The sequence below is a fragment of the Lactuca serriola genome, chromosome 4 (assembly GCF_051521515.1).
Source record: "Lactuca serriola cultivar US96UC23 chromosome 4, Lser_US96UC23_V15, whole genome shotgun sequence".
NCBI classification, from domain to species: Eukaryota; Viridiplantae; Streptophyta; class Magnoliopsida; order Asterales; family Asteraceae; genus Lactuca; species Lactuca serriola.
The window spans coordinates 138090432-138162520 of record NC_136411.1 but is presented as its reverse complement, the minus strand read 5'-3'; the positions used below and the strand labels follow the sequence as shown (position 1 = coordinate 138162520).

The 72089-nt window shown below is 35.3% G+C and overlaps 3 protein-coding genes, 2 long non-coding RNA genes and 2 other non-coding genes across 9 annotated transcripts; 3 read left to right on the top strand and 4 right to left on the bottom strand.

Annotated features, from left to right (window-relative positions):
• Window positions 1–21095: 21095 nt before the first annotated feature.
• On the top strand, window positions 21096–26197 carry LOC145102626 (CBS domain-containing protein CBSCBSPB1-like). Of its 2 annotated transcripts, none has more exons than XM_079040075.1 (14): window positions 21096–21414; window positions 21506–21673; window positions 21841–22009; window positions 22092–22224; window positions 22303–22473; window positions 22546–22624; window positions 22726–22839; window positions 22929–23101; window positions 23204–23262; window positions 24090–24199; window positions 24310–24446; window positions 24578–24663; window positions 25429–25518; window positions 25777–26197. In XM_079040075.1, exons 2-14 carry the CDS (start codon window positions 21549–21551, stop codon window positions 25978–25980), a joined length of 1650 nt encoding a protein of 549 aa, XP_078896201.1. In that variant the 5' UTR covers window positions 21096–21414; window positions 21506–21548; the 3' UTR covers window positions 25981–26197. The 2 variants fall into 2 exon arrangements, with proteins under 2 accessions (XP_078896201.1, XP_078896199.1); XM_079040073.1 differs by having other exon boundaries at window positions 21098–21414; window positions 21500–21673.
• A 759-nt stretch (window positions 26198–26956) lies between these two features.
• On the top strand, window positions 26957–28359 carry LOC145102625 (uncharacterized). Of its 2 annotated transcripts, XR_013706198.1 has the most exons (3): window positions 26957–27280; window positions 27519–28004; window positions 28107–28359. It is a non-coding gene; the product is annotated as an uncharacterized LOC145102625 (long non-coding RNA). The 2 variants fall into 2 exon arrangements; XR_013706197.1 differs by having other exon boundaries at window positions 27519–28359.
• Window positions 28360–28696: 337 nt separating this feature from the next.
• Window positions 28697–30213, bottom strand: LOC145102624 (uncharacterized). The gene is made up of 2 exons (XR_013706196.1): window positions 29407–30213; window positions 28697–29328 (listed from the first exon to the last, which is right to left on the bottom strand). It is a non-coding gene; the product is annotated as an uncharacterized LOC145102624 (long non-coding RNA).
• A 14942-nt stretch (window positions 30214–45155) lies between these two features.
• On the top strand, window positions 45156–47979 carry NPC6 (non-specific phospholipase C6). Its single transcript, XM_079040071.1, has 3 exons — window positions 45156–46351; window positions 47118–47294; window positions 47392–47979. Exons 1-3 carry the CDS (start codon window positions 45232–45234, stop codon window positions 47691–47693), a joined length of 1599 nt encoding a protein of 532 aa, XP_078896197.1. The 5' UTR covers window positions 45156–45231; the 3' UTR covers window positions 47694–47979.
• LOC145102623 (mediator of RNA polymerase II transcription subunit) lies at window positions 47762–48895 on the bottom strand. The gene is made up of 3 exons (XM_079040072.1): window positions 48375–48895; window positions 48064–48147; window positions 47762–47990 (listed from the first exon to the last, which is right to left on the bottom strand). Exons 1-3 carry the CDS (start codon window positions 48729–48731, stop codon window positions 47892–47894), a joined length of 540 nt encoding a protein of 179 aa, XP_078896198.1. The 5' UTR covers window positions 48732–48895; the 3' UTR covers window positions 47762–47891.
• A 35-nt stretch (window positions 48896–48930) lies between these two features.
• TRNAS-UGA (transfer RNA serine (anticodon UGA)) lies at window positions 48931–49012 on the bottom strand. The gene has a single exon. It is a non-coding gene; the product is annotated as a tRNA-Ser (tRNA).
• Window positions 49013–54222: 5210 nt separating this feature from the next.
• On the bottom strand, window positions 54223–54304 carry TRNAS-CGA (transfer RNA serine (anticodon CGA)). Its single transcript has one exon. It is a non-coding gene; the product is annotated as a tRNA-Ser (tRNA).
• Window positions 54305–72089: the final 17785 nt, after the last annotated feature.

The following is a 72089-nucleotide window of genomic DNA, read 5'->3' as shown; positions in this document are numbered from 1 at the left end:
AATGAGGACGATGATATGAGTGAAATTTCTGTAGAGGATGAAGTTGACTGTTCTGAGTTTGTCAAGAGCGAACCCGAAAACCACAAAAATCTTATTTCAGAAAATTCTGTAGAGTTTGCTCGTCTGTCCCAACAAAAGTCTCCGATCCTTGAAGAAAAGGTTGTCGTATACCAAAAGGTAAGAACGACTCCAAATCAGGTGTATAAGGTCACAGGTGTAACTGAACATCAGACAGCCGAACTCACAGCCATTGTAAATGAAGATAATGCTGATGGGTGTGATGAGTTCTTCTGGTCTGCCCCCATCGACAATGCTGATGAAACCGTTGGTCTGTCAGAACGGACATCCTGGAAAACCAAAGGCAGATATGTGCCAGAGCCTTTGAACAAGCCTGATAACTTCGACGTGCCAAGTACTAGTAGTACAAAAGACGTTCCTGAAGAGAAAGGAGTTCCTGCATAAAAAGTCACTCCTTCAAGCGAAACATCATCAGTTCAGAGTGAACCGGCAGACAAGAAGCAAAAGCAAAAAGCCAACATCCATCGACAACCGAAGCAAGTAAAGAATCAGAAGCAACAAAGGAATCAGAGATACAAGAAAAATCTCTCTGAACGAAAAAAAATTTGGCGATCTCAAAACGCCCATTTCTCTTATCATGACAGAAATTCAAAGTCAGAGAAAAGTACTGTTTTATCGCAAGAAAGTAATAACAACCGAAGGGAGAGGTTCGGTTCTGAGGGTCATAACAACCGAAAGGATACGTTCGGTTCTGAAAATTATGATAACCGAAGGCAAAGGTTCGGTTCAGAAAACACAAGCTACCGAAAGCATAAGTTCGGTTCTGAGAGCAAAAGCAACCAAAGTTCTAGGTTCGGTACTGTTATTGATCAAAAACAAAAGGGTCACTTAGAATCTCAAGTCAAGAAAACATCTCAGTCTAAATTCTCTTGTTCTACTTCTTCTAATTCTTCTAATTCCTCTCAACCACATTCTAAATTCAATTCTGTTCGCACTCAAAAACCTAAATCTTCAACAGATCTGAAAGGAACATCGAAGGTTTCTTCAGTCGAAACAAATCAAAATCATCCCAAAGTCCAAATACCTAAACCAGAATCCAAACCGAAAGCAACAAATCCCAATAAAATTAAGGTTTTCACCATTAAAAAGAAAGATGAAACAACGTTAATAAAAAGAACATATCTTGTTGACATCACTCTTACTATTCCTGTTCCTGTGAAAGGCTCACGTGGACCCAAGAAACTTTGGGTTCCTAAATCTGCTTAATTTTTGCAGGTTATCAGTGACGAGCAGTTTGACGAAGAATGGTATATTGACAGTGGCTGCTCGCGTCACATGACAGGAAGGAAGGAAGAGCTGAGGGAATTTCGGTCTCTTTCAAACGGTGGAAATGTCAAGTTCGGGAACAACTCATTCGGCACAATAAAAGGCTATGGAATGATAACAAAATGGTGATTTTACGATTAGGAAGGTCGCATATGTTGAAGGACTACAACACAACCTCATCAGTGTATCTCAGCTTGTTGGAGGTACCGGTCTCAAGGTCTCAATCGATGATGAGGGTTCGGAAATAATTGAAAAGAAAACGAAAAGAGTAATTCTCAAATCGGAGCGTAAAGGCGAAATGTTTCCCCTAAACCTCAAACCCATCAAAGGGAATCCAGCTATCTGCCTATTATCCAAAGCACAATGTGACGAAAGCTGGCTGTGGCACCGAAGGCTCTCTCATCTCAACTTTAAGGATATCAACAAACTTGTCACTGGAGGTCACATTCGAGGTCTTCTATTGCTCAAATACAATCGAGAACATTTATGTGTTGCATGTGAAATGGGGAAGCAGAGTCATCAAAGTCACCCATCAATTGTAAACACTAAAGTTGTTGAACCGCTAGAGTTAATTCACGTTGATTTGTGTGGTCCATCATCTATCGAAAGCATTGGCGGTAGCAAGTATATTTTTGTCATTGTTAATGACTTTTCGTGTTTTACATGGGTGTTCTTTCTGAAGAACAAATCTGAAGCGACTCTCAAGCTAAAGATGTTTATCAAACAGGTTGAAGTACAGCTGAAGAAAGTCGTTCGCAACATCAGGAGCGACAATGGTCTAGAGTTCAAAAATAAAGAATTCGAAGAATACTTGGCCGAAAAAGGAACCAGTCACAACTTCTCAGCTCCCTACACCCCTCAACAAAACGGGATTGTCGAAAGACGAAACCGATCTTTGTGTGAGGCGGCTCGAACCATGCTAAGTTTTGCTTCTTTACCTTTATATTTTTGGGTTGATGCTATTGTTGTAGCATGTTTTACGCAGAACAGGTCATATCTCAATAAGCGATTCACTCTCACTCCTTATGAGATCATCAACAACAGGAAGCCAAATGTCAAATTTTTCCATGTATTCGGCTCACGATGTTTCATCTTCAATTCTAAAGAACATCGTAACAAGTTCGATGTCAAAGCCGATGAAGGGATATTTCTGGGCTATTCTCTCACTTCTAAAGCCTACAGGGTATTAAACAAGCGCTCGAGGAAAATTGAAGAAACTTATTATGTGACTTTTGATGATAGCTATGTCAAAAAGCTAAAGGCCAACGAAGACACAGTTGGAGAAATCTTTTCTCAAACAGGCCAAGTCACAGCCTCGATCGCAAACCTATTTGAGAAGTTTGTCGAGTTATTCGATAAACCAGAGAGAGCTACTCTATCGGGAGCCGGTGCAGCAGACAATAAAGTAGATCATCTGAAGCAACTCATCGAAGATGCTGCCAAGCAAATGAATGAAGGAGGATCAAGTTCTAACGAACCTCCACAGCACAATGCTTCAGTTGAGGGGGAGGAACCATCTTCGTCATCACAGCCGAGCTCACATGTTGAGGGGGAGAACAGTTCTCAAGCTGCTCCCGAACGCACAGCAGTACCTGAAAATGCTACAACACCCGAAGGTACTACAACACCTGAAAGTGCTACAACACCCGAAGGTGTGTCAACACCTGAAAGCTCGACACCACCCGAAACCCCTGTAGCTCCGGAAACTCAAGACACACCTGAAACCTTATCTGTCGAGGGGGAGAATGCCGATATGCTTTATGACGATGACAGTCAATTTGAACTAGAAGAGATGGTAAACGCTGAATTGGATCCATCTTATGATCCAAATTACCCTTCTCTTGTCAAATGGACCAGAGATCATCCTGTTTCCCAGGTTGTCGGTAATGTCTCTGAAAAGGTCCTGACCCGATCACAACTAAAGGCAAAACAAACTTCCTTATTTTCAAAAGTAGAATTTTGTATGTTTAACTCCTTCGTCTCAAAAGTTGAACCAAAGACAGTTAACAATGCTCTTGATCACTCCGATTGGGTTCAATCTATGCAAGACGAACTGAATGAATTCGAAAGGAATAAAGTTTGGCGCCTCATTCCAACTCCTCAAGATGCCTCAGTTGTTGGTCTCAAATGGGTCTTCAGAAATAAGATGGACAAGGAAGGCAATGTGATACGAAACAAAGCCTGTCTGGTGGTGAAAGGATACTGTCAGGAGGAAGGAATCGACTATGAAGAAACTTTTGCTCCTATAGCTAGGCTGGAATATGTTAGAATATTTCTTGCCTATGCTGCACACAAAAACTTTGAGGTCTACCAAATGGATGTCAAGTGCGCATTTCTAAATGGAGAACTTGAAGAAACGGTGTACGTGGAGCAACCTCCTGGATTCGTCAATGAAAGGTACCCCAATCACTGTTACATTTTGGACAAAGCCGTATATGGACTGAAACAAGCTTCGAGGGCCTGGTATGAAACGCTAACCAAGTTTTTAAAGATGTCCAAATTCAAACAAGGTTCGGTTGACCCAACCTTCTTTCGTAAGAAGGAAGGTAACCACCTTATGATTGTTCAAATTTATGTCGATGATATCATCTTTGGCTCAACGAATCCTAGCTTAACGGCTGAATTCAGAAAGCTGATGGAGACTAAATTTGAAATGAGCTCAATGGGTCCAATTAACTTTTTCCTTGGTTTAAATATTAGATAGGGACCCGAAGGCATCTTTATTAATCAGGAATCTTACACGAAGACTCTCCTTGCAAAATTTGGCATGATGGGAGATTCAAAGGTTAAAGTTCCAATGGCGTTCGGCACCAAGCTCACTCCATCATTGGATAAGCCAGCAGTTGATATTACGCTATATCGCCAGATGATCGGTTCTCTGATGTATCTTACTGCTAGCAGGCCTGATATAATGTTCTCTGTTTGTTACTGTGCTAGATTTCAGGCGAATCCACGTGAACCTCATATGCTTGCAGTGCAGAACATACTCCGTTATCTCAAGCGAACTACCTCTTTAGGCCTATGGTATCCATCCAACTCAGGCTTCTTCGTTCAAGCCTACTCAGATGCAGACCTTGGAGGTTGTGGACTAGACAGGAAAAGCACCACGGGAGGCTGCCAATTCCGTGACGGGAAGTTAGTTAGCTGGCAATCAAAGAAACAGACTTGTGTGTCTTTGTCTACAGCTGAAGCAGAATACATTGCAGCTGCCTCCTGTACTTCTCAAGTGATTTGGATCCAAAGTCAACTCCAGGACTATGGACTCAATATGAAAAAGATCCCACTATATTGTGACTCTGAGAGTGCAATTAGGATCTGTCATAACCCAGTACAACACTCCAAGACTAAGCACATAGCACTGAGGTATCACTTCATTAAGGATCATGTGGAAGATGGGAACGTCGAAATTCATTTTGTTCGAACCACTGATCAACTGGCTGACATCTTCACCAAAGCTCTTCCTGAAGCGTCGTTCAACAAAATTCTACAAGGGCTAGGTATGATGGAATCAGAGTCGGTACCAAACATTACCTCTCAAACTCAAAAGTAAGAAGCGAAATAGACTGAACGTTCGGGTTCGGGTCTTGTACTAATGTACCGAAATGAACCGAACGCTCGGGTTCGGTTGAATAATCTGCTTTTCGCTCATCAATCAAAGGTAGTTTTCTTGGTTGTAGATCTTATGTATAATTGTTCCAAATGCATTTATCTTATTGTCAAAGTTATTCTTTTTTTAAAACCTATTTTCTTTGGCAACCGAAATATACCGAACTTTCGGGTTCGGTTCCAATAATTTTCTCACCCGAAATAGACCGAACGCTCGGGTTCGGTTCCAAAGTTTTTCACAACCGAAATAAACCGAACGCTCGGGTTCGGTTCCAAATTTTTTTTCTCTGTATTTTTTTTCTCTTTTGTCTTATTTTTTATTTCATTTTATTTTTATTATTATCAAAAATTCCAAAAATATTTTTTTTATAAATTCAAAAACTCCAAAAATATTTTGTTCTTTATTTTCTTTTTTGGCTTTAGTTTTTTTTGTGTGTTCGTTTATGGGGAAATTGTTGAATTAGCTAAGTGTCCCTAGAAGCATGCTGCTGTATGTGTCCAAAGCCTCGCCTGATTCTGACTAATAGCCTTAATGACTTGGTATACACAACCTTGTCTTCCCAATTAGGCTATCATATTTATTCTAATCATGAGCTACCTAACTCTCTTCTCACATGAGATAAGAGTTTTCTGTTTGGTCCTATTTTTCACAGCAGAGGTACTTTGATTTCTTACACCATCTATGTTGCATTTCTCCATCACATTCGCTTCACAAACGTAACCCCTGAGACTCTCAGAAATTACCACTGAGGTTTATGGTTACACAATTATTGTGTTCATGATCTTAGTTTCGTGCCACTACAATCTAAGTGAAACCCAAAATTCAATACCCAATACGAATTGATGGTGAACAATTAATTTGCTCTAGTTTTCACTAATGCATTGACGGACGTACCTCCATGAAATCTCAAAATTTTCTATTGTGTGATTCCTATGAAATTGTTAACACCAATAGCATTTCTTCCCTTGGGATCCAGTTTTAAATTTTTGTTGAGATTTTATATACATATTTCCTAGCCAAATTAAATTATCTCCAACCTACTTGTTCAATAGACTACACCGGTCTCACAAGTACTTCGTTCGCTTTCTATCTTATATTAAGATTAGGAAGTTTGAATCGAAGCGAAAGCCACCCTAATAAGCCTAGTTAAAAGAAGCCTTTCAACACTTCTTAATAAGTGTTTGATCGTTATTCAATGGGAAACCACACAAACACTTTAAGGTCTCTCTTGACTTTGAAGGAAGAGATTCGTGCCCGAGATCATTTGTTTCGTGTCTTTATTGACATCACATATTTTCCCAAAAATATTGCTTTATTTCTTTTCTTTTACACCCTAAGCACGAAAATCTTTGATTTTCCTAAATTCAGGTTCTATTAATTACAAGGCATTTTACTTGGATTGGCGGTTGATTAAAGGTTGTGGTTGATTTTAATCCACGTGGGAGCATTTTTCAAAAGATGTCGTTACAATTTAAAGGGATAAGATGATAACATGCTGACTCAGGCGGGAGTCTAATCGATTTGATTTCAAACGACGCTAAAAGGGAAAGCGTGCGAATCGGAACCGTTTCATCTCCAAACGGCGCAAGAGGGGCGCGTGTGAATCTGAACCGTCTCGTCTCCAAACGGCGCCTGATGGGAAGGCGTGTTATTAGGGACCTAACATTCTCTCTCATGCGTGATAATCGGCAACCCCAACTGTCACGCATCAGTCAACTCCAAAAAAAACCTTTGTTTTTCAATAGAAGATTTGGGAAGATCTTTCTCTCTCCTTAAACCACAGTATAAAAAGCAACATCCTCCACCGTTTACCTCTTTACTGCAATTATACTTCTTAGAGCGCAAGAAATCCCTAAACCTTCACTGTTCATCATCTCCTTCACTTTCTTCAAGCAATGGCAGATTCATCTTCCGTTCACGCAACATCCCACATTTTGCCCATTCGCCCACAACAAAGCCTAATCATCGATTTAACCCCTCATGCTTACGACACCTTCATGTTCCCCATCATCGAGTGTCTGAAGTTTTCTCCGATCGCTCCTGCACTTACCAAGGCTGAAACTGTTCCGATGGAGTTCTTGTCACAGATCTTTGCGACCGCTCACTACGACAAGGTCGTTGACAGAATCTTTTTTGATGTCTTTGAGCACAAGGCGTCAATTTCAAAGCAAAGGTTTTGCTCGCTGTTAGGGTTTGAACCTGATTCTTAGAGGGTTAACCCTGAAACGATTCCAATGGGTCACTTGTTCAACATGTTCTATGACATGGGTTACACGGAGGTGCTTACTACGGTGACGAAATTCAAGAAGTCGTGCCTACCTCCACAGTGGAATGGGCTATTCACTGTTTTGTTCAAGGGCTTATCTGAACGAAGCGTCGGGTCTGATGGAGCCAGCCGTTTGTTTCTCTCCATAATGTATGGTATCTACAATGGCATCAACATGGATTATGGGTCTGTTCTATGGCAACAACTCATCCAAAGTCTCTCCTCTACCTCCAGACATTCAGAGATTTCGTATGCTAGGTTCTGGACTCTTATCACAAAATGGGTGATGGACAAGTACCACGTCCCCATTGTCGCTGGTGCTCCAATGTCTTCGATTGGTACCTTCCATACCATGAAGATCATTGTGTCGGACGCTTCAAAGTTTCCATTCAACGGGTCTATTCCGGAAACCATGTATGGGGATGTTCCTGCTGACAGCCGGATTATCCAGACGTACAAAGGGTTCAAGCGTTCTGGTCCGAGGGATCTTACTCCAGAGATGTTGAAGTCAATACATGACGCCGACAAGCCTGCTCCAAGAGGCAAAAAGGCTGATAAGGGGAAATAGGTGGCAAAAGGAGCAAAAGGCCCATCTCCAAAGAAGAGGAAACCCACCAAGCCTGCTCAATCTCCATAGCAGAAGAGAAGAAAAACTTAGCCGAAGCGAAAGCTGATTATCGCTTCCTCCTCAAGCGAGTCTGAGGGTGAGAGTTCAGATTCTGATGACTCTCCACGTGGCAACACTCCACCCAGATCTCCTACCCCAGAAGTTCATGCATCTACTTCTCCAATTTCCTCTCCACCTAAAACCATTCCTATTTCTATTCCCCTCATAACTTCCACTACTTCAATACCACCCACTTCCATCCCAATACCAACACCAATATTCACCGACGCAACCACAACATCCACTGCAGATGTTAGAGCCAACGTATCTGATACGGGGGTTCATACTGATGCACCCGAAACCACTCCAGCACCCGAAACCACAAAAGCACCCGAACCTACACCAACACCCGAAACAACCCAACCCGAACCTACCCATACTACTACACCACCAACTTCACCACCACCACCTTCTCCTGGTCATGCTTCAGAGGGAGAAGAACCATTCCTTGGCGGGGAAGATATGACGTTTGACTCGGTCTACTATAGTACGTTTCAAGTACAGAGTGATGACGATGACGACGCTCCTGTCACAAAAAGACATCTCAAGGAGCTCCATGACAAGATTGACTTGCTCATCGCCTCCTCTTCCACTTCTCAGTCATCCCTTTCTGAAGATGCAGTTCAGAAGATTGTTGACGCCTTCTCTAAAGCTCAGCAAGATTCCATTGCTTCTGCAACCTCCGCCATAGATGCCTCAACAAAAGCCTGTCAGGTTGCGACCGAAAAAGTCGATAAACTATTTTCTGATGCCTCTTCCCTGTTAAAGTCTTTACAGGAGAGTGCAAATGCCGCCAAGACTACGCTGGAACCAATTGTCCACCAGCTGGCAACGTCAGTCTCCACTGAGTTGAAGTCCTTCGCTTCTTTTCGTCAAATGCTTTCAGATGACAACTCAGCCTTTCGCACAAACATTGACGAGCGTCTCTCAAAGCTACAAGAAGATTTGGCTGCCGAGAACTCTCTTATGGATGTTCTTGCCAGGAAGACCACTGCTCTGAAGGTCAAGAGCGTTCAACTCTCCAACTCTCAACAGGAGATTGACTTTCTTCGGTCCGAAAGGGAGGTGATAAAGTCGTGTGTTTCGGATGTCCACTCTGCCATCTCCAACATCCTCGAAGCACATGATCCTATTCTTAACTATACTGTGAGGCGTGACCTTGCAGAGAAGCTCGCTCCCGCCCTTGCCCTGCTCAGCAAACTCGAAGGGCTACTTGATTTCGTGTTCATTCCGAAACAAGGGGGAGAGAAGGAATCAATGTCTCAACCACCTCCTACCTCAAAGGTAACTCACACAACCGAACCTCCTCCAGTAGGCCAAGCCTCCGGTTCTGGTGTGAAAGACAAAGGCAAAAAGATTGCTGAGGAGGATGAAGATGAAGATAAAGAAACAATCGCCGACTTGTTGAAGCGTAAAAGTCGACGCAATGAGGCTGATATCAGTGCTCGTGTGGCAAGAGAGGCTGAAGAAGCCGAACGAAAACAGAAGGAAGCCCACGACCTTCTTGAGAGTAGGAAAACTCTTTTTCCTGTCTGGAATCTCGAGAGGATGATAAAAGAAGCCATTGACACACCGAGTATCTTGTGGCTGGAACCTGTAATCTCTCTTGATTGTTCCAACACTGTCGACTCACAGTTCGACATGCCACTGACCTGAAAGGCGTTCATCTTTCATGCCTTCTCCAACGTTGCAGAGTTCCCTCATCCTCATCCACAGGTTGATCAGGACTTAATCAATTTTTATCTGAAGGCTGCTCAACCTCAGTATCAGACTTGGAGCGCTCAGAAAATTGTCAACGTTCAGGTCTTGAAGCCGTATAGTGAAGGGAACTTCATCAACATTCGGTTCAAGGTACTTCGGGGATCTGCCAAAACCGAACATGCTATTTCCCTTGCAGATCTTCCCAACCCTAATCCCCATGATTGGATTATCTTGCACAACATCCTACTCACCAACGAAGCTGAATACGGTCCGATCATCGACCATTTCAAGAGGATGCTCGTGTGCTACATCATGGAAGTTGCACTGATGGATCAGGAGATTGCAAGCGTATTTAAGAAGAAACCAAAAATATCTCCTGTTGGCTCTGCCATTGATCTCAACCAAATGCAGATGGGTAAAATTGACTCGAGAAGGAATTCGGTCATGTTCACCAGGAACGAAGGACAGAAATGTCTTTTCGCCTTGGCTGACAAACACCTCTACACCACTGCTTGTTTAGAGCACATTTTAGGGATCATCCATAGATGCAAGCAGAACACAGCGGATGATGTCAAGTACTTCGATGACATGATTCAATGGTACATTTGGTTCAGACAGACTATTCTCGCTCTTATCACATGTCTGTTTGATACTGTAAAGAAGGCTCCCGCTGCTGGCCCGAAGAAGAAGTAGTCTCGCTCCAATTTGACGCAAAGGGGGAGATTGTTGGGTCGTGTTTTGTATAATATGTTGCGTCTATCGGGCTCGTTAGCTAGTCCATTTTTGTATCTCCGGTATGGGCCTGTCCATCCGTGAGTTTAGTAGGGTTGAATATAAATATAGGTGCTTGCATGCATCTTAGGTTAACGATAGAATAGAACGATCAGAGCATTATTCAGAAGTTTATTATTATCGTTCTTGTAACCCTAAATCCTCTACAGCGGAAGTTCTTAGTCGAGCTCTGCTGAGGATTGTTTGATCTGATCATTCGACATATTTTGATCCACTCTTGTCTTATTTATTGTTTTGTGTTCATCGCAATACCTGTTACAAAGATCTAATCGATCTTCATGTTTGTTATTATAACTTATCAGTGTTGATATGAAGTCACATTACACTGAGAGATTAAGGAGATATAAATCACTAGTGATAATGAATGTAAGTTCTGTTTATGCTTATGTTTCAGTATTAACGATGACATCCCAAATGTTTTAAAATGAATAAAAATACTTTTCTTCGGAAATACCTTGATAACGTATTTATCATGTTTTATTGGGAACAAATTCCTCAACATTTTTATTAAAATAGGTACTCTGATTTTTATAAAGCATAAACAAAATCGATCTTTTCTAGCCATGAAAATGGGGATGTCACAGTTGGTATTAGAACATTAGTTTAAGCAAACTAGGAATATGGATTTATTTCTAGACTTAAACTTAGAATGCTAAGCAATGATGGTGAGGAGTGTGTCTTAGGTAACACACCTGAATAGACACAAGCACTAGCTTATTTAGGGAAAATGCCTAACATGCTTGTATGTGCTAAATGATTTATGATGCTAGATGTCTGAACGGATCTATGGTTTGTTTCCGACCGGATCTGGAAATTTTATGTGTTCAGATTTCTAAACGTTTAGATACGGTATTAGAACTGGCATGTAACTTTTTGGAGTAATAGGTAGATTTCCACGTCGATCGTAAATAAAATCTTTCCTATCTTAGTTCTCGTCATTACACACCGAACGTCTGAATTGGTGTATAGATCAAAATGGCAAGAACCCGAAGTGGAGTCAGGAACGCAAATGGAAATAGGAATCAACAGCCCCTAGTGATTGAACAAATACCTGTTGTAGTAGAAGCTACACCTAAACCAATCACCATGCCTGGAGTACAAGCCATGATTCGGGCTATGTTAGTTGAACAAAGGGAAGAAACGAGGAGGATGTTTCATGAAAATAGGGACGAACCTACCATGCCCATTGAGCAACCTGAGCTGATTCCCGAGCAATCGGAGGAAGGGAACTATAGTCACCCTGTGAGTCAAGTTGGGACTCAAGAAGAAAGAAGGAATGGCTCGGAGAGGGGAAACAACAAGTATGGAGGAATGCATAAGAACTTCTTGGGTGCCAAGCCACCAAGCCTTTCCGGAAGCCCGGAGCCAGTTGAGATTATGGACTGGATCTCCGAAATGGAGATGGTGTTTGAAAGTTGTGACTGTAGCGACAGACAAAAGACCGTCTTTGCAGTCAGACAACTAAAGACTGGAGTGCTAAGTTGGTGGAAGTTATTGGCAGATACAATGCTACGAGGAGAAGCCATGCGAATGTCTTGGGAAACATACGTGGAGCAGTTGAAAATGCAGTACTGCTCAGAGATAGATCTGATAGACCTAAACAACGAATTTCAGAACCTAAAGAAAGGAAAGATGAGTGTGGATGAGTATGCCACCTCATTCACCGAGAGGATGAAGCTATTCCCCTACTTGGTGCCTACTAAACTCTCCTAGATCGATAGGTTTGCTAATGGACTGCCCACATACTTTGGTCTAACGGTCAAAATGGCAACTACTTTGAAAACAGCCGTTAGAGCAGCTAAGAACGTAGAGACCCAGATAAGAGAAAAGGGTCTGGAAAAAGATAAGGCAGGAGAAAAGAGGAAGTTTGAAGGATCTACAAGGTCCAACAAGGAGAGAAAATTCTCGAAGCTCAAAGAAGGAGAGAAAGGTGATGCGAGATGGTGTGATAAGTGCAAGAAGAAGCATAGTGGGAGATGCAACGAAGAAGTGACTTGTTATAAGTGTGGGAGATATGGTCACTATTCCAAGGACTGTACACATAATGATATGGTATGCTACGGATGTGGAGGCAAGGGGCACATGTCCAGAGACTGCCCGAGGAAAAATAAGGCAGCAAGGCCAGAAACGCCACCAAGGCCAAGGGCATTCCACATGATCCTCGACGAGGCAGAAAATGACGCGAGAAATCGAGGATGAGGAGTTCGTATCCGAAGATCGAGTTATGCAGTAGCCATAGTATCATATGATGTAGCCTACTAGAGGCATAGTTTAGGGTAAACTTGAACACCTATGTAATCATTTCAAGGAATAATATAAAACCTTTGTTTTGTTATCTGATGTGTTAAATTGTTATGTGATCTTCTTGTATCGTGACTTGGAAAATTGCGAGACAATACTTAGGACGAGTATGAGTAGGTGTGAGTGATAGTAGAGGCCTATACTACCGGAAGCACAGGACTCACACTTGGATCAGGGAAAGTCACAAGGTTACCAAGAAGCTAGTAATTGATACCATTTTATTCAAGTATGTCGTTACCATTGTTTCGGTAATGACTAAGAATATTGTTGTTATTCCGACCTTGGTAGTCATACCAAATTGTGCCCGACTACGATGAGTTTGTTACGTGGTTCTGAGAACCAAGTTCGATGTAGCACCTGACTTAAGCCGAAAGAATTAATCAAAGCGATCAGTAGAGGTATCACGACGGTTGCTTATAGCTAGAAATGCTACCTTTTAAGATGAGATTAGAACATGAAGGAAAGTATAGTATGTTCTGGAAGACTCTAAGAGACCTGAGTCTAAGCATTGCAACATACGATGATAGGTCATTAGAATATGACACATCATTCCATTGTAGTAATAAAAGAACTTATCTTATGTTCGAATCCAGTTAGGATCGAGATTGTGACTTGAAAGTCATAATTTGGAGTCTAACGTGAGATAGGGAGCAAGTGCAAGATCGAGCACCACCTACAATCAAGGAGTCCAAGAGTTAGATACTCATTCGAAGAAACGAGGAAGTTACGATTATTAACTAGGATGAAGAGATAACGTATGGAGTCCTTATACTGTCCTGTTTCGTTGATGATTCCGGGACGTAATCATCCTAAGCGGGAGATAATTATAACGCCCGTAGATCCGGCCTAGTCAATTTAGAGATAATAGGGGTCGAAAACGACTTTTCGACAAAATATTATTTAGAATAAATAATCTTAAATAAGTTTTAGAATATGTATCAAGGGTTCCGTACATATAAAGAACGCCGAAATCCGAGTTATAACGAATAAGTTATGGTCCGTCGAAGTTTTACAGCAAAACCGGCACGACACCGAGAGACGTAAATACTGAATTTATGATAGAGGACTTTTTAGCCATAGTGATCTAAACAAAAGCTGTAGTATACATTAAACCGAGAACATACAAAAAAAAGAACGCCCAAATCTGACTTTGTATGAGGAAGTTATGAATTTTCTAAGATTTGGCATAGCAGTGCACGACCCGAAACTTGAATTTTAGTCCGAGCGGTTTTTGGCCTATGCGACCTAAATGAGAGTTGAAGATCTGATTAATATGAACTCAACGATAAAAAGACAGACGAAAACGGAGTTCGTATGTAGAAGTTATGAATTTTACGCGGACATTTAACAATATAATCTCCTCCTAGTGTTAAATTTAATATCAGTCGAGAATTAGCCGAAAGAGTCTAAACGAAAGTTGTAGATCTTGTTTTTACCTACACGTGGAAAAAATGAACGTCGAAAACGGAGGTTGTATGCGAAAGTTACGGGGTTTAGAAGTCGGCAGGGTGCTGTTGCAAAAGGGGTGACATGGCTGAATATGGGCCAAGGCTTTCTCCCCAAGAAAAGCCATAAGGTGATGACACGTGGCACCGACTCGGCGAGTACGTGAACTGACTCGGCGAGTCCATCAGGAATTCAGCCTATAAATAGAGGTGTCGGGTTCCATTCATTCTCACACCTTTCCTCTTCCACTTTCTCTCTCTAACCTCCCTAACCCCCCCCCCTAAAGTCTAGGTAAACCACCTAGCACCCAAAGGAATCCCCGAGACTCCCGAAGCCTCGAGAAAAGAGCTTTTCGGCTCAGAAACGCTGCTCCAGCGACGCCCGGTTTTCGAGAAAACCCGTTGTAAGTGCGCTATGCCTACCCTATCTTTAGTATAACTTATGTTTCAATATAGTAATGCTATTAGGGCTTTATAAGGAGTATTTGGGCTATTATTATGGGTTATATATGTATTTTTTAACACTTATATAATAGTAATAATAGCTAGACTATTAATTAGTCTCGGTGAATATTAGACTAAACCCTAGTGGTAATGATACTAGGTTTTGTCGAAGGATATTGTTTTAAGAGTAACGAAGTGTTGTCCGAGTGCCGAGTCACCACCTTCTCAAGTGAGTGCATAGTTACTTTCATCTTACACATAAATATGAAGTATTTTATATAAATTACGTGTTATGTGTGCATACTATCTGAATACTTGCTGTCTATGCTGGACGAATGATTTTATACATGTTTTAAAATGATTTAAATTGTATATGTATTTTATATCTACAAATATGTTGGGTAAAACATGGGTAGATGAATAATGAGAGATAAAAGATGATGTGAGTAAACATTGGCAGTTATAGACTTAGTGCCTAATAAATAACATCGGCAGCTATGGGTTTAGTGCCTATTGGACAAACACCGGTAGCTATGGACTTAGTGGCTATGGACTTAGTACCTGTTAGGTGATGGTAGCTATGGACTTAGTACCTGGCAGCTATGGACTTAGTGCCTGTTAGGTAAACGTTGGTAGGTATGGACTTAGTACCTACACTCGTAGCTATGTATTTAGTACCTTATGAATGAACTTTAGCAGCTATGGATTTAGTGCATTGGTAGCTACGGAATTAGTGCATGTCTTATAAACCCTAGAAGCAAGGGACTTCGAAATGAACGAATGCAGGATTGATGACTCTTAGGGTAGACCCTTAAGAGTAAGGAAGATAATTGGGATGGGTAATTGGGTTAATTGTTTGATGTTTAAACATAATAATTATATTATTGTGGGTTGAAAACCCTATGTACTCACCAGGTTTCCCAACCTGACCCACTCAGTTTATTTATATCACAAGTGTTGATATGAAGTCACATTACACTGAGAGATTAAGGAGATATAAATCACTAGTGATAATGAATGTAAGCTCTGTTTATGCTTATGTTTCTGTATTGACGATGACATCCCAAATGTTTTAAAATGAATAAAAATACTTTTCTTCGGAAATGCCTTGATAACGTATTTATCATGTTTTACAAGGAACAATTTCCTCAACATTTTTATTAAAAGAGGTACTCTGATTTTTATAAAGCATAAACAAAATCAGTTTTTTCTGGCCATGAAAATGGGGATGACACAAAAGAGTTGAAAAACAAAGGCAAATGTGTTTCTACTTAACCCACTAAAGAAGAAAAGAAAGCAACAATAGAAAAAGAGATGGAGAAGTAAAGGCAAATACAAATCACTCTTTGTCACAACTAGCATTTTAGCTAGGAAAATTCTATTCTCATGTAATCATTCAACTATTGTAAAGCATGTACTCTAAGTTAATATCAATCAATGCCCAAACTCTTCCATAATTGCCACATTTCGGCCCAAGTGTAAAAAAAAGAGAGACAGAAAAGGAAGAGAACCAATGAGTATGAGACACATCACACTTGCATAATGGACTTCCATGCAAAGTAACCATTAAGTAAACTACCAATCTCATACATCTAGGTGAACATCACATCTTCTTTCCCTCTCTCTCTCTCTTTATCTCTCGGCCGAGAGCTAACACACACATACACACACACTCTTTCAAATCCTCTCCAAACACTCTCAAAGATCATCCTCCTTCCTCCAAGAATCTTGAAATTTTTGCTTGTGTTTCAAGGATCTTCATCAAGTATTTTCAATCTTTGGTAAGTGTTATCAAACACAAACATCTCCTTTCATTTTAACATCAATAACTCCTTACATAGGTTTATTCCATGATCACAATCTTAGAAACTTCATAAGCTCGAAAACTACTCCAAGGTGTTGCTAGGACCAAATAATCTCTTCATTTCTTCTTCAAAAACCGAAACATCAAAGCAAAGGTGAGTTCATACCCCCTTTTTTTCAGTTTTCATATGATTTTTGGGGGAGAATACAAGAAAAATGTGTAGATCTATGTGTTTTATGCATGTCTTGTGTGATTTCTTAGTTTATATTGTAAAAATGTGTTAGATCTTAACACATTTCGACATCTTAAGCAACATTGAGTAAAAATCCATGAACTAAGACATCTTATACATCATATTATCAAGTTAAAAGCGGTTATATGTTTAAGATATAAAAATTTAAAGGAAAAATCTTGTTAAGGGTCATAATTGTCAAGAAAACAAAAGATAAGGGCAAAAAGTGACATTTACGGTTTTATAAGGATCAAACAAGTCATACTTATATAAAAGTGAGTTTTCATGATAACCCTACTTTTTAAAGGGCCAAAAGTGTAAATTTTAGCCTATTGGGCTTAATATTTGGGCCTCACAGTTTTGGGGCCAAATTTGCGAAAAATAAGAATTTTGGGGTTAAAAATGCCATTTGATCAAAGTTGAGCCATAAATGTAAATAAACCAAATTTAGGGTTGCAGATAACATTTATTTCTAAATTGGGCCAAAAATGTAACTTTTATAAAAAATGGGCAGAAAGTGTCATTTTTCACAAACAAGGGGCTGAAAATGTAATTTTCTGCAAAACTGGGCCAAAAATGTCAAAATATGAATTTTTGGACTAAATCCGTAAATTTCTAAACATTTGGGACGAAATTACAAATTTTTATAAAATATGGACTAAAGTGTTATCTTTACAAAAATTTGGGCCTTAATTGAAAATTTGAGGCTTGTTGGCCAAGAACGTTGTTTTTACAAAAAGAGGGCTTTTTTTATAATCAATTTGGTAAACCTCGAGCTAAGAACAAACAAGAAAATAATAACGAATGGACGAAATGCATCGATAACAATTTTATTGGGCCTAATATTCATGTTACATGGCCAATGGCCTTAAGGGCCCATTCAAGTGCATATTGAGCCTAATATTTTACATGACATGTTTATTGGGCCTTGCGACCCATTTACATGTTAATTTGGGCCTGGGCTATGGGTCACATGTTTGTTGGGCCTTGGTGGTCCATTTACATGCCTATTGGGCCTAAATTGCCCTCTTACATTTTATTGGACCTTTGTGGTCCATTTACATGCTAATTGGGCTTGGACTGGAAATCACGTGCTTAGTAGGTCATAACTATACCTTTACATAATTATTGAACTTCACATACTTATATACATACCTTTGGATTTGAAAACCTACAACATACACGTAAATATTAAACATGGTGAAAAACATAACAAACATGAAAGGTTGAGAATCTAGTGAGACTTGTCGGTTGGCACATTTGAGTGTACAATCGTAGCCTGTAGTTATAACCAGAGTTTCTTGGAGGGAGAGCGGGAGTTTGTGTATAGATCTATACGGGGTGACCCCCCACGCCTTAGTTGTTCGCTACAACTAGACTAGGCCGGTCTAGGGCGACAAAACCTTGAGCAAATACCAACGTTTGGAAAAATGCCAAGACAAGCAATATAGTCATTATCATGCATGGTTATAACGGCTCATATAGAGATCCCATACCAATTTAACATTTTGGAGATTAATCCTTCGATCGTGTCAATACAAAGCAACTTATTTGATGATACAAGAACCACAACATTATTATAAATCAGAAAATGTCGGATTTTATGGGTAAATACTAATATTCAATTACCACTTACTTACAATACAAAGAAATTTAAATTGCATTCCTATATGTTACTGCTATGAAATTCACACATGTATTTATACTCGATTTTCACATCATTTTCAGACAATTACAGAAAATATCGGATTTTCTGGGTTTACAAAAGATGAAAAGACTTTTATTCAAACATACTTATGAAATCACCAACATTATATATGTTGACCGTTTTCAATATAACTTGTATTCTCAGGTAATCGTTAAGCAAGAAGATTTTCAAGTGTGTATGGATTTATTTTGTGTAACATCACTCATCGTACTATTAATACTTTGGATTTATGTAATCTATAACAATGTACTTGATGTGAGCAATAACAACTGTAATATGTAATGTTTGGTGATGAATGTGTTATGTTTCATGTATATTAACTGTGACGATATTTCAATTGTCAGTCACACGAGCCCTCAGACGTTTCCGCCGTCTGGTTCGGGGGTGTGACATTCTTCGACAAAGGGCCAATGATCCTCCTGGTCTTGATAAGGGTGATCATTCGAAACACTATTGTTATGAATATATTGAAGCTTAGGTCATAACTGGTGAGATGCATGATTTTGAGAAGATTCCCAAGAAGAGCTTTACCATAGAAAATTCAAATTTCAATCAGTTGGATTTTTCCAATAAACAAGATGATGTTTATGGCTGAACAATATCAAATTGTTGCTAATTTTGAAGATAAAGAAGAATGTAAGAGAATGAAGAGTCGTTTCCATGCAGTTTTGGGAAAAAGGGAAGATGAGATCTGGTCACTTGTTAAGGTTGTTCGTGTTCTCAACATATCCAAAGACGTTTTGTTCGAGGGTGTGTTGCAGAATTATCGATTTCATGCAGTCAGAGTTAATAATGTTGCATTCGATTTCTCAGTGGCTGACTTCCCTTTAATGAATGTTCATGATCTGATCTTTGTTGCAAGAATTCTGAAGGGAACATATTTCTCGAAGCTTCAATTAACAATAAAAGAAGATTTTTTGAAGCTTCAATTAGCCTTGGCCATTGGTAAACAAATCACTGTGCCACAATCGATGTTAAAAAGTCAGGCTAGTTTGAAGAGTTATGGAGATGGGGAGATATGCTTGAAGCCTTTGGGAATAATATTCATTGGAAAGAATAAGAAGGGGAAGATTACAAAGTTTTTGTTGTAAGTTTGTGATGTTGAAAGATATACCACACCACATTACACAAACCTTATTGGTCGAATGAATAGTTGTGCAAAGAACAATGAAGGTGACAAAGCTGAAATTCGCAAGGTGATTAACCGGTATACTGAGATTCGAAGAATGATACATCAAGCTTCTTAGATGCTGATGACTTAGATTCGACACTTCTCACAAAGGGGGAGAATGTTGTTATGAGATGTCGAAGGTTGTCTAGGTCATGCGTAGTATCGAATGTTTGTATGTTAAGTTTATTATAAGGTCATTTTTGTATCGAAGCTTTAGAGTTTTAGTCTCTTATATTTTTTGTATGCTTTCTCAATTCCTATAAATATGGGATGAGTACTAGAGTTAGAGAGAACTTTTGCAATCCATCTTGTATTCTCTATGTCTTCTCTGTATTCTTTGAAAGCATAATTGAGCCAACCAGATTATATTTAGATATTGTGTTCTTAATTCTTACATTACTTTGATCTCGTAATTCATACTCGATTAAATTGTAACTACAGTAGTTTAGGCGTGTACCATAACCATAACACTTTTGTGGTTGTTTTCCTCTTGTAAATGTTTATGTAAATAAGATAAATTTCACGAAGCTCATTTACGTTTCAGAATATGGAACCTTCAAACTTGTAAATAATTTGAAAAGCAAATGATATAATTTATATCAAGAGAAACAAAAGAAAATATTTGTATGTCCTACGAAAACCTTATTGAGGTTCGGTTCCTCGGTCAAATTAAAAGGGTAGCTTAAATCGATGGTTCGGTTCCTCGGTTTTTCAAACTCGGTTTCGGGTTTAAACCCAAACCCATTCGTAAGTTTAATATGCGGAGAATTAAGAAGTTTGTGTTGTTTATATAACATATATACATGAGCTATCTTTCATGTTATGCCTGATGTGTGACAATTTTAGAATTATAAAAAACAAGTGAATGAATATATGATAGAAACTGAAAAACAAAATAAAATACACTCATGTCAAGATTGAGATTTGAAATAGGGACATCTAAGTTAAAAGTTGAGTACTTTACCATTTTGATAACTTAGTACTTTTGTTTAATTTTCATATCATAATATAATAGATATAAAATCTATATAATGCTGTATAAAATCATTTTATATAGCTGAGAAATAAAAGAAAAAAAAATGTTAGAAAAAAAAATTCAAATTTGCAACCTTCAAAATAACACACTGTCACCATAACCATCTAGATAAAATACAACTTTTGTTGTTATTTATATTAAGTAGCACAACATATACGAAACTTTTTTAAAAAATTTATACTACTGAAATTTTTTTGAGAGGCGACCAGATCAAATGTAGATCCGATCATGATTGAAAGTGACTCGAGAAGATACTGTTGAACTAGCAAATTTCTCAACAACAATACAACATATTACCGAACTGATTACGAATATAGATCTGACCATGATTGAAGGTGACCCGAGAAGATACTATTTGAACGGGTGACCACATTATCACCAATTCTGTGTGGTCACATTATCAACATTTTACAAGGTACATGCTACCTGATTTCAAATAAAAATCAAATTTTGATGATTAAATATTTTTGGGAAATCCAACTAGAATAATTATGAACATAAGTTACTCTTTGTTAACATTCTCTTTTTTGTAAAAGATAAAACGTTGACATGGCAATTCACCCTGCAATGTAAAACCCCCAAAACATCTTTTGTCTGACTGGTTTTTTGTTCTTTTCTTGATTTTTAGGAGAGGAAAACGCACCAAATACCCCAATTCAGACAATATTCTGCAGTAAAGAATTTGTGGATACCCGATCAAAAGCTCAAAAATCTCTCTTACCTCCAATTCATCCCAATTCCCAATCAAAATATTTTGCAACTAGGGTTCCTCTTCTCGGGCGCGTTTTCCCGGAATCTTTGCTTTGATTGTCGCGGAAAACATCATCGCCCGATTACAAATTCATATCAATAATTGCTTTGCGTCCTCTTCATGTGTGGGCTTCCATAATTTCAGGGTACTTGATTGCTCCAACTTTTTTGGGATTTTACTACTTCAATCTTGTAATTTCACGTTTTGTATCTTTTGATTGATTGACACAGTATCAGGTAGGGCGAAAGAGAGAGGAATTTTGGTCAATAGTTGGTGAAGATGACGACTAGTCAGTCGGGTTCTTCACGGAGAAGTATGGTTTTGACAGCTTCATCTAGGAAGAAAGCTTCTGAAAATGGTGCTAATGATTCCAGCCGAAGATCCATCACTACTCCTCGTCCCATGTACGTTTTCTTCTATCCCTACTCGATTTCAATCATCGAGATTCTCCAATGTTTAATTCACATCTAGATTACACCTCCTATCTACAAGCATCGCAACAAAACCAATAATTTCAACGAGATCGAATCCCCCTTCCACCTTGTTTCATTACGTTGACTATTCTAAACAGGGGGCCAGTCGGAGAACGCACAGTAAAGCGATTGCGTCTCTCAAAAGCCTTAACAGTTCCCGAAACCACAACCATCAATGAAGCCTGCCGCCGGATGGCCGCCCGGAAAGTCGACGCCCTTTTGCTCACAGACTCAAACGCCTTACTTTGTGGCATATTAACCGACAAGGTATCTTTCTCGCTCTAAAAATCTTCATTACTCCCATTAACCATAAACAATCTTCACCAACTAGCTTTTAACCTAATCAAAGGATATTGCAACAAGAGTCGTCGCTCGTGAGCTTGATCTTGAAACCACCCCTGTATCAGCAGTAATGACACGAAACCCAGTTTTTGTAATCTCCGATACTCTCGCTGTTGAAGCCCTACAAAAAATGGTGCAAGGTTTGTCTCAATCAAGAACACGACACTCTCATCTCCATAGTTTCTTTAAAACCTCGGAATTTAAAACTTCTCTTACAGGAAAATTCAGACATTTACCCGTTGTAGAAAATGGAGAAGTTATTGCGATTCTTGACATTGCAAAATGTTTATACGATGCAATTGCACGAATGGAAAGAGCAGCTGAAAAGGGGAAAGCCATTGCAGCTGCTGTTGAAGGCGTTGAAAAGCATTGGGGCACTTCCGTTTCTGGTTCGTTGACTTTTTTTTTCTTCTTCTTCTTCCCTTTTCATCTTTGACTAATTACATTCACTTATTATCTAGGTTCCAATACGTTTATTGAAACACTTAGAGAACGATTATTCAAGCCCACTTTATCCACCTTTATCTCAGATAATTCAAAGTAGGTAATACTACCTTAATACCTTTACTTCAATCATTCATCAACATAAATTTTTTCACAAACTCTTGAATAAATTATAAAATTGTTCATATATATTTCAGGCTTGTGACAGTTTCACCCTCTGATACAGTTCTAATGGCAACTAAAAAGATGTTGGAGTGTCGCATTAGCTCTGCTGTTGTGACAGTTGATAGCAAACCAATTGGGATTTTAACGTTAGTTTTTTGTAATTATTTTATATAATGTGAATGATTTTTTGAGTAGAATAGTAACATTTTGTTTTGTATTTTATTGTATTATATAGATCAAAGGATATATTGATGAGAGTTATAGCATTAGGGCTTCCTCCTGAATCAACAATGGTGGAGAAAGTAATGACTCCAAATCCAGAATGTGCTAATATTGATACACCTATTGTTGATGCCCTTCATATAATGCATCATGGAAAGTTTTTACATCTTCCTGTTGTTGATAGAGGTAAATATTTGGATAATTTTGATTGTTTTGGGACATAAAATGTTGAATTTGTAGGATTTATATATATCTAAATGTGGTTATTTTTTTATTTTTTTGATGTAGAGGGAATTGTTGTTGCTATTATTGATGTACTCCACATTTCTCATGCAGCTGTAGCATCTGTAAGTCTTTTTTTTTTTTTTTTTGATTAATGGAGTAAACAATTAATCTGGACATGTATGTATGACTGTTTTATTTTGACTTAATCAGGAGTTAAGCCAAAAAAAAACTTGCTTAATCTATTAAGACATTGACATTTTACCTGTTTACCCTTCTTATTTCCTCCCAACTTCTTTAAAGTTCTTCCTTCATGTTTTTTTTATGATTGTTTCTATGTAGATATGATTATGAATTTCCTTATATATTTATAAGCATATAATTTTTTTTAATTTCTACTTGATTATGGGTTTGTACTTTGTACCTTTGTAGTTTGTACTAACTTATAAGCTTATAAATATTTTTTTGACCTGATTGCATGAATCATAAGAAAAAAAATATAAAACTATAATTTTTTAATTCATGGTTTTTTGTTTTTTTTTTTTCAATTCACTAAACATTAAATTTATAGGTTAACTTGTGAACAGTGAGTAATTTGAATCGATTATTAATTATGATAAATGTTTTTAAAAGTACTCATATTGTGATTATTAACTGTTATTCTAAACAAGCAGTCATTTGTTATCTACCATAATTTCTATATACAAGGGTAAAATGGTCATTTACTCACCAAGAAAAGATAAAAGAGTCTTTACATATACAACACTTTTCAAACAAACATCATTATCCTTTAGCCACTTTATCAATATAATAAGAAAGAAAAAAATAAAGAAACATGCCCAAACTTTTTACAAATTTACCCTTGTTTGTTATAACACCTTTTCATTTCCCGCCATAATTTTCTCATTATATATTTTTTTTAAAAGAAAAAAAACATGATTTATTGGTATAGGTAGGAAGTACTGCAGGAATTGATAATGAAGCTGCAAGTTCAATGATGCAAAAGTTTTGGGATTCTGCCATGGCAACAGCTCCTGCAGATGATGACAGTGATTCCATAAGGTAATAAATATGCCACGTCATCATTTTTATTAAAAATAAAAACTGGGTTTGACTTTTTTTTTTTTTTTTTTGGTCAACTTTAACAAAACTAATGAACGTTCACTTTTCAGTGAGAGCTCTTTCAAATTGGCTTCTGAACAAGGGACTGAAATTGGAAAAGTCATTCCGTACCCTTCACCAACAGTGCACAATACATTTGCTTTCAAGATTGAAGATAGAAAGGGCCGAATGCATAGATTTATTTGTGGTATATATATATATATATATATATATATATATATATATATATATATATATATATATATATATTTCTTATTATTTATTTTTTTATAAATTTTATGGTGTTTTGATTGTAAACGTGTATATTTTTGAGGTCAGAAACTCATAGTTTGACGGATCTTATAACCGCTATACTTCAAAGAGTAGGTGGTGAGATTGATCGGAATAACCTCCCTCAGATTCTGGTATGTTTAAAGTAAATAATTACAAATTTGGTCCTTGTACTTTACTCAAAATAGTAAGTTTAGTTGGAATCGTCTAAATAGTAAATAGTGTCCTTAAGTTTTCTTTTATTACGGATATGGTCCCTGTTCTTTACTTAACATTACAAGTTATGTCCTAATTTTGATATATGGGTCAGAGACTATACCTTGTATTGAAATGCAATCTTAAGGACAACATTTGGATGATTTTATAATTTTGACTAAACTTCCAATTTTAGATAAAGTATAGGGACGAAATCTTGCAAAAAGTGGAACATAAACCAAAATGTTACAAAAGCATTAAATACGGACCAAAATTGCAAAACGCAAATATATTCGGGTACCAAAAATGTAATTTGATCTTTTCTATTTTATTTCGAGTAAATTACATTTTTTGTCCCTTGTCTATGTTTTGCAATTTTGGTCCCAAAAAGTTTTCTTTTGCAATATTAGTCCTTATTTTAAGTTCTTGTAACGTTTTTGGTCCCTTTTCAGAGTATAGTAACTATTTTTTTTCTCTAAATATAACTGTTTTTTGCAATTTTGGTCCTAAAAATATAGTCATTTGGTTGGAACAGTGACGAAAAACGTTATAAAAACCTTAGATAAGGACCAAAATTGCACAAGAAAACTTTTTTTAGGGCATAAAGTTGAAAAAATCAGCTATACCCAGGGACCAAAAATGTAATATAGCTCTTTATTTTTATGGTTAAAACTTAAATTGGTTTTATATATTATATGTTGTAGTATGAAGATGAAGATAAGGATATGGTGATACTTGCAACAGATAGTGATCTTGTTGCAGCTGTCCAACATGCAAGATCAGCTGGATGGAAGGTGTGTGTGTGTGTGTGTGTGTTTCCCTCTTTTAAATCATATATATATATATAAAAATATGTAAAATCTTAAATTTTTCGTAACAATTGGATATAAAACGTTTTTCTTTTAATTTTATAAATACAAAAAGATACAAGTTTTATATTGATTACATATCAAACATGTTTTTTTTTTCTTAATAATTATATAATTTCATCCCCAAGCATATATTACTAGTTAATGATATTAACTTTTCAGAATCTTGATGGATTTAAACAGGGACTGAAGTTACATTTGGATTACTCCGGGGTGCCAAGAAATAGAAAAGGTTCACTGGCGGCAGGTGGCGGCGGTGGCGGCGGTGGTGGTGGTTTGGAGCATGCTCATCCGGATGCATGGGCGTCTGCTTACAGCTCTGTGGCGGCCGGAGCTGCATTAGTGGCTGGTTTAGGTGTATTGGCCTTCTTGAGAAGAGGAAGCTGAGAGACAAAAAAAAGCTTTGTTTGTTTTTGTTGCAATTATTTCAAGGATGACACGTGTCCTTGTGAACCATTTGAAAGGGATTGATAATGTCGAAAAATTAAGATTTGTATACGCAAGAAAGATGTTTGATATAAACAATTGTATTATTGAATCATGATTGATCTTATTTTGGGTTTTCAATAAATAAAGAGATTTGGGTTTGGAGTTTTTTGAAAAATGGGGTTGTTTCCATTTTCTTTTGTAAAATTTGGTTATTTATAGCGCTAGTAAATATGTTGTAGTTGTAGAAAACCACAAGATGTTAAATTGGGTTTGAAAATAAATGAATTGGTAGTTGTAGAAAACTATTCTTGTTGGACTTAAACCCTAACAAAAATAAAATCAACATTATTGATTCCACCCATTTTGCTCCCGAACCGGGTCAGATAGAGTTTAATATGACCGAATAAAAGAAATGATATCTGAATCTAACAGAGTTAGATTAAGTCTTGTCAAACTTAAAACTTAAAAGCGTCAAATATCTTTTTACTATTGCAAATAGTTAGTTACCAAGATCTGATTATGGGTTATTAAATGGGAAAATAAATCAAAATTATAAATTGGAAAACCTGTTCCTAACGGGCCCAACGAATTCCAATTTCCCCTCAATGAATATTGAGTTTAGATTGGTCATCGAATCCGAATATGAACTATTCGGAGTCGTAATTTGACGAAGAAGTTATTGGTTTGCAAATATGCAAATATGGGGTTGTGCCCCCACTCCAACCACCAAGGCACCAATTTGTTAAATAGTTGCATTTATGGTTTTCTTTTGAACCCTTTCAATTTAACTATATATATATATATATATATATATATATATATATATATATATATATATATATATATATATATATATATATATATATATATATATATATATATATATATATGAAAAGTGAATATAAATTAGGTACCCAATAATTTAAAACTGTGTCGTTTGATAAACGATATGATTTACCAGTTATCACACCTGATTCCTTCCTTAATCCTTATTTTTCTGAGGACTTCGTCCTTAAGAATCTTTCTGATTTCACATCATCATTTCCATAACATCGCTTCCTGATTAATCCGACGAACATGTTTTTCGTTATATTTCTCAGGTTCAAGTTGATACATTTCTTGATCATATCCCGTCCACGACCATCGTTCCATTGAATGGGTTCACCGTACACCTAATTTCACGCCCATGGCTTGTCCGTAAAGATGTCTACACTGCAGCATTTGTCGCTTCCATCACTCTTATAGATTACTTGTCCAGGTTCGTCAATTCTATTTCTTCAATTAATTTCCTCCATTTTTAAGTTTCTCGAATTAATTTTGGAACACCCATTATTTTTCCTAAAATCAAACAATAAGTTGATCAAATTAGCTTATGTTGAATAAATTTTCATGAATTCCTTGAAAACTTACGATGATCGGTATCTCTACATTTTTTTATGTCAATCAATATCAATATCACTAGGTTTAATTTGGGTGAAATTGGTGTGTGGATACAGGGGAATTGTGAAAGGTTAACTTCCACCCACCAGGTGTTCGGCATAATGCCAGGAAATCAAGAAAATATGAGGAAACTACAACAACAGTGTGAGATAAAGAAGCAATCTTTTCCATTAGTTGGAATCGATATGGGTAAAAGAAGGTCATTTGGGTGTTGCTCGAAGGTGGAACTAACAAATTTCTCCATATTTAATGGCGTCCAAGTGGTGTCAATTGACATGTCTCCATTCATGCAAATTCATGATGTGGATATAACAAGAAAGACATATGATAGCTTGGAAAAATTCGCTGCAAAGATGTTTGCTTTATTTCCCAAAAAGATAAATATTAAAGCTTTTATGACCCTTAATTTCTTACTAATTTTGCATAAATATTTTGTGATTTTTGGTGGGGTTATTACCAACTATTGTCATGATTTTTATGTTTCTTTATTGTTACATATTTGAACTGATTTATGATGGCATGCCCTACTCATTAATTAACCAGTTAAGTTATTATCTAATATTTTTTCAAAATTTTTAATGATTTTGGGTCATCTTGTTAAATATATATATTTTTTAAATTTTATTTGTATTCTTTTAATGTAGCTTCTGGACAACATTGAAGAACTCTTCTTTTTTGGTTGCATGAGATAGCATTTGGCATATAACAAGACATACTACAATGACAACAAAAGTTCTACAGCTGGAAGGGTTTTAGATGCCTTTAGGGAGGTGGCTTAGGATCGATAGAATTTATTATCTAATGTAATTATTTTTTGTAAAAGGTTTTTTTAGATGTACTTCATTTATGATTGGGATGTTATAGTTACCAAAATGAATGGATAAGATTGTATGACAATTTTTTTTATGATATTAAAATGCTATTAAATGTTGAATAACAAAAAACAAAATATGAGTGTTATGTTGCAATTTAGCTCAATTGTCATTCGTGATTCGTGGTTAGCTTTGTTAAATACTTTAAAATACCATTATTGGTTTATTACCAAATTTATATTCAGGTTCCGGGACACATCAATCAAGACAATGACAATCTAACAAAGATTAACCAATAATGGCAACATAGTTTCATTAAAACGAAAATATGATGTTATTTTTTATTAAAATGAAAGTATGATGCTACTTTGTTATTAAAACGAAAGTATTATGTGTGTACTCATAAAATGATATTTCAAATATAAAATGAAAAGTGGGTTGCTATTTCTGCTTATAGAAGTAAGTATGACACACTTTTTGTCAACATATACATGGTTTAGTTACTATACAACAACCCAACGTTTTTTTTTTTTTTTTTTGAGTTTTTACAATTCTTTGAATTCTTCAAGTATTCTCACCAAATCTCGAGCAAAGAAACCCAATTCAAGATATTGTAACGAGATGATGTGTTAAAACATGTTAAACTGCAATATGTAATGTCTTGGTTACTGTTGGGTTAATCTACACATAAGTTTGATGGGGGTTTTCCTCTTATTGGACGATTTTGCCCCTGTCCCAAAAAATCGAATTCAACCTCGGTTCGACTGCTGATAAAATTACAACATCTCTTCACATTTTGGCCAATTATTAAAGCTTCTTGTTCTTGCGTATATCTGATCTGATACGAGGGAGTAAAACAAATTTGTAAAACTTTGTTACTTTACTTGAACTCATATTCAAAGTAAGTATTCTGGTGGCTTGATAAACTGCATTTGGTAACCATTTTTCTGGTTCTGTCATGTATAAAACTTCCTCTCAATTTTGATTTGCTGGTATGCTTTTGAAGGCCAATAGGAGTTTTCCGAAGGTATATTTCTTGAAAATCTATCCAATACTGCATTACACAAGTGAAATATTTTATAACTTAATTGTAAAGTAATTTTAAATATCAAAGAATGAATAAGTATGGAACCTCTTGATATTTCTATGATGGAATCATCCAATTTTGGCGATGGAATATTTGAGGTGGAAATGAAAACACCCATGTTCGTGATCAAGATTTTGACCGATAAGGTGGCAATTCTGTAAGGACTAATTAGTAGTATTGGTCTTCATTTATAACTGGTGATCTTTGAATATATGTTATCATTCATAAATTTTTTAATTCAATAGCAAGCTTTGTAATAATGTATTTAGGCGATGAGTCACCTCTTATACCACAGTTACAGTGGATTCAACATGACACCAAATGAACTTATTAGACATCTGATACCCATTTTAGATAACAGACTATGCTTTTATGCCATATTAGCACAAAAGTTCACTAAGACATTTAATCAAACACCTAGTGTACATTCTGAATTAAGATGAATATATAGAAATATCATCATAGAAATAAACCTGTTATCGATCAAACATCTTAATGTAATGAAATTAGTAAAAAAAATTAGAATCAATCTAATTTAATTTCATCTAATGTGCAACTAGAACAAATTAAAAAAGATAAAATCGAAAAACTCCTTACATTATCACTTGATTAATAAGAAAAAATTAAGATAAATAGGATGATAAAATAACCTCGAATGGAAATATGATGAATCTTCATGATTCAGTATGTTGGGAAGAATCGAAGGAACAACAAGAATCACCAATGTATAAATACAATAGTAGTGGAAGAGAGCTTTACAATCATCGAATATGTCTTCTGAGTTATTTTTGTTTTAGATGCGATAAGGTAGAGTTACAAAATAAAGCCCGGTTAACTTAAAACCACGTCACATAGGAGATTGGGCACCTAGATTTAGACAAAACTTCAAAAATGGTCCCTGTGGTTTTCAAAAATATCAAGTTTAGTCCCTAAGTTCAAAAAATCTCACAGATAGTCCATGTGGTTTCAAAACTTTTAACAAATGGTCCTTCCGTCTAACTCCGTCAGCTTTCTACCGTTAAGTGAGGGGCATTTTCGTCATTTCAATACACAGGGACCATTTATGAAGTTTTCTCTATTTAAAAAAAAAGAAAAAAATATAATTATTTAATTAAGGATCCCACTCTCTCTCTTTCTCTCCTCCACTCTCTCTCTCTCCAATACTAAAATTAAAGACGCACACTAGAAGATCACAGGCATTAACAGATCGAGATTGAATGAACAGATCTCAATGGATCATACTTGCTTCTCGAATGGGCAGTTACCGGTGTTCGCCAGAGGAGCATCCACGACGTTTTCCTCCTGAGATATCAACTCCCCCTTAAGCAGCTTCGAGATAAGATCTGCCGGATCGTAATAGATCTCAACATCTTCTGCTCTCAACGATTCATCAACCTTCCGATTTCATCCAAAAACCAAATCGAATTTTAGTTTATACATCGGAAATTATACTTATTTCAGTCGGAGAAACGAAGAGTACCTTGAGGATGCCCATGCCATAGAAATCAATCATTTCGCCGGTAGGTTTGTGGAGTCAGATTGGCTACTCATACGTAATCAACCACCTGGGTTAGTTAATGAAGTCAGAAAGGCAATTTCCGGTTCTAATTTGATCTCGATTTTGGATGCATCGGCCGGAGAATAGCCTAGGTTTGTGGTTAAACGGTTAGCCGATTTGGGTCTTCAGTGCTGTGAATCAAACACTAGAGACCGGTTCTGGTTAAAGAACTTGAACATTTATCTGTTCTTGAAGACCGATGAATCTCGTCTTTGAGTGTAATGTTGTTTATGAAGTAGGATCAATGGTTTTTTTGTTGTTGTTGCAGGAAATTGACTTTTTTCCATCACAAGCCTCTAGAAATTACCCCTGCAAAATACGATAATTCTTCATCATCACACGATTTACCCTAAAACAAAAAATTCATCATCATCGTCTTTGATTTAAGATTTGGGATTTTAGCGATGGATGTAGTTTTCTTGCTTTTGATATTGAAGAATACGATCAAAAGGAAACTGATTTCAGACGAGAGAGAGAGAGAGAGAGAGAGAGATGGGACCCTTGCATATTAAATTTTATTTATTTATTATTTATTTAAAAAAAAGGAATACAAAACCTCATAAATGGTCCCTGAGGAGTGAAATGACAAAAATGTCCCTGACTTAACGGCTAAATGTTAACGGAGTTAGGCAGAAGGACCATTTGTTAAAAGTTTTAAAACCACAGGGACGATCTGTGAGGTTTTTTGAACTTAGGGACTAAACTTGATATTTTTGGAAACCACAGGGACCATTTTTGAAGTTTTGTCCTAGATTTATATAGATAGGTATATTCACTTTTCTATATATATATATATATATATATATATATATATATATATATATATATATATATATAATCTTTTATTCATATTTGATGTTTATACAGGAGGGAGTGTTGGGTGCCACGTCTGTATGAACACCTCCCCCCACCGCGGTAAGGGTGCAGTAGGAGGTGCCCTGCGGCGTAGAAGGGAGCACTCCTTGGATGATTGTGATTGGATGAATTTTTTGCCCCTTGGAACACAACCAATGAAAATTTTTATTTATTAAAAAAACCCAAGTGTGGCAATTCTTATTGGGTGTGGTATGAACCACACTTTTTTGGTAAAGGGTGAGGTGACGCGTACGTGACAGTGAATGGAATGCAACTTTTGTGACACCACTCCCTCTAGTTTTATTATGCCTTACTACTTTATCCATGAACTAATTTCTTTAAGATATATATATATATATATATATATATATATATATATATATATATATTATTACTAGTTTTATCATAAAACTGTAATTAATATCTTCATTAAATACCCGACATTTTATATTATATTATTATTATTATTATTATATATAAATTAAACATAAGTATATGATTTTTAAGGATAATCCCACTCAAAGTCAACAAAGTATTTAATATGCATTAAATTAGTCATTTAATTGGTTCTAAAGTTGATTAAAATAGGTTATTATGATTTATATATCATCTATAATTTAAGTAACTATTTATAAACTTGCATCTAAATTTTATCTTTATGACATTTGTCATTGCGTTTTAATCTTTTTCATTTACATTCATAAAGAGTCTCTCATCTGAACCCTAACCTCCACATTTCAGTTTTGAGCTTTTTTCTCATCGGATTTCTGAACTATCAGAGGTATAAAGCTTCATCCTTGACCTTTAGTTCTTTACATCTAGTTTTAGGTCATTTCTTAGTAGCTTTTGGTCCTTTCTTAGTATTTTTGGAGTTTGGAAAACTTCAAATGTAACATCTTGTTTCCTGTCATTTCTTATTTCAGGGTCGTGTGTCGGAAGTCATTTGTGTAGAGGCTTTAGGCCTTAAGGAGGTTAAGAGATCCAACCCTTAAACTGTGTATTAGGTTGAAGGGTATAAAGGGAAAAATCATAGGCCTAGTTTATTGCATGAAATATGGATTTTAGTTTGAGAAGTTTTTAGTCTAAAACAATTATCTTAGATTGTGGTTCTTTTCAATATCTTTTTGTGCATATAAAGAACGCCAAAATCGGAGTTGAATCTAAGAAGTTATGATAGTTTGAATTTGTGTTGAATTTGGGATGAAGGCTAGTACGTTGGGCATACCAGCATGGTGAAGTCATGCCTTTAGAAGCGCACAGGATCAGAACCCAAACCCTAAATCTGGGGTTTGAGCCTTATTTAAGTTCCTTAACTTCCCCAAACCCTTTCCATTCTTAGCCTCCATCTCTCCAACGTCCCCCCTTTAAACCCTAAACCTAGTTTGAGCCTTATGAGCTAAATAGTGTGTTTTTGACACCTTTGAAGGAAGAAGAAGGTGGTGATAGTGTTTGGAAGCTTGAAGCAACTTTGGATTTGGAAGTTCTCATTTCTCATTCATCTCTAGAAGGTATAAAGTTTGTACCTTTATGCCTCTTTTAATAGATCTAACTTAAGTGCTAAAGTTATGTCCTTTTGTCCCATAAATTGGTCCATTTAAGTGTGACTTGCTCCAGAGCCCGTGAGGTGAATTTCCAGGTGTATTTAAGGGTATTAAGTCATAAAAATGCAATCTTGATCTTTCCCTTCCATTCATGCATGTGTTATGAAGCTTAGAATCTTATGATAAGTTTGGGTTTTGGATTTGGACTCTTCCTAGCCATGCAAAATCATAAAGTTGGAAACTTTATGATTTAGGGTGTTAAGTTGGACCTAGAACTAAGCTCTGGACAAAAGGTCTTAAGGGATAAGGTTCTTAATAGAGTGCTGGAACCAGCTCGAGTATGCGGGGCGTACCTGAGAGTATGTTGCACGTACTGGCCTTAGATCGTGTACACTGTGTGTAGGTTGAGTATGCTGGGCGTACTCAGCCAGCCTTGGACTTTAATTTTCATTGACTTCCGTTGAATGTTGACTTTTTGAACAAGTTTGACTTTGGGTAAAACTTGGGTTTTAGTGATTAGTGGATTCATAGGAGCAAGCAGTGTAGATAGGGAAACGTGTCTCAGTATTTTGGGGTTCTTCATTTCAAGTGAGTTTCTCCTTGCTGCTGTACCTGTGGGTTGAAGGCACCAATGCTGACCCACTAGTTTTTGGTTATTATTTATTAGAAGGATGCCATAGGGACTATATGTAGTCACGTAGGATAGATTGAGGACTCTAGATCTAGGATTTCTTGCATGTTCCTTGTTTGGTTGTGGATCTAGAGTAATATCATTTGTCCGAGTGGCTATCTGATGTGGGCCCTAGTGTGGAGGATAAGAACCTTTCATTCCTAGAGGCCCACGATCATATGACTAAAGGGGCTTCATGGAAATGACCATAACTTTGGCTACGAGACTCTGTTTTTGTTCGTTGACCAGTAAAATCGAAGTTTGGAATGAGGAGCACATTGTGATAAGTTCGTGAAGGGGACTTACCCATTTTTGAGTCCAGAAATCGCTTTCTAAATGGAGTTATTAACCATTTTTTTCCTTAATTTTTGGGGGTTTTTTTGGGTTTGTATTTGGTCCATGGACCTTTTGGGCTCCGTTTTAATTTCTACTTCTTATTTAACTCTTGTTGATGTAATTTGGATGGTTGATCATCAATTTTATCAACTTTCAATTTTCTCCCAAAGTTTTGTGTGTGTTAATCTAGATTTTGAAGCCAATCCTACGGTATTCATAGAATCAACGTGGGTTTGAAGAGATTGTTCTGGTTATTCTTTTAGAATCAAAAGGTTCATTCTTGTTTATCTTTGTTTGTTTTTGTACGTTGCATCACTATCTCACCTCTGGTTACATATGGTCATGATTCCTTGTAGAGTTAATAATGTATCCTTGTGTATAGGATGTTGCTACGTTGTAGTGATCTGCTATATTTGTAAGTGTATATCCTGGGATGATAGGATGCAACAGTAGTGGTATACTGGTTAGAGTACCAGTAGGCATGTTATTGTCTAGTGGAGTGTCATAGGGACTGTATGTAGTCATGTAGGATAGCTTGAGAACTCTTGATTTAAGATTTCTTACCTATTCCTTGTTTGGTTGTGGCTTTAGATTAGGATCATCTATTCAGGTAGCTATCTCACCTCTGGTTACTTATGGTTACGCATTCCACAAAGGCCAGCTGGTAGCATAGCAGTATGCTGTGAGAGATCTAGTAGGGGGTAGCGAAATGTATGATTGATATTGTCTGTATTACGTGCCTACTTGATCCTTGTTTGTTATATGTTGTCACACCCCCAAACCAGAACGGCGGAAACGTTCGGGGGCGGAGGACGTCATATTCAGTATCATAACAGTTCATAGAAAGGAAAGTACACACCACCATACATATATAAAGGTTTCAAAAATGTTCACATCATTGTATTCATTACATGCTCAAAAGATAAATGCATAAACATCTTTCAAAAGAAATAATTAACGCCAGCACGTTAATCCCCAAAAGTTGATTCCCAAACCTGCTTAACGGTTCCCTGAGAATACAAGTTATTTCAAAGAAAAAGTGTCAACAATTAAGTTGGTGAGTTCATAAGTGATTTAGAAACATTGAATGCCATTCCAAAATGAGTGTATATTTTCCAAGAAAATCCCTTATTTTCTTATAAAAGTATGAAATGCATGAGAGTATTTGTGTTGAAAAATGTCGCTAGTTGAACCAAGAAAATCCCTCATTTTCCTAATAGTTGTTTGGTTTGTAATCAGGAAAAACCCTTATTTTCCTAACATAATTGGCAGCCTTTAAGACCGAAAATCGCAAGCAACCAACGTGCTTAAAAGTTGTGGCATATTTTTATATAATAAAGCTATACGAAGATCGCACTTGTTAGATGAAGAATAGTTTTAATAGCTACTCATTCATAAAAGCATAATACCATAATAATTGTATATCCGGTGAGTTTTATAACCATACTAAACATAATATTCCTGTAGCGACGTTCTTCAGGCGTCGTAGCGTTATGACAAATGTCACCCCAAAAGACGGACTGTAGCTAACAGTCAGGGCGCGGGATCATGACTTCCCGTATAGATCTATACACATTTGACACGTTCTCCGAACGGGAGACTCTGGTTATAGACAGGACTTGTAGCGATACCTTTTAGCAAAAGGTAGTATTTGAAGATGTACACGTCTCACGGATTCTCAACTAAGTCTGTATTAAAGTGATAGTTTTGTATGCAAAGTTTATTCTTTTTCACAATGTTTGACAAAGCATAAGTCATAAGTTCTTTGAAAGTATAAAATGGTTTAGCAAAGATGGTTACCCTTGATATGATGTATTTGTATGTAAACGTATAAATAAAACATATTTCTATTTATAAAACATATTGTACCCCAAGAGGGTAAAGTTGTGTTGTGAGGTGTTTTGCATGATAATAACTTCAGAAGATAGTTTAAACAACAGTATGAAAAGTATAGCAAAAGATCGATGTTTCACACGATTTTAGTCGTGTGTTTACTTGTATTCCCCCCCCCCCCCCCTTAAAAGTGTATAAAAGCATTTAAAAATGTATTTAAAGAGTGTTTGTAGGGGTATGAACTCACCTGGAAGTTTGAAGATAGCGAGATGGAAAACCGGGCAGAGTTTCGTCTCGGGAAGTGGATCTTTCTCGGGAATCTCGTGAGTAAAATCGACTCTCAGGACTTGAGTAAAAATGACCAGGGCTTCGGGTTTGAACGGGCACGGAAAACGAGGCAAAACGCAAGGGAAATGAGAAGAAATGAGCAAGTTTTTCGGAAACCTTCGCACTTCTATTTATAGGGGGCCTGAGAAGCCTCGATACGCGGGGCGTACGCTCGTACGCAGCGCGTACGCGTACGTCATGCACGAGCGAGTCCTCGACTGCCTCGGCTTCGGATGGGACGGATCGGATGGGACGGGTCGGATGGGGCGGGTCGGTAGCTTCGCATAGGGGCGACGTGGACGGACCGAGACCAAGGCCTTCGGGTACGCGGGGCGTACGAGGGTACGCAGCGCGTAACCCGGATGAGGACGCTGACTCCTCCTTCGGATATTACCGGATTTTTGATATAAATTTATATATAATTTATTTAATAAACTTCAAAAAATCATATCTTCTTCATACGAACTCCGTTTTCGATGGTCTTTATATCCACACGTAGGTGAGACTACGCTCTACAACTTTCCTTTAGACTCCGTTGGCAAATTCCGAAATTATTTTTATTATTTATTTATAAAATGACGTGATTAAGGAATTTCTTTAAAAATTCATAACTTCTTTATCTGACGTCGGTTTTTGACAGACTTTTCACCGCTGAAATACCATTGTCGAGACCTTCGATTCTCGTTTAGGTCATTCCGGCCAAAAGTCGCTCGATCTCCGATTCGAGTTTTTAGCTGTCTGCTGCTAAGCTGAACTTGGAAAAATCTTAACTTCAATATACGAAGCCGGATTTGGGCGCTCTTTTTACGTACGATCATGGTTTAATGACATTTAGACATAGAGGGAATTTAAATAGAACTTTTTGGACATTTTATTATCAAAGTTAATTTTATTAACTCAAAAGTGGTTACAATACTTGACTTTTTAGGTCATTACAAAGAGTTGAAATATCGGGTTGTTACATATGTCGACATATGGTAGGGATTGAGGTTGAGGTGATCATCATGTGTACTGTAGGCCAAGATACCTGGTGTGGGCTGGCTATAAGTCGTAGGCACAAAAGCTCAGGATGAGTGGTTGGGTTGAGGCTGCAGGCCAACAAACCCTGTGTATTCCATCCTAATGGTTGATTGGACCCGTTGCATGTTGGCATTCCAGTCCGAAGATTGATTAGGCCAGGGTATTACAGTCTGATGATTGTGGGCTCATTATGCATGCTAGTATGGTTGTTGTATGGGGTATTTTTGTGGAAACTCACACTAAGCTTTGTGCTGACCTAATTGCTTATTGTTTCAGGTATCATTGGTTATCATGGGAAGGCGAAGGGGTGACTGTACACATTCATCACCAATAATAAAGATTTTGCGTTTTAATATACTTTGATTTTACAATTGTAATTTGGAGCTAATGTTTTTCTTAATACATGTCTTATTATATAGAGTTTTACCTTAATAAAAATGAAAATTTTTTGTTATGAAAATGAGAGGTTACACCAAAACTCTAGAAATGTTTATTTTAACTTATATTTATGATTTATATTTGAACTCCTTTAAACTATCATAATTTATATTATATATATATATATATATATATATATATATATATATATATATATATATATATATATCTTTTATTCATATTTGATATTTATTATGTTTTATACTTTATACATACTCTTATTTCTTTAAGATGTATATTTGATTACTTATTTTATCAGAAAAATTTTAATTATCTTCAATAAATAGCGACATTATATATATATATATATATATATATATATATATATATATATATATATATATATATATATATATAAGTTGGATCGAGTGAGGACTAAAAAATAAACGAGGACTGCGAGGACAAATCTTTGCCACATGATTGAAACAATAAAAGGTGAAGATTTTATTTTATTTATCGTCAATATATCGCAAGATGATATGTCGTTTTTTAATTATGTGCGAGATTTTGACTTTTTCAACAAATGTTAATTCTTTGGAGGTTAAATGGGTAAAAAGAAAGAAGGAACAAAACCTCTTCCAATGGAACATATCACGAGCACAACATCCCAGAGAACTACTCCCAAGATACTGCAGCTCGCTGCTCTGAGGTGTATGAACTAGTAACCAACCTCTACCAATCCTTCGCTCCAAATTGAAGAAGGTTTAGGGTGAACTTTAGTCAACTGGGCAAGAAAAGGTAACTAAACATCCCTCCACGTCTGACAACCATCTCATGACAATGATCGGATCCTGAACTCCGTCAAACACCAAGGGCTTCATATCATCGAAGTCTTGGTACTGGAAAGTTCTTCCTCCTCGAACCCCAAAGGTAGCAACAATCGCGGAGACTACAACAACAACAACCTCAGAAAGGTTAGCATATCGGTCATTGAAGTACTCCATCATAGTGCCCTTGGCAGGCCCAACCAACTCCGGTATATGCCCCCGGACAAAAGAAAGGGTTGGTCCACAAGTATTTCTGATTGTCGGTCATTGTTAGGGCTTGGGCCTTCTTGGATTTGAGCCCATATTGGGCTTTGAGTGTCCTTTAGGAATTGGGCCATTATTGGGCTTGTGTGCCATTGATTTTGGGCCACGGTTTTTGGGCCAATTGAGGGAAGGGTAAAATGATCTTTTACCCTGGGGGTCGGGATTAGTTGATTAAAGTCATAATTATGGTTTATGACCCAAGTATTAATTAGGGTTTTATTTGGTTGGTTGGTGAGGGGCTTCTTCGGTTCAGCAGTCCGAGCATCTATTTGAATGCCAGCAGATTGAGGTGAGTTTGCTCACTATACCGTAGGACACCAGGGATTGTATATGATTATAGTCTTTGTCACTCCTGTTGTATGTGTTGTATGCATGTATGCCTGTATGTGGGGTTAAATAGACCCGGTACACTATGATTTCCTTATGGTTTTGATAAACCCATTTAGTTGATGTTTATTTAATATAAAAACAAAAAATTTTGGTGTTGAGTTTTTGGGACGTTACATAATCCAAAAAAGTCCTTAACCCAACTACTCCAGAAGGGTTTCTAATATTAGATTTATCATAAAGGTGGAAGCTTTATAGACATGTATGTTCAATGCATGTCTAAGATCCATCTAAGGTCAAAATATGAACCCTAAAGGCCAAAAACTTTAGCAAATGATAAGATCTTCCATCAAAGACTAGATCCATAACATATAATACTCTTGGGACTTAGGAGAGTCATAAAGTTGCCAACTTTATGAGTTCCTTCCCTCCAAACTTGATCAAACATGAGGAGCATTGGATAATATTCAAGATCAAACCACCAAATGACATAAAGCAAAGAACTTGGACACTTACAAAGGTCCAGAGATAATATAAGGTGATGATAATGCTGATTCCTTGCAAGCTCCACCAAAAGATCACCTTCTTCTTCTTCTTCAAGCCAAGAAAGCTCCAAAAAGCTCAATAGTCAAACAAGGAATGAAGGCTAGGGTTTTCTAAGGTGAAAAGGGGGCTTGTAGGCTAATAATGAACCCTAAAATGGGTCTAGAGGGGTTTAAATATGAAGGGAACCCTAAAAGAATGATGACCTTGGGCCATAACAGCTTCCACGCCATAGCAACTCTTGACCTTGTCGTGGTGGCTCAATAAAATGCACGTGCCATTTATTCAATGCCACGCCGTGGGCATCTTTGCTCCACTCCGTGGCATAGAGTTTTTTTCCCAAAAACTCCATCTCTAGCCTTAGAGAATAAAAACTAAACCATACTGGAACACGGGTGTTACATGTCTGATGTTATAGAGATATTTCATATTTTGCAGGTTCAGGTTGCCACGGTCGTAGTACCAGAAGTGAAGACAGGAGCACAAAGACATTTGTTGTTCTAATTTTTATGAAGATTTTTATTGTAAACTCGTGGCTACGCATGAGATATAAAATGTTTTTATTTTTATGAGTTAATAAAATTCCACAAATTTTTAGTAATAACTTTGATAATCTTATTAGATTATATGATAGAAAGTATATGTAGTTACAACACGGTTCGTGTAATGCATTACACACTCTATGTTTCCCTTTATAATGCACAACTTAAGTCTAGTTCAACCCCTCCCTAACTTTAAATGTTAATATATTTCATAAAGACTCCATTTTAGTCGATTCTTTCGCTCACACATTCTATATTATCATGGCTACATTTCAAGATCAAAATTTGTCATTTTGACTCAATTAAGTCATGCTTTCATAGTCTCAAACATCGGCTATCGGCAAAAAGTTTATATATACCAAATCAACAAATTCTCCCAAAATAATACAAATTTTCATAACATTATATTACGGTAGCATATACAATAGTTATTATTATACAACCAACTATTTTTTAATGAATAAATACACAATGGATTACCGCTAATGTTTTCAAAAGTCGTGTAAGTGGTGGATCCAGAAAGAAAAGTTAGAGATTGCATAAATTTTTTAGGGTTGCATTAATAGTAAAAACTCATTTCTGAAGGTAGTTTAGTTTGTGTCACAAAATCATCAATAAACCGAAAAATTTACACTAAATTCATAATTATTAGACTTTGTGATGGAATGCCAACATATTTGTAATGGATTTCCAATGGATTTGTGATACGTTTTGATGAGTTTTCACTAAATTTACATTTGATGGAAAAAAAATTAAGGGATAGCTCGTGCTACACCGTGCAACATAGTAAATCCGCCCATGCGTGGTGTTATAAGATGACTTCATCTACTAGGGATGGAAATGAGGCGGGTTTGGGGCGGGGTTGACCATCCCTATTCCCATCCCGAAGTGTCTAACCTCCTCCCCATCCCCATCCCCATCCCTGACGGATGCGGGGAATCAAATCCCCCCCCCCCCTTTGTATTTTGGGCTTTTCCCTAGCCCATCTCCGGCCCATCCCCAACCCATCCTCAATCTATCAACATAATAAACTCAACTTACAAAAAAAAAAAAAAAAAAAAAAAAAAAAAAAAAAAAAACTAAGTTTAATAAGTGATCAAAACCAAAGCCATAAACAGATTCTGTTTACATCAATTATAAAGTTTAACAAACATCAAAACAAAAAGTGTCGATTTGGTATACAGATCGACGAACAAAGTGACGATTGATGAACACTTGGAATTGGGAACATAATTTGGTATATGGACTCTATCTCTAATGGTCTAATATAAATCATTTCATTTTAGTAGACTTAATTCAAATTCAATATATATATATATATATATATATATATATATATATATATATATATATATATATATATATATATATATATATATATCAAGGTTGTAAAAATCGCTCGACGTTAGCTAGTCGGTGGACTGGGGTCAATGGATTAATCGGTTAGGCGGAGATTAATCAGGGGATTAATCGGAAACCATTAATTGCTAATTTGTTAGATTTTAAAAAATTAAATATGACTAATATCACATAAAAGTTCATAAATACTACTAATATCTTAACAAAATAGGTTAATATGATAAATACAACATTAATCATACCTTAAATAGTTTCTATTGAGATATAACTTTTTCAAAGTGTTAAAATTTTATCGGGTTCTACTATTTCAGTCATTTTGTATGCATGGATTAATCGTTAGGCGCTCTCTCATCGGTCAAGTAGCGCCTAGGGATTAATCGGGATTTTTACAACAATGATATATATATATATATATATATATATATATATATAGTCATCAAAGCGGGGGCCGGGTGGGTTGGGGATTGTTATACCCGGCCCCGACCCCATCCCTGATTTTAGCATAATGGGGATCCCCAGCCCCGTACCCGGTATCCGTTTTGGCGTGGAATACACGTTTCCGATTGGGGCGGGTCAACCGGGTTCCCCGCCGGATCGGGTGAAATTTCCATCCCTAACATATGTGGCTTTAGAGTGCAGATCAGCGACAACTGTAGTTTACTGATGGCATCCGAAGAAAATTGATGGTGCAGATCAACGATGTCTGAAGGTGGTTTGATGTCCACCGATTTAGGGTTTTCTTCCATTGGTATGGATAATAGAGAGGGATAGTAAATAGATATATCAAATTATTGGGTTTAGGAGTAGCTGGGGTAAAGTTGAGGTGAATGTGGGGTTGGCTCCTTTAATCGTTTTCCTTTATTTTATTGTTTAAATACTTAAACAACTAATAAATAAATAATAAATTATTTAAAAAAAAAAAAAAGAAATGGTGATTGCAATATAGTACAATTTTACATCTGGTATGAATCAAAGATACAACAACATAAATATTGTCCGAGTTAACACGTATTACCAAACCAAGAGGACCATCCGTGTAATTTACTCTCTTAAATAAAAGAGTGGCAATAATTTTTGTAATTCACAGCATAAGTCGCTGTGAATTAAAAGGATGTAAACATATGGGTCCAAAAGGATGTCGGTGTTAGTGTCGGTGACTATCCTATACATGCCACCATGTGATCATGCTTCTTCAATATTAATTTTATTGGTAAAAATTACATCAAATTAAACACAATTTTATATTTAAAATATATTATTTTTAAAAAGAAAAATGAAATTATATAGTTATTTATGCATATAAGTTACTGTACACGTGTAACATATAAAACAAAGTTATCATGGCGGTTCAATTACATGATATATAACTTTAAGATCGACACAATTTAAATCTTGCATTAACTTACGCATGTGAAATTTTTTGTATAATATGCATAGCGGAAACTTGCTATTTATTATTTGTAAAACAATTGTTAATTTTTATTTTGCATTTAGTTAAATTTATATATTGAAACTAGTTTATAATCTGTAGAAACCACGGTTATAAAAATAATTAAACTTTTATAATAAAAAAAAATCAAAATTATTAATCAATTATTTTAAATAAATTACTAATTAAGAGATATTTTTATTAGTTATGTGAAATTATAATCGTTGATTCAAATAAATATATAAAAATAATTTTTAATATATATTAGACATTTTTTGTGAATTAATAAAAACAATAATATAAAATTTAAAATTTAATTTAAAATGGAGAATAAATACATTGAAAATAGCATCACATTAATGAGGAGGTTTAATAAATTTAAAATGAAGAACTAATAGATTGACAAGTGGCAACACATTAATTAATAGGTCTAATATAATGACACATGACAAAAGAACTACTCTTTTATTAGTATAAGGAGATTCTAGTTGTCGAGAGCTTTGAAAATTCAAAAATTCATCAACCTTTTTTTAAGTTCCATATACCATACATATATAATATATTCTTGGCATTTATCAAAATATGCAATTAAATTTCACAGATTTGATCATATGTTGTGTGAATTATCAGTGATTATGATAGAAAATTTGTAAATAATAGCTATATTGAGGTTTTTTTAGCAAAAATGTGTAGGCCAATTATTGGAATGGAAAAACCCTATTTAATGTTTTGCTTATTAAACACCATAATTATAATACACACAAAAAACCCTCACATCTATTGAAAAAACTCTTATATTATTTTGTTATATTATATAAAGTCTCATATTATTTTAACCCATACTTAAAAGCCCTTATATCAAATAATATTAATAACAAAAAAAACAGTCTATTATACCTTATATGAACGAATCAGTTTATTAAAAAAACATTTTTTTAATATAAGATCATGCAAATACTCACCTTAAAACATGATTTAATGTCTTATTTTTATTCAAATTCAGATTGGGATGTGTATGTGAAACACGTAATGATTAGAATAAGCGGGATTTGTCTTTAAAAAATCTTGGATCATGACAGCATTTCCCCCTTTTTCCAGGCAACCTAATTTATTGTAACAACGTATTGCTTATTTGCTTTCTATCTATATAATGATTAAAGTTTATAAACGTCAAAAAAAGAAAAAACAAACTTCAAACCTACATTTATCTACTCAATCGCTATTTATTATCACCATTAAAAGTATACCAATTCTGTTTCCTAATAAATACTCTATGGTTTAACATCTTTATTATGTTATAACGTAATTATTTTAAACTTACATTTAAGAGTAAATTGCTTTAAGTTACTTGTTTAAAAAAACGGTTCAAATAAGTTTTTTGTTTTTTAATTTTTCATTATTATTTGAGGCTTTTTATAACGTTGTTTTTTCCATATCCGAACTATATATTAAGATCAAAATTACAAAAATCAGGGATAAAACAGTCACTAACAAAAACTATAAATATAAAAGGATAAAAAAAAAACTTTTTTGATCGAAATTAAGAGTATAAATTATACTCTAAGGACCAAAATTTATAGATTACTTTTTTTTTTAACATACATACAGTTCCGGTTTTGAGGCCAATGCTTCTATTGTGAGTGCAAAAAGTCCAAACTCGTACGTAGGTTCATGTGCATTGTTTGTGTGCATACGACAACCTTGTTGTCTGCAATTTCATTATTAAAGTGAGAAAGGAATATACAAATTTACAAATTTACAAAATTACAAATCATTTGTATATTTGTCGATATCTTCATATATCACATGCATACATTATATTATGATTTATACATACATCCATTCTTCTCAATTTGCACTTGTGATTTATCTTTGGCCCCATTTCCTGTCTTTTCTTGCTTTTAAAAAAGTAAAATAAATAAATAAATAAAAGAATTTGTTATTTAACTATATAATATAAAATTTCTAGTTTAGTTCTAGTTTCCTGCCACTTTTGCTTCCCACTTCTTTAGCTTTCACCTTCAAAGAGTGAAAAAGCTTCCTTCTTTACCAAAACCCTCCATGGAAAGAACCAGAAGACCTTCATTTTCATCCATTTTCTTGCTTCTTTTCACTGTTTCTAGTGTTCTTGATCCGACCCGGTTTGCAGATGCATCGGGTCAAGATCAACAACCCATCAAGAGGATTGTGGTGTTGGTTCTTGAGAACAGATCTTTCGATCACATGATTGGGTGGATGAAGAAATCTATAAACCCATCAATCAATGGCGTCACGGGTAGAGAATGCAACCCGGTTTCAACCAACTTGACCCGAAAACAACCACAAGAAGACGAAACTCAAGAATCATCCATCTGTTTCACTGATGATGCAAAGTACGTGGATCCGGATCCGGGTCATTCATTCGAAGACGTGGAAAAACAGGTATTCGGGTCAAATCCAATTCCCTCAATGACTGGTTTTGTCGAACAAGCATTATCAGTATCACCAAATCTTTCTGAAACAGTTATGAAAGGATTCAAACCTGAAAATGTTCCAATTTTTGCGAAATTAGTTCAAGAATTTGCGGTTTTTGATAGATGGTTTTCTTCAATTCCGGGTCCGACCCAACCCAATAGACTATTCGTATATTCAGCCACTTCTCATGGGTCAACAAGTCATGTCGCAAAACAATTAGCAAAAGGGTACCCACAAAAAACAATCTTTGATTCACTTCATGAGAATGGGAAAGATTGGGGTGTATATTTTCAAAACATACCCACAACTTTGTTTTATAGAAATTTGAGGAAGTTAAAGTATGTGTTCAAGTTCCATCAATATTCTACCTTTAAACAACATGCTAAAGATGGTAAGTTGCCAAATTTGAGTGTGATTGAGCCAAGATACTTTGACATAAAGGGTTTCCCGGCAAATGATGATCATCCATCACATGATGTGGCAAATGGACAAAATTTGGTGAAGGAAGTTTATGAGACATTGAGGGCAAGTCCACAATGGAATGAGAGTCTTTTGGTGATTACTTATGATGAACATGGTGGATTCTATGATCATGTTAAGACTCCTTATGTTAATGTTCCTAACCCCGATGGGAATACGGGCCCCGCACCATCGTTTTTTAAGTTTGATAGGTTGGGTGTTAGGGTTCCTACGATTATGGTCTCTCCTTGGATCAAGAAAGGCACCGGTAAGATTCAAATCTCTCATTCTATAAAGATTCAAATGATTGCCCCTAGGGTGTAACTCGGTTGGTTTTGGGATAATATACTTATACAGAAGATACGGTTTAAGTTTTAGCAGTCGCAGTATGGTAATTTTTAATGGGCTCCTTGTGGACCTATGCCAATATAGCAGAGCAGGACGTTGTGTACCTGATTTATCTACCTCTCACATGATGTGTGAATTTTAATGAACTCCATGTGGTAGGATGATCATTGTTGGTCGGTTCGATTTTTTACACCGAACCAAAAAGTAAAGTTTTTTCACTTGGGAAAACCTAACCATCATTTTTTTCGGTTTCGGTTTTTAGTTTTTATTTTTTTTTGGTTTTTTTTTCTAATTATAACAAAAAAAAAACAAGTAATTCACTAACAAAATAATATAAGACAACATAAACATATACTTATTATTTTAATTCTCAATAGAAAATGCAAATACAAGTTATTTATTATTTTAATTTTTAACACACTCGATAAATTCAACGTATACATATAATGACTTTGTTTTGGGTATTTAACCTAACAAAATGTTGTGTACATAATTTACTTCTCACATAATGTACGAGTTTTGGAGGCACTAGGCTTTTGCCAACCCCCCTAACAGTCTGTTGTGTATCCTAACAGTCTCTTGTGTATCTGATTTACCTCTACCTAATAATGCCATTAAGGCAGACTGTTGTGTACCTAAGTTACCTGATGTTTTACACATGTTTATAACTTTAAATTCTTTTGCAGTGATTAGTAACCCTAATGGACCAACATCCAATTCCGAATACGAGCATTCTTCCATACCCGCAACCATAAAAAAGATGTTCAATTTATCATCAAACTTTTTAACTCATAGAGATGCATGGGCTGGAACCTTCGAACATGTCATTCAACAACTAACCTCTCCAAGAACAGATTGCCCAGGTAATTTTCAGCACACCCAATTAAAAATTTAAATTATATCAAATGAGTTTATCAATTAAATTAATGATTTTTCTTTTTTTTGTTAAATTGGTTTCAGAGTTTCTCCCTGAAGCTAATCCTTTGAGAAATACAGAACCAGATGACACAAGAGGACTCTCTCAATTTCAAAGTGAAGTGGTTCAATTAGCTGCTGTTCTTAATGGTGATCATTTCTTGAGTAGTTTTCCAGATGAAATGAGCAAGAAAATGAATGTGAAAGAAGCTTATACGTATGTAAAAGGTGCAGTTTCAAGATTCATAACTGCTAGCAAAGAAGCTATCAATTTGGGTGCTGATGAATCTGCCATTGTTGACATGAGATCATCTCTTACTACCAGATCAGTTATTCACAACAAATGAAAGATTTAGATCAGATCAGATCAGATCATATGTGTATGCATCTTTTTTCGTGGTTGTAAACTATAAAGTTGAAATCAGAAAAAATGTAGATTTTCCATGTAAACTTTTGCAATCTTTCATTACAACTTTTTGTATTATTACATGGTGATAAGAAGGGAAAGTTTTACTAGAAAGATGAGTAGGAATAGCTACTTGAGTTCATACAACAATTGGGCTTTGCCATGATGAAATGTCTGTAATGAGGTCTCGAAGCTGATCTATGAGAATCTTTAAATGTTTGTTTTTATCTTCAAGCTCCTATAATGAACACAACATATTAATTAGAAAAAGTTGCAGGATAAGATATGAAGTTATGGAGAAAACTTGATACCTTTCTTAAAGCAGAGGCTCTATCTTCTAGCTTCTCAGCATCCATTTCATCAGTTAACATTGGATCAATGTCATAAGCCTTGGCCTTCATTTGCAGATAAAAAATTCAAGATGAAATATTATAATTTCATTATTCATATCACGTCTTGCAACCATTAAACATAGCAAAAGCATAAGCATAAGCATAAACATAAGCTTCCTCGATTTTAGTTTTTAGGAGACTTGTAAATAGTTTGATAATCACATCATCAATGGATCAGATGCTAAATCGAGGAGAAAATTGCGATCTTATTGAAAAGCCGGAAACTTTACCTTTTTTGAATTGGGAATAGCAATGAGAACAGAACGGAGAGCTGCGACAGATGCTTTATACCGGAGACGAGCTTCATCGAGGGCTCCACCGCCCATCTCAAAGTGATGAGCGGCGTCCGACGATGTAGCGTCACCGTTACTTACGCCATTGGATGGCCCGTGGTGGCCATTGGTAGTGTTGACATTAGGAGGTGGAGAAGACGTGGACCATAAATTAGGGTTGCAGAGTTCATCGTTCATCGAAGATAATATCTGAAATGCTGATTCTATCGTATCTTCCAAATGTTTTTGCCCTTCCATTGCCAACTCTTGTGTCGATTTCTGACTCGTGCTGATCGTGCTGCTAGTCTCTTCCATTGATTCAGAATCTAAACACGAAATTGAAATCGTGGAGCAAAACACAATTGCAAACCCTGAGGTTTTGCGATTGACTGAAACTGGAAGAGAGTGATCGGAGATCCACAAAGATGATCGGATTGGACAAAACCCTAATAAAAAAACGTCCAGCAAAAACAAATAAAAAAAAGAAGAAAATAGATTTAATGAAAAATTTAAGCGTCGACAGCAGGGTTCGAACCTGCGCGGGCGAAGCCCAACAGATTTCAAGTCTGTCTCCTTAACCACTCGGACATATCGACTTCTTTGATTTTTGGGCATATTTCGTCATTTTCAAGTTGGATGGCTATTGGTAAGATTTTAATTTTTGAATGTTATTTTGTTGAAGTATAACACTACTTATTATGAAAAAATAGCTTCAATGTTCTTTCAACACCATTAATAATACCCGTCATGTGACAAAATTCTATAACCAGTGTTGTAAAAATCAGCGGTCTTTTAGTGTCTACGATTAATGTTAGTCGGTCGAGCTAGACGGAGTCAGTTTTAAGCGGTTTAGATGGTCTAAGCCGGTAAAAAAATCAAACACGCAAATTCAAAAACAAATCCTGATTAATCAAATTTATGATATTAGGTGATTAAGTTATGATGATTGGTGACTAAAACTGTTAAAAAGATTCCCAATTAGTCTAAAAAGTATTATATACGATAATTTAAATATTTAGATGGTTGGATATGCAAAAGTTTTATGATTACTTACTTATTTTGTTAGGATATAGGTAATATTTAATTTTTTTAAAAATAAATTCTATTATAATTAAGAGTCTTTGTCTAGACCGATTAGTCTCTTAACCACAGTCAACCGCCCGACCACCGCCTAAAGACTTTTAGAACATTGCCAATAACCTTTCTTACCATAATGGTAGAAATTGACATGTCGTCCATGGTGTTTATTTTTTATTGGATTGAATGGAAAACTTTTGGATAACTCATTTGCATTTGCATCTTTTCTCGTTGTATGATATTTTCTTCACACACCCTTCCCCGATTATTAGCACTGATGAGCTTTTAAGGAAGTTCTTGTCGGTATGGAATTTTCCTAGTCATGAATATTATAGTTCATGATGAACCCGTCATATGACTTAGGAAAACTATTTATATTTGGGATGAGTTTTGTAACATCCCAATAATTTCAAATAAAATTTAGTTTTTAAAACATTCTCAAACATCCAATAATCTTATCAAATCAACCAAAAGTGTATCATAGTAAAAATATTATCAGAATACAAAATCTAAAAATCACATAACGCGGAAAACATGGGAGGATACGGTGCGATCATGTCAGACCCTTCCCTTTCGAGTTGGAACTACCTGACACATAAACTGAAAATTGTAAGAACAAATCTTAGTGAGCTCCCTCAAAATACCCCTTTCAGTCTCTTTCAACCGCTACTAGGTCTATTTCACCCTCTTTGGTCTCTTTCAACCGGTACATGGTATATTTCACCCCCTTCGGTCTCTTTCAACCGGTACCGGGTCTATTTCACTCCCTATAACTAGCATACAATCATAACAACAAGATTCAAAGAGACAACAAGCATAAAAAGCATAACAGAAAATGTCACGAAGACACTATCCTCCTATAAACATAATTTAGTGGGTCGGCTTTGGTGCCTTCGACCCACGGGTACAGTGAAGGAACTCACCTCAGTTTGAAGATAAAAAAACCACACTCGGGCTGCTGAATCGAAAATCCCCACACTAAAACACAAATAACATAACCCTAATTAGCCATTAGGTCATTAACCCAAATCGAGGGTCCAGATTCTAAATCTCAACTCCTAGGGTAAAAAGTCTGCTTTACCCTTACCTTAATGGGTCTAACATATCATGGTCCAACTCCAAACTATCCCAAAGTCCAAAAGACACTCAAAGCCCAATATGGGCCCTAATCCACAAAGGCCCAACTCAGCAAGACTTGTAGCCCAACAAGAGTGAGCCCAAAACCTTAGAGTCTAAAAGTGGACTAAAATCAAAGGAAGCCCACTATACAACATACGCCCTACGTACCCGACCCCTACACCCTGCGTACCTGTGTTGACCTGAAAATAGGCTCCTGATGTAGTAAGCGTACTAAGGAGTACGTCCAACGTACTGGCCAGTGAGCCAGTCTTCAACTTTTTGACTTAATCCATTAAGTCCTTAACGTCCAACCAACAGATTTACTTCATTCTAAGGTCTTAATACGTGAAGTTGGCAACTTTACTCCTTTGCATGACTTATTAGGACCCAATATTCGTTTTTATCTATCTAAGTTCATAAGATGAACACTAACTCTTGTATGGTTCAACAAAAACCATCAAGATGACATTTTTTATGCACTAACATCATCAGAAATGCTAAGATATAACATTCTAGCTCCTAGAGTAACTCATATTCACAAGGATGGTTCAAGGGACCATAAATATGCTTAAAACAAGCCCTAGACTAGATCTAACACATAGATTCATCAATATAGAAGCTTTATACCTCCAATAAGCTGGAAAGAGTGAATAACCTCAGGATCTACAATATCCCACTTGATCAATGCTCCTCTACAAGGCTTCTTCTTCTTCAAAGAGCACCACACACACACACACCAAAACACACATAAGGGTCAATCTCTTGAGAAATGGGTTAGGGTTTCGAGACATAGCTCAAAAGAGGCAATGAAGAATGATAAGGTGAAGGTTTGGGGGACATAAGTGTTGGATTAGTGTTTAAGCCCGTAACTATATTTGGTAAGTATTTGACCCGGTTATGCATGGTCCTTTTGGGTTGCCTTCACCAAAGCAACATGATAGGATGATTTATGAATAAAGAGGTTATTATGATTTATTACTATGTTATATGAATAATATATTAATGGAGAAATCATATAATTAAATTAATATTAGACAAGAATTAATTAAGAAATTCATTATGTGGCTAAAAGAAATTAATTTAATAACAGGGACTTAAACTGTCAATTGTGTGATAGTTGAGTATTGGGCTGAGGAGCCTCTTGGACTAGGCATGAACGAAATTAGGATGTGTCTATCCCTAATTTCGGCCCTAAGGCCCTATCCCATAATCTTCCTTGGATAGCTTAAGGCCTAAGCTGTCCATTAGGGTTTTTGACTGAAACCCTAGCAGCTCCAGTATAAATAGGACCCTTAGGCTCCAGAAATCAACTACCTTATTCCCAAGAGTGCAAGAGCCGAATTCAAGAGCCTCCAACCTCACTCCAAGATCATTCTTTTTCTATTGGTGTTTGTAAGCCATTAGAGGAGTGACACTTGTGACTCTAAGCTTCAAAGACAAGAAGATTTAAGCAAGCAACAAGAGGTAATGATCTAGATCTGATTTGTATCATTAATTTCGAATTATTCTCATTAGATCTAGGGTTTGAAAGTCTTTGATGAATGCATGTACAATTAGAGAACCTAGATCCAAGCATTAGGGTTTGCATGAGCACATATGATGTTCTTTTGACTCAAACCCATCAATAAGGTGCTTAAATAGGGTGCAAACCCTAAACATTAGGGTTTACCCCTGACGGACATATGCCTCGTGCACAACTAGATACCCCCAGCGTACCAGGGGGGCTAACCCCGTGCCATGCATCCTTTAGAGCACTCCCGACATACGTTATGTACGCCCATCGTACTAGGTCGTAAGCCAAAAATAAAAGTGAAGTGTATAGCTAAGAATTTACCCCGATGAACCGGGCGTTACAAGTTTCAACTATGTCCCCACAAGAGATCCTAACTTCTCAAGTTGGTCAACGTAATTATTCATATTCAAAACACGAGTGCCAACATATTGATCTTCCTCCATCCTGCATGCATGGATGATTATTTTTATATTCATTGATCATACGCACAACAATATCTTCAACTAGTAGGTAACCATTACCATCTATATTTCTGTATAAATCTTTGATGCTTATGAGACTCTCGATAGACAACTAGTATCTATTTGGAATGTTTAGCCTCTTTTTGCCTTGTGCTTCGTCTAACTCGGGCTCCGATCAAATCGTCCAAATTAGAAGATTTGAATTTTTACCTTAGGTCTAACTAGGGCACATAAAATCAATTTGGATGACATATAATTATGTCTTACCATGCCCTAAATATACATATAATTTAACTCTTGGATGATAATAAAATTTAGTGTGTTTGACGGTCTTTTTATAATCTATAATGATAGTTTATATATATATATATATATATATATATATATATATATATATATATATATATATATATATATATATATATATATATAAAATGTTTACCATTGGATAAGTCATTTAATTAAAGGTTAAAGTTATGTTAACCGATATAGATGCTCTAAGTAGTTTTCTTATTTCTTATAGTATTTTTTTCTTTTTAATTTAATTTTACATTCTTTTGCTAGATTTCATAGTTCTTAGTCGATTCTTTTTTATTACAAACTAGAAATTGCTTTGTCCCCGCTTCGTTGGGACAAAATTACGTAACTAGAAATTGCTTTTTCCAAATGTCGATTCCTTTTTATTACAAACTAGAAATTGTTTTTTCCAAATGTCACTCTCATTCAATTTACCAAATGTCATTTTGTGGTTATTTTGAATGAATTTTTTTCTACATGTCATTTTATTGATTTTTCTATTTTAATAAATTTCACATAATACTTTAATGTAATAATTACAATAAATGTAGTAATAAATGAATATCAATTTCATTAATGGATATACATTCTTATTTCAAAATTCACAAATTAAAGCTCATTAGTTTATTTTGTTTATTTATTTAAATTTAAAAGATAAAAAATCAATTTTAATAATTCATTATTTTTCTTATTTTCTTATAAATCTAAAGTTCTTAAATATTTAGACCTTTATATTTACTTTTTTTAATTAACTCATATAATACATGAGTCTTACACCTAGTTTAATATATATAGTTATGGATTAATCCTAATAGCTTTTTTTTGGTATTTTCTCACAACATTCAAAATTTATCAAGTTCAAACTCTTGTTTTTTTTTTTCGTTCACAATTTCATTTTGAGTTGTATGTTAGTCTTTTTATTCTTATAAAAAAAAAAAAAAAAAAAAAAACAAACAACCATCTTCATCGTATGTTTCTAAATCATTCCATCAAAAGAGCATATTTGTTCATTAATTTTGGGTAAAGTTCATCGTTTAACATATCATGCTCCGTTTATTTGACCCCCACCATTTTAGTGAATAGCTCCCTTTCTAAATCATTCCATCATAAAAAGAGCATATTTGTTCATTTAAGATTAAAATTCTAAGTTAAAACAATTCGATTTTTTAGTCCAACTAGGTGTTACAATTTATAATTTTATATTTATACATCAAGTACGTTGGCAACCAATAAACATAGGAAAACATGAGTCCAATTATGTTTTACAAGACTTGTAAACAGTACATCAATGGCGCATACAGCAATTAAAAAAAATAATAATAAAGAAAAAGTAAAATATCGTCGACAGCAGGATTCGAACCTGCGCAGGCAAAGCCCAACAGATTTCGAGTCTGTCTCCTTAACCACTCGGACATATCGACTCATTTGTTCGACAAAGGACACATATTAATATAAATATATTCTTATAATCTCCATAGGACCATAGATAATGGGCTAATTTATTAGAAGCTGGACGTTTTTTTTTTTATTTAGTCTTTATTATTTATATAAAAGCCCAATTACATCTCATTTCTTTTTAATATCTAACTGATTTCATGATATTAGTTACTGAACAAAAAAGTGAGTAAATTATTTTATTTTATTTTTGGGATATTATAAAAGTGACTAAATAAATATAAAATAAAAGTTAAATAACAAAATATGATTTGTAATCTATAAATACTTTCACGTTTAATGAAAATTAGTATTTAGTTACTACACGCGTCACGGCATAGAACTACTTTGCAAAGTAGAGTATAAAAATGTTTTAAAAAGAGCGATTCAAACAATTATGTGTATTGTTTGGTATGATACTACATACAATCATTCATTAAAAAATTAGTTGGGATACCCGTATAACACACGAGTTGTTTAAAACAAAATGTTAAATACAAATTATTAAACAATAAGTTTATTTGAATTTGAAATTTTAAATAAATATAAATTAAAAAAATGAAAAAATTAAATTAAAATTATGTGTTAAGTTGCCAGACCCATGTATTAAATGTGTTAATTATAACAAAATTTTAAATACGAAGGTTTCGATTGTAAATTTATTTAAAATTGAAATTGAAGTTTGAAATTTAAAATTTAAAATTTGAAATTAATATAGTTATTATGGTATGTTTAATTTATAGAAACTAAATTAATGGTATATATTTAATAATGATAAATGAAGTAAATGACAAGTGGAAAATAAATATCTTAAAATTATGACAAAATGACATGTGACATAATGCATGAGAGTATGACAAGTGGCAAAAAAAAAACCTTCATGTATTAGAGAGGATTAAAATAATAAAAACGAATATTAATAAAAACGAAAACTATAAAAAATACAAAGAACCAAAAACGTAACTTTAAAATATTTAAATTATTAAAATCATAACTTATAAAATATTAATAACTAGTATTTGAGCCCGTGTTTTGCCACATGTTCTTACGTGTTTTTACAGTGTATTAGACATGGAATTGATTAAATCAATATATCATATACGTAAAAGTATTAAAAAGGTAAGCTCAAAAAAACTTTTGATTAAATCTAAGACCAAAACAGTAAAAATTTTAACTTAAGAAAAAAAGGTTTATGTTTGGACAAAAAAGCAAAGAAAAAAATCATATTGTTGAAAATTATAAATAAAACAAAATATTTGGTAGGATTTTGATTTGTGACGGATTTGGTCCGTAAAACAATAAGTAGTAATTTTTTTTCTCAAAATGTCAAATATTTAAAATTCTTTTGTTGTTTGATAATAGCTACAAAACAACAATAGTATGAAGGAAACTAGTGCAAGTGTTTTTTTTTTAATAGTTAAGAGACTATTTTTGTAATTTGTATGGATTGTGAATAAAAAGAAAAGAATGAAGGGCCATTTCAGTAAATTTATATTCACCGTTCAGTGAATTCAATATAACGAGGCTACAGTAGCACCTAAGAATAGTGAATCCCTCACAAAAGATTTTTTCAATGAATAAATGCTCATTTAAGCGGCTTAAGATAGTAATTTTAGTTTGGGACTTTTTCATAAATCAATTTTAGTTTGAGATTTTTTCATAAATTAGAGTAAAATATTAGGACTTTTCCGGAGATTTCCCATTAATAAACTGTAAACTAGGTGTAAGAATTACATGAGTTTATTTTAAGGAAAAAAATTGAAATTTTAAACATTTAAGAAATTTGAATTTGTAAGAAAAAAATAGAAAAATATTGAATTATTAAAATTGCATTGTTTCTTTTTTAAATCAAACAAATAATTTAGATAAATAAACAAAGGAAACTAATAAAACTTTAATTTAGAAAATTTAAAATTAAAAGGAAGTCATTTATTATTATATTTATTGTAATTATTACATTTAAATATTATATGGAAATCAATAAAATGAAAAAAACCACAAAATGTCATGTGGAAAAAAACTAATTGAAACTAACCACAAAATGACATGTGGTCAAATCAATGAGAGTATGACATGTGACAAAAAGTTCTTTATCTATTAGGGATGAAGAGTCTTTTGTAAATGTGACATTGTTCTATATTAATTTTTCGTTTATTATGAATAGACCATAATGCCCTTTGTCTTTTTTTTTTTCAAAATAACTCTCTTATTTGTTTCCTATTTATCTCAACAAAAATATTTAATGCACAAAGAATATATATATATATATATATATATATATATATATATATATATATATATATGCTTACATATTACATATATTTGGTATACATTCCTCTATATACGGAATGTATATGCAATCATTAATTTGGATTTGAATTATAAAATAAAGCCTAATCCAAAAAAGTAGGGAATTAAACCGAAATAAAAACATACCATAATGCCCCGTATATATTTACCATCTTGTAATCCTATGATTCATGCAACTTCTTCCTCACAGAAAAACAGCTTCACGCGGCTGCAGTTTCAATATCATTCGAATATCACAGCTTATCATTAGTATTTTACTATATTTAACAACGATCATAACATTCTACTTTTCTTTATGTGTTTATATGACTATAATTGACTCTATCTCCATCTGTTTACGTGACTGTAAATGTAAATTAGTATTCAACAATTTACCCTTTCAACATTCTTGATACTTAATGTGATGGGTATTGTGATATTAGGTGTCTCCTCATACGAGATTTGTTCTAGGTTCTTTATACTTCATATCCATACTTCTTCCTACTATACGTGTGTTCTGCTATTCTAAAATCGAATATTCAGATAACCCATTTTATTAAACAAAATCAAAATACAAAAGACCATTTAATTAGCCTTGCAATCTTTTTCTTTTTAATTTATTTTCCTGCAAATTCCATTTCTTCCCTTTATTTACCCTATATAATGTTACATTTTTCATCCTGCTCATCCCTTATAAATATATGAAAATGAACTTTATTCTAATCTACTCACATTATACATTCTACTAACATAATATTTTATTCTTTTATGTTTTGTTACGATGACAATGACAGAGAGAAACATCACTTTAATTAAAGACTTGGACAATATGAATGATGATTACACACTAAAAGTGTCTATTATCCGGTTATAGAGATCAATCTCAAATGTTAACCCCACTATAGTAAAATCAATTGAGATGATATTGATGGATGAGATGGTAATATCAGTTCACAATAACCCTACTGACCCTGAAGTATCTTGTTGATTCTATTGGGAAACAAAATCCCTGACCATTCATTGTTGCCAAAAACCTTTCAATTGGAAACAAAGGCAACTCCCAGCACGAGTCTCAATCATTGGTACCATCTAAGGCTCATCTTGCTGTCCTATAATCACATTTATGATCTAACCGAGACCTCCCTGGCCTCATATTTACCTACCAATTAACCAAAGTACTGGATATCTAACCGTTTGCTGAGGCTGATAGCCTCATGTACAATCACCACGCAACTCTGAACGAGGTTCTATCTAGCAAGAACTATCCTAGCCTGCTTGCATAATGGCTCCAACAACCCTCCAGATCCAACCATGGATAACATAACCAACCTTTATACCGATGCAAAATAATATAGTTTGCTCTAACTGAATGCTATTCGCCGAGCTGAAGTCTTACATCACATCTGACCCTAAACGGCCCTCAACTATCCTCAATCCCACGAATATTGTGGTCTCCAACAATCTCACAATCCATCAAGCCAGGGTCTAACTCTACCTAGAGAAAACTATGAGCCAGATCGTAGATTTGCAACACTCTCACGAATGCTCATTAACCAGGCGAATGCTACGGGCCACCTCGTAGTCTTACAACACTTCTACCACTACCTGTCAACCTAGTGAATGCTACAAGCCTACAACCACCACATAGTCTTACAACACTTATACCACTACCTGCCAACCTAGTGAATACTACAACCACCCTATAGTCTTACAATACTTCTACCACTACGTGACAACCTAGTGAATGCTACGACCACTCTCGTAGTCTTACAACACTTCTATACTACCATGGTCCTAACCCATGGTCTTACTGTTCATGTACCATACCAACCATAATCATCATGAGTCGAACCCGCATCCGACTATACCCCAACCAACTGTTTGGGTTATGCTTCGAACCCCAAAGCCTTAATCAGAAAAGAATAGGCAAAGAGGCTCTAACACAACCCACGAAATCGATGGATTTCCAAACCATCCTGCCACATTACTACCATAACTATCGACGAACTGAGCCTACAAGAACTAGAATTCCATTACTAGTCAATCCTAAAGAGCACACACCTTCTAGAATTGGATGAATACTCACCGAAATTCCAACGAGCTCAATATTCCCAAGCACTTTCCACTAAATCCACTACAAATCCGTGACAACTTTATCAGATGATGAAGAACAAAATCTCAACTATTAAAACGGGTACCCAACCAATTCAACGACCTACTTACACCAAAGCAATTCACATGCGAACCTGCAACTAACTGCACTTCGAAGGTATGAACTTGAAAACTACTGATCTTATACCCACAATCAAACCAATTCGCCATTGCCTCACAACCTCAAAAGATCCACACAATGCCTCCATTCAAATATGGCATGCCCACCCTGCAAATTCCTTGAATTCCGTACTGATACCACCAAAAATCAAACCGGCTACTGGTTTTCTTCCACTTAAATCTTGTTCTGACGATAGTCGATGCTTCCCTCATCGAAATCCAAAACCGGCTTACCCAAATATCCTCATGGCTCTCGGTATGCAAAATGGCATATAAAGGTTCTTAAAATACAATGTCTAGACCATCATGAGGAAAATTCTAATTTATATGTTGAGACAACATACCATCACAAACACAAATAATAAAAGCATGAAGAAAGGAATATAGTACATAGCTGCGATGTCAACTGGAGGAACTCGAATCTCCTCGACCCAAGACTGCAATGCTCGACTCCTCACCATGGGAACATCCATTTTTCCATGGCAACCATCGGTAACCCTCAGAGTGGGTGGAGCAGGTGCCCTCACTACTCCCCTCATCAACTCCAGATAGTCGACCTTCTTGTGCCCCACTTGGTTGCAGTAGAAACATAACATAATCGATCCCTATGGATAATCTCAGTTGACATGACTAATCCTGCCACACTTGTAGCAACCCAAACCCTTAGATCGACGAATTCCATTGTGTTGCTTGCCCGTACATGCTGCACTGACCTTGGCTATGCTGGCCTCTTACTCGCTGATCAGAATTCGTGGGTCTCTTCGCAGGACCCCCAACTATCTACACTTGATCTGGCTTCCTTTTTTCGAGGTGCTCCAAATCAATCTCCCGCTCTCGGGCTCTATCAATCATATCATTTAGGGCCTTACACTCTGAAAAGTTCACAAACTCCTTGAAATCATCCCTCAGCATATCATAATACCACACCATCTTCATCTCCTCGTCCACCGCATATTACGGAACCAACAAAGCCCTCTCCCGAAACTTGGTAGTGATATCTGCCATAGTCTTAGTAGTCTGGAAAAGATCCTGAAACTCCCTCTCCAGTTGTTGCACCTCTATTGCTGGAGCAAAATCCTCCTACAATCATATGATAGATTCCTCCCAAGACATGGACACCATATACACATATTCCAACACACTACCGACCTCCTCCCATCAATCACGGGCTCGGTCCTTCAAAAGAAAATATGAAAATCCCATCTTCACCCCATAAAGGTAGAAACACGTCTTCTGAGCATTCTCCATGTCAACGATCCATCGGCGGCTATCATTGAGGTCCTTAGCCCCAAAGAACTTTGATGCTTTATAAGCCTTGAACTCCTAAAATGTGGGAGTTTGTGCTCCCAACTGTACTACAATGATCTCAACCCGAAAGGCCCATAGTCGCTCATCTAGGAACTCTATAATACCAGTGTGGTACGCGTCCTGATGCTCATATATAATATCCATGATCCCATCCTTGATCGTACCAAAAATCACTAGAGTCTGCTCTAAAATACCTCGGGTGATCTCTGAAGAGATGAACTCCCACATCCACTCATCTATCATCTCGGTGCCAGCACCTGAGCCTAAATCATACCCTCTGCCATGAGTAATCATCACCATACTGATAAGCAACCATACTATAATTAGAACATACTCAAAGAATCCTCATCCCATAGGCTTTCTAGATTCTCCATGACTCCCCTCAATTTGAGTATGGATCCTATGCTTTCTGTAGTACGAGCCTAATACTACATTCCATAACTATCCATAAATTCCTTAAGAGTTATATCAAATCCTCCAAATCACCTTCTCATATAGGTACTCTAAGTACTTTCTAAATAGCACAACCAACCCAATAAAGCACTTGCTAGGCTCTCCTAGGTTTCTAACCTCAACTTGCCATCAACTGCTGAAGAAATCTCACTAATGTTAGCTAACTACTTCATGAATATAATCACATTCAACAAAGCTTAGATAATCCTTTGAGTAAAAGAATCAATCCCTACAACGGTTAGACTCAAACGAGAGCTGCACAATAGAGACAAATCCTCAATTATGAGATTATTTGACCTTTGCATCATGTGACTTAAACATATTTACTCAATAGTTAACTCACATCACTAAGGGTTCCACAAAGCACAAAACAAGCAACATTCGTGCATCGAAAAACTAACCAGCGTATCACCTAGTCAGGTCATCCTATTCCAATCATCTGATATCCATACTAGCATGTAATTCGAAAAGCTCAAACAACAGGCATATAAAGGCATCTATCCTAATCATGAAATCCTGAGCATATCCTTATCCCTATTCTAGCATGCAATTCTCATAACAAACATGTATGTGAGCACGACTGGTTTTACGCATCACACCCCTTTTTTCTTTATAAAAATCCTTTTAGAATTTGTTATTCTTTCAAAAGATTACCAATTCCTTAGTTTGAGTTCAGTCAGACCCAAGACTATGCCCGAATCCCTCAAACCAAGGCTCTGATACCAACTTGAAACATCCCAAAAATTATAAGGTAAAATTTTCATTTTCTTAAAATTCAACCATAAACACCATTTATCGTTCTCAAATATTCAAAAGCATATCAAAGTAAAAATAGTTATCATAGTACGATCCCAAAGTTACAAAGTGCGGAAACATGGGTGGATACATTGCGATCAAGCCAGGACCTTCCCTTTCGAACCATAAGTACTTGAAACCATAAACATAAACTATAAGCATAAGGCTTAGTGAGTTCTCCAAAATACCTCATATCATACATATATGTCAGCTCAATGTTGTATTGAGTCTATGTCATCCCTAAGTCTATTTCAACTTATATGTCAACTAAAGGTTGTACTTGGTCTATTTCACCCCCATGTCTATTTCAACCTTGAGTCTATTTCAACTCATATGTTAGCATAAGGTTGTACCGGGTCTATTTCACCGCACATATATATATATATATATATATATATATATATATATATATATCAAAAAAGTATACATGCATACAACACATACAACACATGCAAGAGTCACACGGACAACTAGCTTACCAATAACAATAATTCATGGGACAATATTGGTGCCTTCAACCTGCCAAACACCGGGAGGAGACTCACCAGAATCACGATGCTAACTAAAAGCTCCTGTAATACTACACTATTCACAACCAACATCTCTCACCGCCAAAAGATGGGTGCAAAACACCTCCTAACAATCTAGACAAGTCAAACCCTAAGTCTACCTACTAAAAAATAGAGATTGACCCAAAAAGTTAACCCATGCCAACAGTCAACGATCAAAGTCAATGGCCAACGTTGACTTAAGTCAACTACCACATCGTGGCCACCTATGGCCACACCGTGATCGTGATATTCCATATTGACATGCCGTGGCGACCTGGTGCTACACCGTGGGCACCGAGTCTTCAACAACTTAATGGATTAATCTGCCTCCCTTGATCCTAAGTGCTCCAAAGTTTAGATCTAGTCTATACTATTGTCTAAATGGATAAAGTTTCCAACTTTATCCACCAAGACACCCAAAGAGATCAAGATCTCAAACCCTAGGTCCAAATAAGTCCAAAATCCATAATGTCTTAATCATTAAGCCCTTAATCTGAAAAAGTACTTAACCCAACTACTCCATAAGGGTTTCTAATACTAGATCTATCATAAAGGTGGAAGCTTTATAGATATTTATGTCCAATGCATGTCTAAGATCCATCTTAGGTCAAAATATGAAGCCTAAAGGCCAAAACTTAGGCAAATGATAAGATCTTCCATCAAAGACTAGATCCATAGCATATAATACTCTTGGGACTCAGGAGAGTCACAAAGTTGCAAACTTTATGAGTTCCTTCTCTCCAAACTTGCTCAAACACGAGCAACATTGGATAATATTCAATATCTAACCACCAAATGACATAAATTAAAGAACTTAGACACTTAAAAAGGTGTAGAGATAATATGAGGTGATGATAATGCTGATTCCTTGCGAGCTCCACCAAAAGATTGCCTTCTTTTTCTTCTTTAAGCGAATAAAGCTCCAAAAAGCTCAGGAATCAAACAAAGGATGGAGGCTAGGGTTTTTTGAGGTGAAAGAGGGATTGGAGGCTGATAATGAACCCTAAAATCGGTTTAGAGGGTTTAAATACGAAGGGAACCCTAAAATAATGATAGGCTTGGGCCAGAACAACTGTCACGTCGTGGCTACTCTTGGACACGTCGTGGTGGCTCAATAAAATGCATGTGCCATTTATTCAATGCCACGATGTGGGCATCCTTTCTCCACACCGTGGTACATAATTTTTCCCCAAAACTCCATCATTTGCCCTAGAGAATAAAAGCTAAACCATACTTGAACATGGGTGTTACACATAGGGTCCTTTTGGGTTGCCCTCAAGACCCAAATTGAGTAGAATAAATAAAGGAGTTTTTTTATTAATTATTATGGTTAATAATTAATTAGAAACTAATTGGAAATATATTTTGGGAATTAGTTAACAGTTTAATTAATTAAAGGGTTGAATATTCAATTAGTCAATAGTTAGTTGATCAGGAATATTCCAGAACCCTTATGGAGTTAAGGCTGGATGAAAATCACTCCATCCCACATGGGAAACGTAGTGAATTTCATAGTTAGCTCCTTATCCTACATGAGAAAGAGTAAAAAACCTAGGAAGACATCATATGCTATAAATAGGACCTTAGGGATTTCATCTTCCTTGTACCTTGGCTTGAATTTTTCACCAACTCTTCTTCTTCCTCCCATAGGGATGATTTCTAACCCTCTTAGGGTTTGTGAAATTGACCCTTCTCCTAAGCAACTTCAAGGAGGACATGATCAAAATATCAAGCATAGAGATCAAGGGCTACATAAGAGGTATGTTTTCTTCTTTATGTTTTATGTTTTATAGGGTAGCAGTAATTAGTATGAAGTCATAGATTCAAGGGTGCATGTATACTTAGGTATATCATAGTTTGATTTTTCTGCTACATAGTTTAAGTATATTTAATACATAGAAAACTCAATAATGGTATCAGAGCCATTCGTTCATAATATTAGCACCCTTAATCGATATTTTCTGTAGATCCTTGTTTGAAGTTGAAAAAAAGAAGATAAATTTGAAAATTCATAATAGAGAAACCTTTTAATCGTAACTCACGACATGAGGCTGCCAGATTGTAACACTTTAATTTTAAATTAATTTAAATAGTTATAATCATAGGTCAAAAATAACAGTTTAAGGTTATAAATTCAAATCTTTGAATTCCAATAGATAATTTTATATTTCAAGGCTAAGTATTAAGGTGTATGAAATGAAATTATAATTACTTGAATGTCAAATCCATGATAGTTGGAGTTATGAAGAACCAGACTGAGACTTGAGGACTTTAAAGTCATAATATTGCAAAGAGGGGCAATAGAGTTATTGTTTCAAACCTAGGGACATAAGTTAAGAACCATTAAACACAACTTAACCCTAATATCCATTTTGCTTGGAATTCCCGTTTTTGAAGACCTTTCAGCAGTGTTTGGAGGATCCCCAGAGATTGAACCGTTGGATCATCAAGAAATTTGGAGTGAAGCTTCCAAAGACATATATTGAAGCTTTGACTGTTGGAATTTTAATTGAAATGTACTTGAGTTTCTGGTCGTTAATCGTGACAGAAATTTTAGGGTTGTTGTCAAAATCGTTTTAGGTGCAATGCTTGTATGGAGCTTTCAATCTCAACAACCTAGGTATGAGTTTTTGACCATTGAATGGAAATTTCCTATAAGTACTGGGGCTGATGTTCTACAGACCTAGAAGATGTTAATCAAACTTGAGACTTAATGGGTTGAGTGGATTAAATCATAACCCTAGTTTTATCTTTCTGAAAAATAGACCAATCTGTCCATATCTTTGAGAGACCATATCTCAATCATGAGAAAACCTTTTTAGTTGAAACCAAATCCCATTATTTCGTTTTTGAGTTCTATACAATTATTAGTTTTGAACAAAGTCCAAAAATGCCACTAACTAGGGTGAAATTGACCATTTACCCAAACTGGTCCGCAATTAACTATTTTGCGATGTAGTTTTGTGAAAATCACCAAAAATTGTAGAACAATCGTACGGATGTGTGCAAATACTACTTTTAAAGATAAGGACCTGAAGTTCATTCATATAGAACATTTTTGAAAAATAAGGTGTTTAAAGGGGGTAAAACAGGTCCTGAAAAGACCATAACTTTTATGTATAAATCTGAAATAAATAACCCATGAGTCATTATACTTTTGAGATATCAAAGGACCAAAATTTAACTCTGTTGGCTATTATTAGGAATCTTGAAGGTTGACCTAGTGTAAAGGGTGTCTCGGGATACTTTGGAGAGTGTTTTGCTATTGGAGGTGAGTTCCTCACATCATAACCTTAGAGTATTATATGCATACTGTTAGGTCGGGTGAGACTAGGAACTATATGGTTGATAGGAAAATAATACTTGTTGCATTAGTTATATTCGATGTACTTATTTGTTATGTGGAATTTATATGCATGATATGTTTGGGCTCGACGGCTGAATACCGAGTTGATTGACTGAAGGCCTTATGCTGAGTCAGACTGACTGAAGGCCATAGTGTAGAGTCAGGGGGACTGAAGGCGGAAATGCTGGGTCCGTGGACTTGACAGCTGAATATCAAGTCCTTATATGGGTGTTGTTTGGGATGTGTTCCCAAATATACACGAGTCATATGATCTTGATGTTTATGCTATATGAATGCTTGTATGTTTAATAATGGCCTGGAATGTAGGAGTAGAGTGTAATACTTCTATTGTTATGTTGTGTTGGAATTCACTAAGCTTCGTGCTTACCCTTTCCTTTATAAAATAATTATTACAGGTACATCATGTATGAATGAGGGTTTAGCTTGACTGTACATTGGTGCGGTTGAAGATTGGGTCCTTGTCATAGACTCTTGAATTAGGATTTTAACACCATTAGTTTTCTGCTGTTGTTGTGAATTATAAAAAATGATTAATATTGTTGAAAGAATGTTTTGATTTTGAAATGTTACTTGAATACTTGAAACATAACGATTTTGGTTAATTAATGGATTTAATGGTTTTTATTATAGATATAAATGTTTTCAAAAGTTTAAATTTATTGTAATTTTTGGGACGTTATACGGATTAGGGTTTCCCTTTTTCTTTTTATTTTTCACATTTAAAGATCTTTTAAATATGGATAATTACCAAATTTAAAATGTTTTAAATGTGGAAAATAATAAAGATTATTATTTGAATTTGAATATTTATTTATTATTTAAATAGTGAATTAATAATAGACAACTAAATTTAAAGAGTTTTAAATTTACCCTTATATATATATATATATGGTTATGTTATTTTGTTTTAGGTAAGTATTGTGTGCATGTAAGGAGAATTATGGACCAATAGATGAAGATAATGAATGACTATGATTTTGAGGGTCTATAATATTATAATGGAATACCATATACCATAATATCACTCAAATTTAATTAAAAGACTATTTTAGACAATTAACTATATTTAAAAAAGGACATTTTTTAACTTGAAGGGATAATTTTTTTAAAAAATTAATTCAATTTCAATTTTAATTTAATTTGTAATCTTAACCGATTATATCTTATTATATTATGTTAGAATGATATTATGTTAGAATAACAATTTATGACATCCTTTAAGAATACATAAATAAGAAGAAAACATGACTAAGTACATTATGAAACAATATAAAAAATCGATTGTTGAACTAATAATATATCAAATAATTATATTCTATGATTGTGATACAACAAGAACATTCTTGAATAATAACATTCTAAAAGAATAACAAGTGTAATTCTTAAAAAACAACATTCTTAAACTGTGAGTATGATCAATCTTTGATTCATTCTTCACGTCATTCCTATAAGGTCTTAAAGCCATTCCTATCACAAATGCAACAAAAACATCAAAATCCAACAAAAAAACTAATTCATTCTGAAAGAATAATATTGCTAAGATTCATTTTATACATTTTGGCGGAATACATTCTATTATAAGACATTCTTGTTCTCCATATTTTCTTTCTTTTCCACATGAATGACAACCTCTTCAAAACCTAAAATGAAAAAAACCCATTAAAATCTAACAAATAACACTAATCCATTATAAAATAATATTGTCGATAATATTTTTTTTTAAATTTTGGCATAATACATAACATACTTTATGCTAGAATGCAAAAATTATGAAAGAATGGATTTATATTATGACAGAATGCACACAAAATGGTTGGCTCAACCTCAAACGGTTCTTCTAAAAGCAAAACTATCGTTAAGGACCTTTCACAAGCAATTAACATACAAAATTTAAAGATCACATTTTAAATTTACATAATATTTGGTGAATACATGCTGTAATTCTGACAAAATAATTAGATAATAAAAAAGAAAGCAAGTAACAAAGAATCCTTCCTTGTTGACAGAATAATCAGGGTAACAAATTAACCTATCAATGATTAATTGGAAAATATAATCATATCTCATTCATCCTAAATCAATGTGCATATTACGTAGACTTTGAATAATGGAAGCTTTCAAGTAATCAACGTCATATGTAGATAATAATTGTAATCATCGGTCGTAAACATCAACAACCGCCATAGATAAATTTCTCATCTATTTTCAAGTTTATTTATAAAGTGGACGCCTATAATATCCAAAACATTTAAATTATTAAACAATTTTCAACAAACACCAAAACTGTTGAATTGTATTTTTCCAAATCAAGTACCTAATAATCAAAATTACCTGTAACTTAGGAAAACTTACTTGACGAACTCCTCAATACAACATGAATATTTGTGCGATAGGGTTTTTAGATGGCAGCGAGAGTGATTGTGAACTTCAAGCGGCGACTTGTGGATGACCGACGAAAACGAGGCATCAACGGAGGGTTGTTGTCGTTGACGAAAATTGCCAGTAAAGATGGGAAGAATACGACATATGGGATTATTGAGATGTAACATTAGGGTTATTTAAAGGCAACTGTATTTAAGGGAATTTGACCTATTATTTTCGGGATTATAATTTTGGAATATAATTAATTGTGCATACATAATGACTATACTACCCTTTATTATTTAATTAATGATTTCTTTTTTCTTAAATTCTGATTGGTTCATATGTGCACACAATAATTGTTGAAAACATTTGAACCTAACTCTCTCTCTCTCTCTCTCTCTCTCTATATATATATATATATATATATATATATATATATATATATATATATATTGTAACACCCATAAAAATCATGATAAATTTAAACCTTTTAAATACAACCCAAAACCATAAAGTGTTTACAAAAACAGTTTTCAAACATTTCTAACATCAAAGTTTCCCCAAAATCATAAATCATAACAAGATGATGTGTACGGTCACGCCTTTTGCCTTCCCGCAGTCATCCGAAGTACCTGGAACATAACCCAAAACAATAAGCCAATGGTTAGTGAGTTCCCCCAAAGTACCAACACATAACCAAATAACATATATAATAATAACATGGAATTGGTCCATAGCTAAAAGACTAGATTACCCCTAACCCCTCAGCATAAATCTGACTTGCCCTCGGGGCCTTCAACTTATGATATGGTCTTGTCCCCAACCACCATCCCTCAGAGAGAAACCATAGGAGAGCATTATTATCGTTCTAAAGCTAGTGTGTGAGTGTTCTTGAGCTAGAATGTGTCTTTATGTGTTAGTGAAGAAGAAGAGGAGGTTCTTGTGTAGGCTAGAAGTTGAAGTACAAGATTGAATATGAGTTCTATAGAGGGAGGAGCTTCACTTGGAGGTAAAAAGCTCAATGCTTTCCTTGTTATTTTGATTTGTGCTTCATGGACAAATTTTTAGGGTTTTTGGTCCCAAGGTGGAGACTTTATGAGGAAATGGTCTCCATAAGCTTAGATCTGCCATATTTCAGAGTAATATGAGTTGTGGGTTCATAAAAATCCGATCTTGGACGTGAATATTAAGTCATGCATGAGATAAAGGCTTTATAAGGAAAGAGGAAAGGTGTTAGAGTGATTAGTGACCTTTACAGCCCTGATTCTGGATCGCCGGCGTACGCCGCACGTACAGAGATGGTACGTGTCGCGTACTGCCCTCTGTTGACTTTCATTGACTTTTAGGGTTTTGGTTAACATTTGGACTTTTGGGTCAAGGAGGAGTAAAATGGTCTTTTACCCTTCTGTGGGATTCTAGAAAGGGATTTAATCTAGCCTTTGAGAGCCATTATTTATTTGAGGATATTGTTTATGTGATTAGGCAGGGGCTAGATCGGTATATTCGTGTGCGAGATTATCTGAGTTACCCGAGGTGAGTCTTCTCACTATACATTACCTAGAGTGGTATCTATGTGTAGACCGGTGGGTCTTGTGTGCTATGTGTATGTATGAGATTATGTGCATTGTGATATATGTATGCTATGTGTTGTATAGACCGGACCGAAAGGTCCAACAATACAGACCGGACCGAAGGGTCCAACGATACAGACCGGACCGAAGGGTCCAACGAGCTATGACCAGACCAGAGGGTTCAACGAGCTATGGGACTGGAGGGTCCCGCTGAGACACATCGATCGTAGGGTCGTACTGTAGCCTCGAGTGACGTATGTGTTGTATGTGGTATTTTGGGGAACTCACTAAGCATTTATGCTTACCGTGTTGTGTGTTATGTGTTTCAGGTACGAGTGAGGATCACGGGAAGACGCCGACATGACCATACACATAGATGGAGTTTTATTTACATTGAGATCTTGGGATTTGTTTATCGAGATGATGTTGATGCATGGATTTTGATATTACATATGAATTTTATTATATTTTGAAATGGAAATTTTTTTTTGAAAATTTACGTAGTTACACATACAACTCAATATACTTAGTCATTAACAGAAAATAATTATCATTAACACATAAGGATCTTTTAACAAGCTTAACAAGATAAATAATGAATTCTACTTAATCCAAAGCCACTCAATTAACATATAGTCATAAGATCATCTATTCTAAACAGTAGTATGGTGTTTTAGCCCATACCTTCAACAAATAAAAACATAACCTCGGAATATAATGTTGTAAAGATGATTCACACAAAGAATTAAGAGAAAAGTAATGATTAATTGCCTTCGATCTCTTCAAAATAGCCTCTAGTCGAATTCTGAGTTCCAAAGCTTCTTGAGAATGTCTCTGGCCTCTAAAAGTCGATAAAAATCCTCCAGCAAATGTTTGGGTTTCGAACAGAAACAATCCTTAAATAGGTTCTGAAATTAGGCCCAACTCGTCGAGTTGGAGGACCCAAACTCGCCAAGTTTTTCACTAAAATCGCATGTACGGCAAAACACTATTTTGTCGGGATTCTTCATTTCAACTAGTCGAGTTTTAGAATAAACTTGCCGAGTTCTTTTTCAATTTTGCCTTCTTTCTTCCAAATCCAAATTCGAAGCTTCCAATTGCTAAATCCGCTTCCTTTTCCTTCCAAGCATGTCTTCGTTGCTGAAAATGAAATTTTAAAGTAATTAATTACCCTTTGTTCATTATTTGAGACAAAACAACATAAAATTATTAAGATAATGCATGGATTTTATAACTAAGTATTTGGATAAACCCCCAAGCACACATACAGAAAAATAACCTAGAAAAGAAAATTACAGTTAAAATAAAATTACAACCTTTTCTTCGATTCCTTGATACTTTGTAGCACTCTTTTTCATGTCTTCGTACTTGTAGATTCTTTCAAACATTTCAACACACTTTTTTTTCAACCGCACTTTTTTCACTCAAACTAAAAACCTAGAAAAACATATGCTTACGCAAGGGGTTTTAACTTCATCCTTATTGATTAAAGGCATTAGTCTCATGTGCAATGACTACTTAAGCTTTCCTAGATACATTTCCGGTACACGATGCTAAACATGTTGCGTCCTTCAAACTAAGCGAGGTTGTGTTTTTGTTCCATGATTTCACTAGAATAAAGGGAGCCACAAATGCACTATAACCTAGATTGGCTCAACTAAAAATTTAGGTCCTCAAAGAATCATTAAACATTATAATAGCATGGAATCGTAATTGCTTTAACAAAATTTTATGAATTAATCTTAGCAATTTTATGCAATTTTTTTATTATTTTATGCCTAGGATTCTAATGTAACTAATGTAATCAACCCCCTACCCCACACTTAATTTATGCAATATCCCCATTGCATGTTAAAACAATTAAAGAACATAAAAGTAAAAAGAGAAAATTGGAACAGAATCCCCTGGGATAGAAGTGGTGATGTTGATATTTCTTCTTTGGAGCTCCATCTTCAGCTAACTTTGGCATGGGAACTGCTCATCCTTGCCTTGGGTGTCAAACTTCTCGTGTGGTACAACTCTAAATATACAGGAAAAAGCTTCTTGTAATTCCTTAAAATTGGACTTCAAAAATATGCATAATGCCTGCCTCTAATGGAATCTAATTGACACTCAAAAAAGTTGACTAAGAAGTAGCACGCCGAGTTGTAGTTGGAAAACACGTCATGCTAGATCGTAACTCAGGCAGAAATCGTGTTTTTCCTCTGGAACTCACCGAGTTGTGTTATGACCTCAACGAGTTGAAGGCTCTGATCGTGAAATTTTCTTCTTTATGCTTCAGTTCTGATTTCTTGCTCAAAGAGCGTATTAATGTAATACACCTCTTTATATTCTTTAGTAATGTGACTCCTTTTAAATATTATAAACACCAGACTCAAAATATCGCTCAAAGTCTTCTAATCTTCTCATTAACGAATCAATCCCTCACTTTATTTCCCTCGCGCATTAAATATTTGTTCAATTCTCACCCTAAATTCTGCAAGATCAAAAACCAAAAACTACATAATAAAAAAGAAAAAACAACTATTAAATATAAAGTTCCTAATTAATCATAATTACTAAAAGTTTCAAAATAACCAAACCATAACAAATAAAAACACACAAAACAAGTAAAAAAATTGTCTCAAACACTTAAACATAAATAAAATGAAAAGGATAATCAATCATCTTCTTTTTCTCCTCCGGTTCCACTTCCTCCGGCTCCTCCTTGTCTTTCTCTCCAAATAACATCCCAACTTGGAATATACGAATATGGAGGATGTGAATCGGGGTGTTGCATATTCATTTGGCTCATCATAAACTC

What these genes read in the sequence shown, in the direction of transcription:
- NPC6 (XM_079040071.1), top strand. Translation starts at nt 45,232, where the DNA reads ATGGAAAGAACCAGAAGACCTTCATTTTCATCCATTTTCTTGCTTCTT. An exon ending in TTGGATCAAGAAAGGCACCG is followed by an intron (nt 46,352 to 47,117) that starts GTAAGATTCAAA and finishes ATTCTTTTGCAG; the next exon opens with TGATTAGTAACCCTAATGGA. An exon ending in TCCAAGAACAGATTGCCCAG is followed by an intron (nt 47,295 to 47,391) that starts GTAATTTTCAGC and finishes AATTGGTTTCAG; the next exon opens with AGTTTCTCCCTGAAGCTAAT.
- LOC145102626 (XM_079040075.1), top strand. Translation starts at nt 21,549, where the DNA reads ATGACGACTAGTCAGTCGGGTTCTTCACGGAGAAGTATGGTTTTGACA. An exon ending in CCTACAAAAAATGGTGCAAG is followed by an intron (nt 22,225 to 22,302) that starts GTTTGTCTCAAT and finishes CTTCTCTTACAG; the next exon opens with GAAAATTCAGACATTTACCC. An exon ending in AATGCATAGATTTATTTGTG is followed by an intron (nt 24,447 to 24,577) that starts GTATATATATAT and finishes TTTTGAGGTCAG; the next exon opens with AAACTCATAGTTTGACGGAT.
- LOC145102623 (XM_079040072.1), bottom strand. Translation starts at nt 48,731, where the DNA reads ATGGAAGAGACTAGCAGCACGATCAGCACGAGTCAGAAATCGACACAA. An exon ending in CTATTCCCAATTCAAAAAAG is followed by an intron (nt 48,148 to 48,374) that starts GTAAAGTTTCCG and finishes CTGCAAATGAAG; the next exon opens with GCCAAGGCTTATGACATTGA. An exon ending in GAGCCTCTGCTTTAAGAAAG is followed by an intron (nt 47,991 to 48,063) that starts GTATCAAGTTTT and finishes TGTTCATTATAG; the next exon opens with GAGCTTGAAGATAAAAACAA.